This window comes from Gobius niger (assembly GCF_951799975.1).
Source record: "Gobius niger genome assembly, chromosome: 10".
Lineage (NCBI taxonomy): Eukaryota > Metazoa > Chordata > Actinopteri > Gobiiformes > Gobiidae > Gobius > Gobius niger.
Genome location: NC_136861.1, coordinates 14,788,532 through 14,849,479, shown reverse-complemented (window position 1 = coordinate 14,849,479; position 60,948 = coordinate 14,788,532). Strand labels below are relative to the sequence as shown.

Genomic DNA, 60,948 nt, shown 5'->3' with positions numbered 1-60,948 from the left:
CAGTGCACCTGAGGCAAATCACTTACAACACCTGACTAACCATATAAATGTCTGTGATGACTGAATATTTTTTTTAATAAAACCATTCTGCATTAAAAAAGAACTTATATTTGAGCAGCATCCGCTTCCTGGTTTTAAGCTAGCAGCGGCGGAGTGATCTGCTAGGTTACCGGATCTACAGTAGTTTGTTTACAACTACAACTACTTCCATGTGTAGCATTACTACACATGGAATTCACAAAGGAGCTTTCTACGAATCAGATATGGCAACGTTTGGAGGACTATCCCATGATTTTGAAGAGGTTTTTAATGCAGGCTACTAGTTACCATAGACATGCGCTAGCCTAGCACTAGCCTAGCATCACTAAACTCTTCAAATATAAAGGACAGCATGAATTAAAAAAAAATCTCCAGAAATCAACAACACTCTGGATAACTAGGAAATGAGGCCCTACTTAAAAAATCCTGAAATATCCCTTTAAGATCTATTTGCCTTTTGGACCTAGATTATCTCAGAAATCCTTAGAAACTAAGTGTTTTACAATAAGGGAAGAAAACCCAATGCCAATGGAACAGCCCCGTTCACCTCATAACAAGCTGTTTCCGGAAGTTAAAAAAACATTAATTTTTTCCATAGACTTGGATGAAAAGTTAAATATTTAGAAAAGATTGAAAGGAAAGATAGTTTCACGTGAAAGAAAGTTCCAAATGATTGAAAACACGGCAAAATGCTTTGGAAACGCTTTGGTGTGTTAAGTTCCGGATAAATAATAAAAATAAATTCTAATACAGTTTCTATTTTATGCTCATGGGCCGATTACCTTCAATCATCATTTCAATTACAAGTCAAATATCTATGGGAAAAATTAATGGAAAACTTGGATCCGGAACACGAGGCGGCAAGAAAATCTACTTCACGTCAAGTCTAAATTTGGATCATTTCAAGTCAGTCAGTGTTTCCTACCTAGGAGTAAACACACACACTTAGAAGGAGAGACCAAGTAAGTATTTATCAATTCACCCTTTCAGATTAAAAACAAATTAAACTACTATCTGAATAATGATCTTTCTTTGTAGTGTAATAGTTATTGTCACATATATTAAACATCTTGCCTAGAGCACTAAATTACAGGGTGCTCAAGAACGTTTTTTTTTTATCTTAACATTCTGAATTTAAGTCACGTTAACCATAGCAGAGTCGAGAATGAGTGGCAAACCAAACAGCATGAACGCCAATCGAACCGAAGGGAAAATAAGCGCGACATGAACTCGTGTAACAAAAGCCCTTATCATTTTGGCATTCATCACCCCCAGTCCACGGAGCTTCCACTGTAAAATACTTTTATTAATTTGATTTCCTTAAACCTGGCGCCAGATCGAGTCGTGAAAAGCATTTTGAACATTTAGAAAGAAAACGTCATCGGTTTCTGTACGGACTGCAGTTTGTTTGGATATTTACATGGACATTGAGCCAACAGTGTTTCATATTGATCAGTGCAAACGGTTCGGTTGCATTGTATGTGGTACAATCAAAACAGCGCTCGTTTCTTTATGGTTGTATGGGATGTTAACTACAATGGCTTAAGGTCCGTGTGATTCAGAAGAAGAGCCGGCGCCCCCCTCTGTCTGGCAGCAGTAGTGCAGGACAAAGTTCAAAAAGTAAAAAAGTGATGGATGTTTGAGCGGTGAAGTCCTCTCTGAAGCAGAGGTGTCCGTCCTTCTGCGCAGTGGGACGAGATGGAGCCGTCTCCTGGCGTTTACACTGTTTATGGCGATTAAGATCACTGCAGTACCAACCCAACCTGAGGGAACAGACGCAAGAAACAGTTACACACCTTTACATTACATCATCATTCTTACATCGCTACAATTGCTGAGATAAAGTCCATGGGTTTACAGCTACTAAAAATATTTGAAATGCTCACTGCAACCAGGAAGAAATGCAGTGACATCACACCTATGTATTATCTTTTTTTCAAGAGGTGTAGCCCCACTGCCTGCTTTTAAAAAATAATAATTCATTTACATTTTCATATCATTATACTTTTTTTTTCTTCTTCTTTTTTTGTGTTCCTGGTGCTCTGTGTTATCTGATTCCCTTATGTATACTCATATTGTGTTATACATAATATACAATGCAGTGATTCATGTGCCATGTACAAATTCAATTAAAAAAAGAAAAAAAAGAAAAGAAAACACCTATGTATTTTCAGAGGGGGTCAGTATCAAAGTACATTGACTGCTGTACAGTATTTACTGGTAAGTAGAGTTTTTGAGGATCTGTACTCAACTTGAGACGGATTTTTGTTGACAACTTTCTACTTTTACTCCATTACAAAAAGGCCATCAAAGTAAAAAGGAAATTTGCCAATATGTTTTGTGTGTGCTATGGACAGTAGGTGGCGCTGTGCAGATGCACTGGCTCACAACAATTAAGAAGTTTTGCCCCTGCCCTGTTGCCATAAAGGTGTGGAATTCAGATTTTATGTTTTTGAAGCTGCACAGTTATTTATCCAAAACACTTCAATGTCAGGCTGAGACAACGAATTGATTAATCAACAACTAATCGATTATTGAAATAGTTTTTTTTAGGAATCGAATAATCGTTTTCTAGTAAACAAAAAGTCAAACAGAGCAAAAATGACAGGAAAATTGTGTATTTTTTAATGAAAACCTACTTTGTTTTTAAAGTTGAGGTATGTAGTGTTTTGTACATTGAAACTTTCATAAATATCTGTGTCTCATCCAATCAGAAATCAGAATCAGCGCTTAGAGCTTCTTACAAACATTCACATTAAGTTTGCTCCATCAACCTGTCTTCAAGCGGTACCACTTAAGTCTTATGTGATTAAAAAATAATAACATATGCATATGCCATTCACAGCCAAGCGATTAATTGTGAGAATAAATGGGTAGATTAATCGATTACCAAAATAATTGTTAAGTATTCAAAGTAGAAAGTACAAATCCATTAACTGTTTTCCAAAGTAAATGCTTCAATACTTTCACTTAAGGGACACTGCGTAACATTTTGGACTATACTGCTGCCATCATCAATGCAAAACACGCTCCTCATGACCATCTCGACACAGAAAATGCTATTAGAGCAGTGGGTTGTCCAAGAAAGGATTTGGATGAGAACCTGTTGAAATCTCAAATTCTGCTGACTTTGGTCACATCTCCATGGAGACGAGCTGGAGACGTAAATGATTGGATTTCAGTTTTTTTTATTAGGTCAAATTCTACGCAGTGTGGCTTTAATTAATAATTTGACAAAGCATCTTTTACTTTGATTCATTTGCAATTGAAAAAGACGTGCAAATGAGATGCTTTTTAGAGTTGACATGCATATAAGGCATTGCTCATCTTCAGCTGTGTTTTTACATCCCAGAGAGGCACAGATATTAATGTGATTATTCTTACTGCTCACAAATGCACTGCAGGTAATCTTGAAAGAGGATTAATTTCTGAACAAATTTTAAACGTGTGATTTCCAAAGGGGGTTGTGGCAGCAAATTGTTTCTGTTGTGTGAACAGTGTGGTTTACACAATTCACTTAACTTACCTTTTCCGAACTCATGCTGGGGCACTTCCAATTGTACAGATAATACTGTAGATTGCCATCTCCAATACCAAACTTAAGCTTCTCCAAGAAATTCTTATTTTCCATTAAATCCAGTGCATTGAAGACATCAAATCCTTTCTGTTAATGGATTGTGGAAAACAAATATTACAAATGCCATTCAAGCTGTAAACAAAAACATGACTAATACTGTATTAAAGGAAACATACCGATTTGGCCAGGATGAGGGCGTCGGACATCAGGTCGAGCAGCGGGGTCGTGGTGTGGACGTTGTAGAAGGAGTACGCGGCCTTCAGGCTGCGATGCACAGGGTGGTTCATGATGGTGGAGGGCAGTGTGTAGAAACTCATGAAATCAGTCACTTTACCGTCATTCTGTTAAAATCAGCAAAACACGTCTAAATCATGTGAAATAGTCTCGACCTAAAAGGTTAATTTATAGTCAAACTAGTCAGCACTGTGAAAGGAAGATCAATATTCTGAATACTGGTCATTTAACTAATGTACTTTCATGTTTGCAGGCCTTAGTGTTTAAAGGCAGTGTGCCTGAGCTGATCACCTAACATTCATTACCATTACCTCGACTAAGAATGTGTCAATAATGTTCTCTCGGGGCAGCAGCCAGTGGGCCACCTCCTCCTGGTTCATGGCAGGCACCAAGTTAAACAGACTCAGATATTCACGCAGCAGGCGATGCACCACAGGCACATCCTTTTTGGTCATGGGCCGCAGACCTGACGTCTTTGGGGCCTGATAGAAAAGAGTGCAGACAATCCTGTAAGATGGTTTAGATTTAAAAAGATGTTATATGAATTTAGTTTGACCAACCTCAGGCAGACGGTACAACTTCATGGTGCGCTGCATAGTCATGTTCCTGCTCAGGTGGGAAAACTTCACCTCGATTAGTTTTCGGGGGTTCAACGAGCGATGCCAGTACCTGTACACAAAAAAAGGCCATATGTTAAAGCAGTACTAAGTAACGTGTCTACCTTAATAAATCCTTTTTGTAGTCCCTGTGGGGGTAATACAAGTGTTTATGGGATGATTGGAGGGTCTTTCATCTCCCCCTGGTGTCTCTGTTTGCAACTTGACTGCCACCGGACCGGAGCAAGCAATACACACTAATGAAATCACGAAGAAGAAGCTAACATGCTAACGGGCAAAGCCAACTGCGGGCAAACGTCACTTTAAACAGTATTTACAGCCAAGTTTGAGTGAAAAAAATTAATTCTATTGTATAATTGGATGTACAATATCCCTCTCTCCCTTCGCCTTTCGTGTCAGCGTAGCATTTACTCTCCAAGACAGTTCATAAGTTAGAAAATCGTAACTTGCTACGACACCTGCAGTTATATGGTCTCTAGGGGCAAGAGCTACTTAGTACTGCTTTAAGCGTGATCTAACAAATCGCAAATACCCGACCGAAAGTGACTCCTCTTTACAAATAGCTGTCCAAGATTGATGAAAAGGTCCAGGATTTAGCCCTGTTGCATCATTCGGCTTAGGTTAAAAATACTGTATGCCTGAGTACAGATGTTTAACCCACCTGCATGTTCCCACCGGTTTGGGCAGCACCACACCAGCAGTGTACACCGCCTGAAAAATGCCCTCCCGATTCACTCGTCTGGTAATCTCTCTGATCAGCACCGGAGCCACTCGTTTGGACCGGAGCTTCTTATGGACGCACAGGAAGTTTATCTCAACCATTTTCTTTTCTCTAAAGACAAGAACCAAAACATTCAACAAAGATTCAAAATTGGTTATGAGGTGATGTTTGTATCAGGCACAAATTATTACCGTTTCCACTTACATGTCATAGATGCGTATAGTGGCTGGAATGGCACTGATGAAACCTACTAGTTTTTGGTTAGAGTTCACTCTGACCCCACAGTGCCACTGGGGCAACCAACCCGGAGGTCGCAGAGCCCTGAGAAAACATTCGCAGTCTTTAAAGTGCTGCTCTGCCCTGCAAAGCTATAGCACTGTACGTCTGTGATAAATCAAAGAGAAAGAAAAGGCCTCACCAGAGCAGGAAATCAGGGGAGTAGTCAAAGCGAAACATGTTGTCATCATCTTCCACGTAATTCTCATTCAGAAGAGTATAGAGCTCTTTAAGCTGTTAGAGAGAATGACAGCGTTTAGAGCATTGAATCCTGAAAAACGTGGATGAATGAAAATGTAATTAAAATAATCCATTTTACCACAGCAGGATCGCCCAAATCCAGAGTGTCCCAGCAGAAGCCTTGTGGAAGGGTGTAGGGCTCCTCTCGGATGTGGTCTTTGTCAGGTTCAATGCAGCCGTGTGAGGTGACTGTCTCGCCTGAGGAAAACACACTTTAAAATTAGCACAGAAACGTGACACTTTCTCATTTGCAGCATCTGTCAAAGCTGTACCTAGTTTGGGAACAGGTTGCGTGTCCCAAAACTGGTAACTCCTGCGAGTCGCTTCCTCCATGGTTTTGGCGGGGCCTTGGCCAACAGAGAACAATTCGATGGCCTTTTGGATCTCCTGTAGCTTATCCGCTGGCAATGAGTTCACCTGAATGGAGGGACATGTTACAAGCTGTGTTCACATTATGTCCCAGCACTCCGAGTGACACAATAGTTTAAACATTTGATCAAGGAAAGCAAACAATGTTAGAAAGTGCATTGCTGTTTTGACTTGGTTAGGGCGAGTATTTCTGCTCACATGATAAATTAGTCCCTTTTGCGCCATCTGATATCTTTACGTCACAATCTGGAAAATTACCAATTATCACTGATCAAACTTGGGACAATCAGAGAAATTCATGCCTTGGCAAGAGGGTCCTGAGCTCCTTCTGTGGCGCCAGATTTTTTCTTCTTTTTCTGCTTCTTTTTCTTCTTCTTGGTGCCAGAGTCTTCACCCTCACCCTTGTCGCTGCAGAAAAAGATATTCAGTCATCACTATGTCGAACACCAAGAGACAGACATCAACTCAAAGCACTCAGGTAGTTAAATATACGATAGTAACTATTTTTATATTAGAATTTTTTTGCATTTTTGTTTTCCACACTCAACTCAGCCCTGTTGTGGGATTGACTGGTACACAAATTCTTTAGGTTTCAATCAGGCACCAAAAAAAAAATGGCTTGCACATGCACTACATACTTGGCGGTGGGTAAGCTACTATTGTAGCCACAGTTGCCCTGGGCTACACTGGTGAAAGCAAAGCTGCCAATCTGTGCCATTGGCCCTTCCGCCCACCACCAACCACTCACTGATGAGTGAAGTCTGTTCCCCAAGGACACATGAGCTGGGATTCGATCCACCAACGTTCTGGGTATGAGAGGTTATAAGTTCTACCAAACAAACCACCGTCACCCGTAGATAAAAACAGTAAAACAAATGATTGACTATTGAAAAATAAAAACTCAATTAAAATCCCTTAAGCAATGTGTGACACAGCTTTACTAAAATGTTTAGGAAATTGACAGACGAGTAAGCAAAAGACCACGTTAGCCATTATTGGCCAGTGTGCGGGGATACAATAGCCCCAAATCAATCATCTACATTTAGGACCTACTTTCTAGGTGACTCAAAAAAGGTACTCAATTTTTGTCCAAACTTGATCAGCCACACATCCCTTCTCATCTGTCCCATCTCCTGTCTCTTGTGAGCGCCTGAATACTTACAGAGGATAATCTCATTAGCGTCCGAGGGGGGAGCAAGGCCGAGCCCTGGCCGCATTTGTGACACCAGCAGCACAGATGGCGAATCACATGACCTCTGCAGAGGGGTAGTGTGTTACGCATGTATGAACCAGGGGTCAGTGAGTAGTTCTATGGACAATGGACAACAAAGCATTCAATGGTTTGTTCCACGAGCTTCCACTACATCACTCTAGTCCAGTTTATCGCCAGAATAAGGCTTTGTTTTCTTGTCTAAAAAGAGAAGTCCATATTTGCTTCAATTGATTAAAGGTCATCACATTCCTTTTACTGGAGAAATCAACAAAGAAATCATTCTGAATTTGCCTCTGCGGATTCAAGTGTTTTATTTATAATAGCAAATCTTCAGCACAACCATTGTTCTCACATTTTGCATAAAACCCTACATGTGATGTTTTTTGGGTGATAAACAACAAAGGAGCCAGCACGTACATTTTAAATTAAAGGTTTAAGTCTAAACTCATTCCTAACTTTCTTTACACAATTCTAACATCTCACAGCGCATACATAAAGATGAACGGGAAGAAATGTCTAAAATGTGGGACATGATTTATCAAAGATTCGTTTACTTTTCATTTCATTTACATTCATTGCCAGCTTCAGTGAAAATATACTGAAACTGGCAAGATGAAAAGTGTTGCTATTGCAGTCTCAGCTCAGGAATGTGATGCCATATCGCTAAGTATCATGGGATTAACAGCAATTCTAAACAAATGGAGATTTAAAAAGTTATAATAGTAGAGTTATTGTTCACATAAAAACACTTGAGACACCACACTGAGTTAGGCGCATGTACCAGTAGTGACTCTGCAGCTAATGGTGTTCCACAGCTTTTTTTTCTCCACTTTTTACAGTTTTTAGCTAATGCTTATGAAAAATGTACGCTAGCAGCTGCAAACACGGCGCATCTCCATGGTAACTGTGGATTTCGCCGAACTCTTTTCCCGAACGGCTAATAAAGTGTCTCATTTTCTTGATATCAGAGAAATAAATTCAGAGTAATAAAAAATGTGATACACAAAGTTTAGTACATTGTAGGTTATATCCACCTAAAAAAAAAAAAAAGATTTTGGAAAGACAAATTTCACAAGACGTTCGTTACGCAGGGACGACGTAACTAGCTTTTTGGGTTTGTTGTTTAACAGAAAAAAAACCGTCTGCAAACAAGTCACGCCTTATTTTTGGCCTAATTTTTTTTCTCGTTTATTTGTTACTACTCTCTGCAGATACTGATTAAAGAACAAAAAGCCGAACGCTAATGTCCATCGTGTCGCCTAATGCTCAATGCAAGGATCTTTTATGACACGTGTGATTAGGAGAGGGATTAAGGGCTCAGGTTGCTAATGTCGAGTAGTAAAAGCTCAATAAGCACATCTCCACGAAGACATACGCCATTCTTGTTTCGCTTTCAGCTGTGCGAATTGTGCCCAGATTAACACAATGGGGGTTTGACAGCTAAATTAGCCTCAGAGCTAATTTACTAAATGTCAAATGAGGATGCGGATCAAACGGTTAATCTGCATGTTCCTTGTAGCGACATGCAAATTGTAAAAACGCGGTCACACCTAAAAGCCAATGGGTGTAGTTTATGCAAGCAGATTTATACAAATAACACGTTATTATGGCTAACGTCCAAGCACATTTTTGATCCTCATCTTAACAGGATTCCCTAAATGTTTGGCATTTCGTCCGGGGCGGATCCGAGTCCAGTGCCAGAAAAATGCGTACAAAAGGACATAAATTAAAAGAAATCTCACCCAAATCGTCAAATTTGCATAATGGTTCCGTTTCAGAAACAGTGAAAAGCATTTATAGAAGCATATTTTATTTCTTTCTGTTAGTAACGAACCCAAACCCAAAGACTGTCGCATAGAATAACTTTTAACAAGCAAATCCGAATTACCGAAACGAAATTTTGACCAGTTTAACAATTTAACACATATTTATTATCACGATCCTCTCATATATTACACAAATCACCAAGATCTACAACAGTGTCAGTGGGAAACTCCACGCTAAACCATTCCCACAGGGACGAAATGCCGAACATTCAGGGAGTCAACATTAAAAGCTGAACTCAAGGAAAAGCGTCGCGGAGCCCGCCCACATGCGGAACTGAAAGCCGCCACAACCAATCAGAACGCGTAACAAGCAAACAAACAACCGCTTCATCCAATCAGATAAGGCCGAGTGGGCGGGACTCCAGCTACCAAAGTGCTGTCGACCCGGGGCAGCTCGTCTGGCGTTTATTCTGTGATCGCAATGCAATAGTAGCGCAATCACGCGGTCGATTTTGCACCGCTACGATACTAGACACTGTCGTTTACCCATCGTCAAAGTGGTGCTCCTCGTTTTCACAGTCGCTGCAGTGTCCGTGGTCCTCTACATCTTCTTTCTCCGGCATCGGTGCTGTCTCATTCTCATCCGCCATCTTCAACACGGAAGTGAGCAGCCACCGCATGCGCGTGCCCCCCTCCCACCTGACGCCTTTAAAACTGCTTTGATGCCATTGGTTCAGTCTGTGCAGCGATAGAAATGTGTGATATGGACGCTTCACTTTTGGTCACACATAGCTTTCATTTGGGAGCTTTGGTGTTCGTATTCAGAGGAGCCCACCCTGTCCCCTCTAAGAAACGCCTTCTTTTAAAGGTTCTACCCCTGATTTCTTCTGCTTTCATTTATCTTTCTGTAGGGAAAATACTTGTGTGTGCTTTGCATCTTTTTTATTTTTTATTTTTATTGATTGTAAAGTAGCTAAAAATAGTATACCTGAAAATCCTGAAACATGCGTATGAACTATATACATACATATCGAGATATGAACATTCAAAATACTAAAATTGAAAAAGCAAGATATAAACAATCAGGATTTTCATCAATAAAACTGCACTCTGTTGTATTATGATTTGATTTTTCTGATTTTTTTTTAGTTTTCACCAAACCCATGGTTATATCTTATTGTATCTATATCGGGATATCTGGCATGAATATCGACATATGACGTTTTGTCCATATCGTTCAGCCCTAGAACTCACCACAACTGTACACAATTTAAGGTTTCATATTATTTATTTAGTAAATCTTTATATCCGTTGCGGAAAACTTGAGCCTTGAGCTTTGTTCGTGTTAAAATAATGTGTTTAATACATAAAGACAGCTTTTGTTACAGAAAGAAAAGGGAACATTATTTCAATTCACACAAATGCCATAATAAACTGCGTCGGATAATAAATTCTATTCCAAACATTGGGAAAGGGGTCTTTTCCCAATACATTCAGTTTAGGGTTTAGTGAAATAGGCTACATTATTCAAGTTGCAACCTGAGTGGTTATTTTTACTCCTGTGGTAAGGTCAAGTTTTAACAAGTGACAGACAATAAACATGCAAAAAACAATAATGATGAGCTTTTAAAGTATCTGTAAAAAGTTACAGTTTTTGACACGTCATTTAAGTTTTTAACAAAAGGATCCTTTGTTCACACAAAACAAGCTTTAGCAGAATTCACATTGTTAATAAAAATATAACACACTGCCTCTTGTGTTACAACAACCACATTTAGAATAATTAAATGCAGAGCAATAAGAACATACAGCAACATAAATTCAGTCAGTATTTTTAAGATTAAGCAGTAGTGTTTAAGTAATATTATGTAATCCAGCAAAGTGAGCTTCTTCACATAAAGCCACAATTTGACTTGTCCTGTGCAGAACAACCAAAACATTAATTAAGAGGTTTTGTAAACGACAAATGTTTGTTTAAGTTAGAGAATATTTTGTAGATATTATTCACAAAGTGCTTGACATAGAGCTGAAGTTTCAAGTAAGACTGGGTGTGGAAACACCCATTTGTTTAACCTTGTTTAACACTTATTATGTTATACTATAGTATACAACATTTATAACTTCCAATATTCAAATGATAATTACTGACAATGTAGTAATAATCCTTATCAATTGTCATGCAAGTGTAATCCCGTAAAAACATAACCATTATAAGTAAAATGTGTTACCCTATTTTCACTTCATTAGGGTTAATACTGAGTTTGTATAAATAGTATCTAAAACACTAAAGGCACATTATGTCACTGTCCTCAAATACAACATTCTTTGCCTTGCCTTTAAAAACCTGTTTTCGTTTGTCTTTTCTGCAAAGTCTCTTTGATCATCTTAAAAATACAATAAACTCTAAGTACTATGTATTATTAATATTCAGTGCCTTTAACAGATTCTCTCACATGGATCCAGCCTGAGGCACACCATTTGTTAAGCGCTAACATGGTTCTTCTTCGTTGTATCCGTCGGACTCTTCGTGAGCTTGACCACTGGAGGTCTGGTCCAGGAGTTTGGAGAACTGCTGCAGCAGACGTAGTTGGACTGAAAGTTTCCTCTGAAGCCATTTTTGTTTTGAAATAACAGCTTTACAACTGTTCAGATTCATGTCATGCTTTGCCTTTGGCACTGGCCATTCGCTCTGACACGGTTTTGATGGGAACTCCTCTGCGCGCCACTTTGACGTGGACAAAGAGAGTGGCCGGGGAAAGACTGGAACCATCTGCCTTCAGTAGGTGAATGTGGCGATATCCTAAAGTCAGAGAATCACTGGTTAGTGACATGATGTGACAGCAGTGAGATATATACCGTGGATGTGTTTACAGACCTGTTCGGAGGCTTGTAAAAGGCAAAGTGAACTGCCCCACAAAGTCATTTTTTGCAGTGTGGTCGTGGTCCTCAACAACAAACCGCACCAGAGCCAGATCCGGGACCTGAAGCTGAAAGCTCAGAGTGCAGTCCCACCTCGGGTTAAATCCTGCAGAGGGCGCACAAGAGCTGTAAACACACTGTTCTCTCATACAAACACTCACAAGAGTGCATGTTTACAAAAGGCACTAAATAAATAAATAATTCGGCCAGTAAGTTGCTGTGTGTTGTTGATGTGACCTGGAGCTGACATAAAAATAGCAAGACTTATTTTCAATGCAAGTGTAGATTTACCGTTGTTGTCGATGCGTTGGGTTTTGTTTCTTGCATTATCGATAGCCACCCCATGAATCTCGACCCAGACCTGAGGGTCCACGATGGAGCTGGCCTTCTCCGTGTTGATCTTAGGAAGCTGCTGTGCCGATATGATCTAAAAATAATGAATAGAAAACAATATTTCGGACAATATTATGTTTCAAATTAGTTAGAAATAAACAAATAGATAAAACTAAAGATATGTTCGGTTCTCACTCTGATGGTCAGCTGAGTGGGGACATGGCCGGGCCCTCCTCCTGTATTTTCGGGGTTGAACTCTGAGTTGGGGATGCACATGAAGCTGGGTTTGAGCACGTAACCACAGCGACCGTTCTGCAGGAAGCGCCCCTGGTTCAGGTCCATCTGCTCCCCGGGCGTCTGGAAGTTCAGAGCCACTGCACAAAACAAGAGGAGACTTTTAAATATCAATTACAAATGTTTGAGTGAGTAATTACAGGACCTTGAGTTGAGTAGTTGCACGGAGTTTGAATTTATTTCATTTTTAAAGGTAACCTGAATCTACAATAGTCTATTCAGATTCATATCATCATTGATATTCAAACTGTAATAAAATACATGCTTTATCTTGAAATGTTACATGGTGTGGCTTTAAGCAGGACAAACTCCCTACCAATTATTTCATGCAAAAGTGACATTAAAATGTTCACATCAAAGCTGCCGAGTCAGTGCAGTTTGAATGGAAAGGATCAATCTTATGTATCTGTCCCTTTGTTACTTTACAGTCACTTTACACCAGTTATTGACCTTTTACCAGTTATTGTCTTTTCACTGCACAAATCAATTACAGTCCACGCCCTTTGCAAATCTAAGCCTGTCTTCGCAGACAGAGAACCCTGTGGGCACCCAGTCAAACTGTGCTACAGACAAAAGGAAACAACTAAATCAAGCTACTGTTAATAAATAAGGATTAAACAACGAGGAGCCGTGCATTACTCAGTTTTAATGCACTTCGTGGTGTCCACTAATAAGTGCATTAAAACAGTTAAATGCATGGCCGGCTCCTCGTTGTTAAAGGGACACTGCGTAACATTTTGGACTATACTGTTGCCATCAAAACATGCAAAACATGCTCCTATTGACCAGCTCAACACAGAAAATGCTATTACGGCAGTGCATAATCAAAGAATGGATTTGGATGAGAATCTCAAATTCTACTGACTTTTGTCACATCTCCATGGAGATGAGCTGGAGACGCACCCACTCTCGATAAAGATACAGTCATGTCTTAGTATAGCTGAGCCGCTCACAGCAAAGGCACATGTTTGTCCATTTATGAGGTATTTTTCCAATTTGAATTTTTTTATTAGTGAAAATCCTACGCGGTGTGGCTTTAAATCCACTTATACCATGGTCCCACAAAAAACTGAAACTTTCCATTTGGTCCTGTTTTCTTTCTTTTGTCCTGGGCAGGAGTTTTACCTGAAGCTAGTTCCGGCTCAATTGTTTGTTGTTACAATGGAAACTGCTGCAGTGGTATGATATAGAACGTGATTTTGTTGCCAGACTGTGCGTTATAGAGTTCGGGAATGTGATGTCATATTGCTAAGCATTATGGGAGTAAACTAATGGAGATTTTAAAACTTAAAATACTGGAGTTAATGTACACATTAAAACACTTGGACACCACAGTGTGTTAGATATATTTACCAGCAGACTCAGCAGCTAACGGAGTTGTTCCACAGCTTTTTTCTGCACTTTTTATACTGTTTTTAGCTAATGTTAGTCTATGGACATGTATGCTGACAGCTGCAAAGATGGCGGATCTCCATGGTAACTGTGGAATTTCCCAAACTCTATACTAAAATAATGCACGCTAGTTAGCATTAGAATTCTCACTGACCATGGTATTGTTAAAGGGACACTTTCACATAGTCTAATATATAGAGAATGGAGCGTTCTTTTTTGTAGAGTAAAGAGACTGCTTCAAGAAGACACAAACTGGCAACTCTCTCGCCTATAGATAAGATTCAGGGTCACAGTGCTCCAGCCTCGTACTCCGATCACCTTTCATTCAATCCTTTTTGAACACGTATCAAGCTAATGATAAATATTCACCCTGAAGTATAGCCCTTCCTACTCTGTATAAGATAGAAACAAGTCCTCTTTGTAAGACACATTTTCACTCAGGGGCAGCGCGGCCGTGACTGCAATGCATGACATGTTGACACTTCTTATTCAATATATGTACCAAAACTGAGAACTGCGTATCCTTTCAGGTATTTCACGGTAAGAGTAGAGCGGGACATTATTGAGACATTAAAGCAGTACTAAGTAACTCATGCCCCTAGAGGCCATAAGCGCCACTGCAGGTGTCGTAGCATGTTGCGTTTTTTTACTCATTAATTATCCGTAAGAGTAAATACTACGCTGACAGAAAAGACAAAGGGAAGGAGGGATATTGTACATCCAATTACACAATGGAGATTAAAAAAAAAATCACTCAAACTTTGCTGTAAATACTGTTTATGTGGCGCTACCCGCAGTTAGCTTTGCCCATTAGCCTGTTAGCTTCTTCTTTGTGATTCTACTAGTGTGTATTGGGGCCTCCGACCCGTAGGCAGCGAAGTTGCAAATGTGGTTTTCTGGACAGAGACACAGGGGGAGATGAAAGACCCTCCAATCATCCCATTAACACTTGTATTACCCCCACAGGGACTACGGAAAGGAAAGGATAAAATTAAGTTACTTCACAGTTTTGCTTTGAACTTAGTCGGGACCCAAACCTAAATCTCTGTCAGGTTTAGGGCTAGATGCAATTTTTCTTTTTTTTATGATGTATATACTGCCTTAGCTAATACTGCAGAGACAAAAAATGTGGGATATATTTTGCAGTCCTTGCAGAGTTGATTACTGTCGGTCATTTTCCTAGACATAACGCATGTCTTAACGTGTCAAAACGAACTTCTGAATACAAGTCATTTAAATTTGTGTAGATGTGCCTCTTTTATGTGAAATTCAAAAGTTTAGCCAAAATGGTTCTGCAGCTGTGAATATTGAGAGCAAAGTGTGTTTTTTTTGCACTGACAAAGAATTTAATTTGCTATTATCAGAATTGCTGCCTCTTGACTGGAGGAGTACTTACCCATCTGGCAGCCACCGTTCCACATTTCCTGAGGATCATAGTTGGACGATTGGAGGCGCTGGCCGGAGGGGTAGATCCGGCTCAGCTGCCTGCTGTTGTGTCGTACAAAGAGCTTTCCTGCAGCAAAATCCAAACAAAAGGGCATACCATAAAACACTGGAGGCTGGTCGTCTTTGCTGCACATTCGGCTGCCCCTTGTCTCTGCGATGTCAAAACACAATTATGTCCAGAGCCGTACCAGAGTCTTTGATGAGCTTCAGGGCATCGCTCTCAGAGAAGGAGGACATTTCATTTGGAGCTTTTTCAGCTGTGTTTTCAAAACCGCTGAAGGCGACACTGCGACAGTACACCACCAGCTCCGACAGCTCTGGGCTCAACTTGGAAGAGACCTAAGAACAACCAACAACATGGGTTCATTACACACAGCAGATCCACTGAACTGGAGGCTCACAGACACAGTAAAAGAAAACAATTAAAACATCTGCAATGCTTCCTCTGTTGCTGTACTACTGTATTACTATTTACTCAAGTCCTGGTTCATTCCCTGTTTATTTCAAGCTTAGACCCAGCAAAGTCTTTGTTTGGATATCTTCAGTAATGGTTTTGTGAGTGGTTTGCACAAGAAAGGCCCTGGCCGTCCAAAAAACCTGTTCCCACAGCTAATGTATGTAAATGTAAGTGAAAAGCCTGGACATACCGGTCACACCTGAATGGCAGTGTCTAAAACTGACCTTCGTGGGATCCCTCTTGGGCGTGTTTTTGATACTGCTCGCCAGATCCTCCAGATCAGAGCTGGAGGAGAAACTGGCCGAGCTGCCCGTCTTGGACAGCTGGCCCAAGTGAGGGATGTGCTTCTTCCCCTTCACCAGGATACGATACTGCAACTCCTACAAAGACAGACAAGAGAGCAAACAAAATATAAAAAGTGATGATATTTAAATAGAGAAATAGACAAAATCACATAAATACAAGAGAGAAAGACCAGGACAAAACTGAAATGTTAATCATTGGCCCTGAAGCCCAGAGAGAGAAACTTTTACCCAAACTACATTCACTGTCTATTAATCCTTCTTCGCAGGTGAAAAACCTGGCCATGCTTTTTGACTCTGCTGACTTTTATTCCGCACATTAAGAATATCTCAAAGATAGGTTTTCACCATCTAAAGAACATAGCCAGAGTCCGCCCCATTCTCTCTCGGGCCAACACGGAGACGCTAATGCATGCTTTTATCACCAGTCGCATCGACTACTGTAATGCCCTGCTTTCTGGTCTTTCCAAAAAGAGGATCTCAGGTTTACAACTTTTACAAAATTCAGCAGCTCGTGTCCTGACGAAGACCAGGAGGCGGGACCACATTACACCGGATTGAGAATCGCTGCATTGGCTCCCCGTGTGTTTCAAGATCAACTTTAAAGTTCCTTTAATGTTTTTTAAATGTCTTAATGGTCTCCGTCCTTCTTATCTTTCAGAACTGCTTTTACCTTATGAACCTTCACGGCCCCTTCGCTCCTCCGGCAGGGGTCTTCTAGTTATTCAACAAAAAGACTTGCGGTGAGGCGTCTTTCCAATATTTCAGCCCTCACCTCTGGAACGACCTGCCTTGAGGAGCTCAGGGAACGTTCTTGTTTTTAAGAGCAGGCTCAAGACCCACCTTTTTAGCTTAGCTTTTAAATGACATCTATTTATTTAATCCTAATATATAAAATATCAATCAATAAATCTTTATTTCTAGAGCGCTTTTCATACACAGGTGCATCGCAAAGTGCTTGACATTTAAAAAGACCTTAAAAACATTATCGCCCATCAAATCCTCCCAATATATACAGTTATCACAATGCACACACCTACTCCCCTACCTTTACCCTACACTCACACACAGAATCAAAATAAGTACATAAAATACATAACGCTGGGTACAGATGACCAAGGTGAGGAAACAACATCAGAGGAGCCATATATGGGAGGGTGTTCCAGGCGTATTGTTTTAAATGTTGTAATCTGTAAAGCACTTTGTGATGCCTTTTGGTATGAAAAGCGCTTTATAAATAAAGTTTGATTGATTGATTGAAAGACTGGGTTTGGAGTAAATGTTTGCATTTGGTTAACTAACACCAAATGTTGGAATGTGGGAGATTAAAGAAACTAAAAAAGCATCTTGACAGATTTCTTGTGATGTATTTGGGTCAAGCAAATAAGCTGGCAGAAGGGCTTTTAGGTTTTTTGCTCAATATGGCTCTAACAAGCAGGGGTGAAATGTTTTTCTCCAGTGAGCCGAAATGGAAATATCTCAGCAACTGGAGTTGTAGTTTATTTGCTCCACTTGACCCCCTTATGTGCTGTACCTCGGGGGAGGGCAGTTCCTTCAGGGGCTCGTCGGAGAGGGGCTTGGTGATCAGATTCTTTCCCAGAATGTCGCGGAGGTGTTTGGCCATGACGGCCTGCTGCTCCACAGAACAGTGGTTCTCGAGAGACAGAGTCAGAGGGTACGGAGAGGCCTGCAGACACAAACACAAGGAAATCCTAAAGCATAAAGTTTAATAGGCTGCATGCACGACATTGAAGGATTTTGATGTGATGATTTCAGATGGAGGACAGGGGAAGAAATCACCAAACATAAAACCCACACACTTGTGATGTCATATTACCCTCATTAAGACTCACCCAGTTTAGGATCCTACAATAAATGATCTTTGTTAATTCAGACAGCAGAATTTTGGCCTTTCCTCCTCCTCAGTATTAAACTATACCCTTCTCAGAATGTTATGATGCCACGTGTACGCAACCTACTGGAGAAAACCTGTACCCAGAGGACTAACGCAACACTGTGCCAAAGCAAAAGCACGGTCTTCGAGCCAAGCGTAGCGTCAATCTGTGCAGAAACCAGTGGGAGCAGTGAGTCAGGATGTGTTTACAGACTGAGTGCTTTCCTCATTTCATTAGCAGTAAAGAGAAGACGCTTCCCTTGTGCCGGGGTTTGCACATGCGGTGCGGGTGAAATAAATCTGTCGTACTGACCTTAAAAGCGTAGTGTGCGATGGTTTCAATGACCTCCTTAAAGGGCACTTTGGAGGTGAGTGTGTGGCCGTGGTAAATGACAGGCTCCCCTTTATCTCCATCCCAGCAGTCCAGCTCCACGCAGCGGCAGCCCTGGTTCAGAGCCCTGCAAACCATTGAACAGATCGCATTAAAGGCTGGCTTAATGGACTAAGCGATGAAGTAGTGGCATCTGTTCGTAAATCATCACAGAAAATAGTCTCAGTTGCAAAAAAAACAATAAACATGAGAGGTTATTTATTGATTCAAAAAAGGGAACTCTAACTAACTATATAAAACATGGTCAACATGGTTTCTGTTTCCCTGTTTTTTCCCCTCGTTCCCTCATGTATTCACACCAGTGTTTCCCTTGTTCCTTGTCGGTTCATTGTCAGCCCTGGTTCAGCTGAGGTTCAGTTCTTTGTCTTATTTGTGGATTCTATTGTGCTTTTGGATTTGAGATACTTTGAGATACTTTCAGTTCTTTGAAGTCCTGCTTTTGGTTTTTGCATTTTTCTTGAAGGCATGTTACTCTGAGGACAACAGCAGCTCACACTAAAGTCAAAAAAGTAGCAGAGTTTAAGTCAGTGGGGAAAATGTTTTCCCCGGTTCCAGAGGACCACATGAACGGAGCATTTGTAGAGATATTTGTCCTGTGGCATTTGACCCACCCTTACAGACGACCCTTCACTACATCTTGGTCAGGAAAACCCAGTGGGAGGATTGCAAAGCCTTTAAAGTGCATATGACACATTAGACACAATTTTTGCTGAAACACAGTTAACACGATTATATTTAAGATTTTGCTAAAGATTTTACCCAGCTCTCTTCAGTTTGGCCATTGTTGTGATGTTTATAGTTTCACTTCCTTATTGGACACTGACAGGAAGTGACATAGTTTGCCTTCAGTCATGTTTAGTCAATGGGATATGAATGAGTCAAACTGCTTTGGGACTTTACCTTCGTCTATGTCACTTCCTGTCAGCAGCTTAAAGGAACAGGCCACCGTTTTTCCAAACTGAGATATGTTCTTACATGAGCTTAGACGAGTTGATGAGTACCTGTTTGGTTGCAAAAAGACCAAAGATGCTGTTAGCATTTGGCCTCTCCTAGCATATTTCTATAGCTCCGAAAGGGGGTGCATATCGACTCGTCTAAGCTCAAATAAAAACATATCTCAGTATGGAAAAACGGTGGCCTGTTCCTTTCAAATAAAAATAAAATTTCTTGCTGCTTCACTGAAATAAAGTGATAATTATGCAACTGATGCTAAATAAGTCATATTTTCAAAAGCATTAAAACCTGTCATATGCACTTTAAACACAGAAAGGCCTCACCGGTGTTGGGGTAACGTGTTACAAAAGTAACGAGTAAGAATAAAGTAACAAAAATATATTTTTATATATATTTTTAATATATATTTTTTACTTTTTAGAGTAACTAAGGAATATAACAAATGACTGAAACAAAATACGGGAATATATTAGTCATTACATTTCAAGTAACTTGAGGTAAAAGTGCATTTAAATGTATGAACAAAAAAATGCCAAATAAAATGCAGCAACAAATCAAGTTGGAGGTTGGTGTATAAGATCTGCAGTCTGTAGTTAACGTCGTTAAAACAAAACACGAGAGAATGGGGGAAAGGAAAAGGAAATCTTTGACTGCACTTTTGCTTTGTGGCTTTATTACTATTTTCAGTTTATGTTTTGCCAAAAGTAACTAAAAGTAACTAAGAGTGGTGTAGCTCAGCTACATTTTTGAAACAGTAATATGTAATACAAACATATTACATTTTTAAAGCTGTAATCACTAATATAGAATATATTACAATTTTTAAGTAACTTGCCCAACACTGGGCCACACACAGTCTGGCAATAAAACCTGAAACCTTGTGGCGAGGTACAAGCACAAACCGAGCGCTGTGATAAACTGATAAAACTTTGCTGACCTGATGTATGGCTCTGTGCTGCTGGCGCTGGTGACTTGGTCCTTGGTCAGGTAGGTGTTGTGAGAGGAGGAGATGAAGTAGTGGGACAGGGGGCGGGTCATGTCCTGGTGCACTTTGGAGTGGTCAGGGTTGACCACGTCGTTCTCCAGAGACAGCATGTACATGGTGAAGCCGTTCTGGGTCATGAACTGGTTCTTCTGAGCTACAACACGAGGGGAAATACAGAGGCCAGAGCCATGAGTTTTGATGTCATGTAATTTACTCGGACAAGAAGCTGATATTGTGTCAAAACAAGACTTAAAGGGATATTTCAGGATTGTTGACATAGGGCCTCATTTCCTAGTCTGACCCGCTCCACAGTGCACCTGAGGCAAATCACTTATAACACCAGACTAACCATATAAATGTCTGTGTCGATAGAATCATTTTAACCATTTTGCACGCGGCGGTGGAGTGAATCAGCAACACTCTCGATAACTAGGAAATGAGGCCCTAAGTCAAAAAACCTGAAATATCCCTTTAATATAGAAGGTGCAGTTACGCATAAGACCTGAGGTGGCAGTAGTGAGCATAAAATGACCAACTTGCATCTAGTCTCTTTAAGTGCTAAATCAAGGCTAAAATGGAACAAAGCTATCAGAATTATAACAGTAAAGTTCACTATTACATGCTACTTTCACTTTTATTGATATTATCTGTTTCTTTCAAGCCACAGTTGCAAAAAGGTGGAAAATGACTAGTTTGTTGGGTGAAATTACAGGACGTATGCCGAGACTTCCCAGACTCTTTGAAAACTAAGACAGTAACCGCTGCTTCACAGACTCACCCCAGTCATTGAGCTCGAAGGTGAGTATTAGGTTCTTAGCGTGCAGCAGTGAGGCGTCTTCTCCCTGATCTCCCAGGAAGTCCCTGAGCTCTGCGGTGGACAGGACGCAGCCGTTACTGGAGTAGTGTCTGAAAACGGAATCCAACTCGGGCCGACGCAGCAACTCGCGGCAAAACTCCTCGATCTCAATGTGATCCAGGCGGCCGTCACCTGAGCGGTCGCATCTCTGAAGACAGAGAAGAAGAGATTTTAGAAGTATTTGTACCCGTAGGGAAATACGTTCTCAGCGTTTGACCCATCATGTCAGGAGCAGTGGACAGTGCACCTTCAGCAAACCCATGTCCAGATCTCGAGCCAGGTTTATGGAACAGAAAACACATCCATACAGGGGGAGAAAAATTAAATTCCACTCAGAAAGGCCCCACACGGTCCTGGAATAAAACCTGTGATCTTTTTACTGTTACTGTAAGAGCATTAACCACTCAACAAAAACTTTGGTGGTATTAAAAATAACTCAGATCCACCTGTTTGTTGCATATGACGTTTCATGATCAATAGTCGTGATATCAGGATAAATTGATATATCTCTAGGGCTAAATTATCAATCATTATCGTCATTTTCCTTTTTTGTAACCGGAGTTGTTTTAATTTGTGATGCCGGGTGCGAATGTTCAATACGAGAGCCTGGTTGGAATGGGGGAGAAGAGGTAAAATATTTATTTTATTGCTGTATTTCATTGTAAAACTTTGTATTAATCTTTCATATGGTATGTGCAGTGTTGAGCAATTTACTTTAACATTGTACTATACTGTATTCTATATTAGTAGTTACAACTTTAAAAGAGCAGGCCACCGTTTTTCCATACTGAGATATGTTCTTGCCTGAGCTTAGATGAGTTGATGCATAACTGTCTGGTCTTTGTGCGTGCCCTCAGTCACGCTCAAAGACCAAAGATGTTGTTAGCATTTAGCCTCTCCTCTTCTCCTCTATGGGGCCAAACGGGGGTGAAGTTAGAAGCGACCGAGCTCTTCCATGTTTCCCTATTTAAATACGGTTATGTGAGTAGTTCCACAAAATTAAACATGTCGACTTTCTAAGCGGATAAAAAGGGGAACTATTTTGTAACGCGTAATAATACCTTAGGAGCACTTCGACTTTACTGTACCCCTTTTTATCCGCTTAGAAAATCGACATGTTTAAGTTTGTGTGATTAAAAAATGTTCTATGGGGCCAAACGGGGGTGAAGTTAGAAGCGACCGAGCTCTTCCATGTTTCCCTTTTTAAATGCGGTTAATGTCGTCAAAACAAAACAGAGAATGGGCGAAAGCGAAGGAAAAGGAAATCTTTGACTGCACTTTTGCTTGGTGGTATCATTGCTATTTTCAGTTTATTTTGCTAATAGTAACTCAGAAGTAACTCAAAGTAGTGTAGCTCAGTTACATTTTGAAACAGTAATATCTAATAAAACATTTGTTAAAGGAACAGGCCACCGTTTTCCATACTGAGATATGTTCATTCCTGAGCTTGAGTAGTTACACGATCCAAGTGCAGTTACACAAAGTTACACACCTTAGGAGCACGTTGACGTCTGTGGGTGCATCTGTACTTGGACTGTGTAACTTGTGTTAGTAGTAGCAAAATAAACTGAAATAATAATAATACCGCCAAGCAAAGGTGGAGTCTAAGATTTCCTTTTCCTTCGCTTTCGCCCATTTTCCTGCTTTGTTTTAACTACACACAACTGCAGATCTTATTCACCAACCTCCGACTTGGTGCTGCATTTTATTTGGGGGGAGTTTGGTGTTTTTTTGTTCATACTCAATACAAACTCAAGTTACTTAAATTGTAATGATTTATATATTACCGTATTTAGTTTAAGTATTATATTTCTGTAATTTGTTCATTTTGTTATACGTTATCCCCTGCACTGCTTGTACGCTCATTCATTCATTCCACTGGACGCTACAGAGGATTTGTGTTAAATGATCCTGGAGTGGAAAGCATTCATTTTGTGTTTGGGCTGAGATACTATGAAATAAAATTCACACTTGGCTTGGCACACTTAGAAACGGCTTTGAAAAGAGCATGAAACCAGCAATTCCACTCTAACAGACTGCAGTGGGACTTATCAGGCAGTGATACCCCTCTACAAAGAAATAACTAGCTCGTGATTTGCTATGTGGACGATGGAAGTGTACAGGGTCAGTCTCGGGTTCACGACTGGTGTCAAAATTGCACAGATTTCTCACATGAAGAGGCTCCAATATCAGTGTAATATCAGTGTAATATCAGTGTAATATCAGTGTAATATCACCAAATCTCCTGTTTGCTCTAGTGAAGGGACGCTGTGAGGTTTGAGAGAAACTGACCTTGAATAGGTTTCGTGCATACTGTTCGCTCAGGTCAATGTTGATCATCTGCAGGAGCGTCTTCACTTCGTCGTAGCTCATTTTACCGTCCTGGTTTTGATCCGCTCGCCTCAGGTACCCACGGATCCAAGTAGACGTGGTTAAGGAGCAAGTGGAAGGTACAAATATATATCAGCTTAGTCTCATCTGCGTCATTAGTCAGTCAGATACCAATTGTTTTCTTTTTATTTGTAACCTAGGCTTTTTTAGACAGGCAAGTTGAGGGTGAAGAGCAGGACGTGATATTCAGAAAATAGCCGGAGCGGGAAGTCAAAAACGTAAAGCTGAGGCTGGCGTTTACTGCACAGCACATGCTTGCAGCCTTAATCACTCACCTAAGGATTTTCATTAAGCAATAAGGCTGAACTGGAACCAGGCACGAGACCAGCACAAACTGCACCGTGCCTTGTGACTCCCTGAGACTCAAATATCTATTTAAGAAAGATGAAAATACAATTTACTCCACCAGGTGCTTTACCTATTGTGCTGAATTTGTTTGTTTTGCTGTCACTGTCGATATCAAGTTTCCTGCAGAAATAATCAATATACTAGCTGTGGGAGAACAGTTTACACAACTAGAGCATCTGACAAAAGAGCAGATGCAGGACGTCCCAACAGCAGGTGCTCTATGTATTTTAAACCCCATGTAACTGTGGGAACATAATATTTAATTACACCAGTCTTGTTCCCTGAAATGAATTAAATGGACTGATGTAAACCTGAAAAGAGAGTAGAAAATTTGTGTCGGTTACAGACTAACTTAGGAAAATAAACTTTTGTACCAATTCCCATGCTTTTTTGTTAGGGCTGTGTTCACCTCTTACCCCCCGCCTTAACTGAGCACATTATGGTTTTACCCAAATCTACTTTTTTGTTGAGTTTTTGACACTTTTTTGTTGAGTTTTCGTCACTTTTTTCATTGAGTTTTCGTCACTTTTTTCATTGAGTTTTCGTAACATTTTTGTTGCGTTTTCATTACTCTTTAATCGTATTTTTCGTCACTTTTCCATTGTGTTTTTGTCGTTTTTCTGGCCCGTTTTTGGCGCTTTTTCGTCACTTTTTGGTTGTACTTTCATCCTTGTTTTTGTCACTATTTTGATGCTATTTTTCAAGAAGCTTTTAGATTTGGGTAATGCCAAACTGGAGAAAATCAGTTTGATTCAGGTGGGGATTAAGAGGTGAACAAAAAGTGTGTAAATCTCCAGTCAGAGTGATTTTGCGAGCCTTCTGCTGACAATATTGTGCAGCACTAACTTTTAATCATTGTACCGATGAGTGAGAACTGTGGGTTAGTGAAAGTTAAGACATTGAACCCTGTGAAAGGATATTGGTCGAGTTTTTCCTTTTGGCTCATGTTGGCCACACTGTCCTTGAGCGTGCGCAGCCCCCTGACCCAGCGCCGGGCCTCCTCCTCGCAGGGGCAGAGCAGGTCCAGGCTCTTACGCGCTCCTTTGAACACCACCGTGAAGCAGTGGCTCTCCGGCACCGATGCCGAAACCTGCCTGAGCGCCTCGGACTTACAGCCCTCACGAACGCACTCCACCTCCGTCACCGCAACTGGGAAGAGACAACAATATGAAGAATTAATATGTGAGTTGTCAGTGACTTTTAGAGACACAATGTGGAACTCTCCAGGTTCTGTGTATGCATCACTGGCAAACACAAACGCTGCTTTTAATGTGACACAGCGACACTGACAATGGTAATATTTGACAATGAGTTACGATTGTTTCTATTTTAATTTGTGTAATCCTTTGTCGTTTTTGATTTACTTGTTTTATTGTGAAGCACTTTGAAGATCTAGCTGCAAAAGGTGCTATAATAAAGTTTCTTCTTTGCATAGGTATTATCAGAATGAATCCAGAATTAGAAAACTAATTCTACCAAACAGAGACAATAGCAGCAATTAGAAAGATTCATTGACATTAATATTTTTGGCGATCAGACCCCGGCAGTAGACATCGATATATTGATTATGGTTAGTATGGATGGGTAGGTTAGCAACAGGGATATCTTCCCCCGGAGCCTGGTCACTGGTGGTATGGGACTTTGGCGAAGGATGAAGCCAGGGATGGAAGAGGAGGTGAAGGGGTGGAGGTGGGTCGCAGCACAGCTGGGAAGCGGACGAGCCATGAACGCTGGAGCTTAAAGCTTAAGCTGTGTCTGTTTACGTCCAACATGTTGTGCACGTTCTCTCTCCCTCTCCCTCTCTCTCCCTCCTTCTCCTGAGAAGCACGTGAAGGAGGGGCTGGGCTCATGGGGCCCTTTCAGGGTGTATGCGACGGCCAATTGTCGTTGCATCCTGTCACTGCTGCTGCAGTGACTGTATTCTCTTGGTCCTTTCTGTCAAATCTGTTGGCCCTCTGGGGGCCCCAGGCTGCTGCCTGCCTTGCCTAATGGCAAGGTACGCCTCTGGAAACCTCTCAGTTTACTCATCTTTTGAAAAATAAGATGCAAATCTAAATGTATTGCAAGCGGGTAATAAGATTTGTTCATGTGTCCTGTCTTGGACCCTAAAACCAGAGTAATGTATTTTTAGACAAAGCTTCTTTCATTGAGAGCAGAACTGTTTGTTTGTTTTGTCCTTCAGTTTCCCCCTTTTGTTTATTTTTAGGACTACCACAGTGAACCAACAGGAGCCAAATGGTTATTTAACAAGTTACCACACGCCTCAACCGGTAGCATTTGATTATATTTTGTGTGTGTGTTTATATGCCATATAAACACACACACAAAATATAATCATCACGAATGCAATAGTAATGTGCCTGAATCAACACAACTTACTCATATGGCGTCGCAAACTAAGCTGAGCAATGACATCAGCTGATTAAGTACTTTGTCGACCAGCTGTGGCTGCACCTTTGGTCATTACTCGGTGTCTCTCGTGGTCATGGTGTGGTCACGGTGTGGTCACGGTGCACCCTGGTCTCGGTCATTTTAGTGGAAGGGGTTTAATGCTAACAGAGGACACGGTGTTGATGAGTAAACAGCTGAGCTCACACCGGCAGCAAGCAGGTAAAGGTCACCAATAATAAATCCTACCACACACAGTGACAAAGCAATGCATCACGCTGATCGCTCACGCAATACAGACTTCCCAACGAGATAAAATTAGCTTGGCTCTCATCTCTCTTTCTCTCTCAGGCAAGGCAGACACGAAACTGGATACTTCAGCTAAAATCATTTGGTCGACTTCACTGTTTACTTGATAAGTCTAAGAAACGTCCTTTTATGCCAAAGACGGTGATGATAATTAGTGGGAGCAAGAGAGGTAAGGACAAGAAGCAGTAATGGTCGTAAAAGTAGGATATTAGTCGTAGCCAAACAGCTAATGTTGCTTTATTTAAGCAGCTTCATGCACCCTCTAATGGACTATGTAATAATGCATGTACAGATTTAGGACTGACTTTTGCCTGCATGCTCCACATACAGCAAGGATATAAGAATGCCAATATCACATACTAATTGTTCTCTATCTACACTTTGAATTATCACTTTTTTAATACTTGGTTATATTTACCAAAGTACATATGTAACTGCTTTTTTGGTAAATTTAACTCTTATTCTTTTCTCTTATCTTATTGTTGTGGTCTATTTCGTTTTAAAATATTGAATTTTTTACTTTTTTTTTACTTTTACTTGAATAATTATTTGGGTCACTTCTTTTACCTCGACTCAAATCAAATCATTTGAAAGTATCATTCTTACTCATACACATGTTTTGCTGCTGTTGTGTTTAAAGGAATAGGCCACTGTTTTTCCACACTGAGATATATATGTTCTTACCTGAGCTTAGACGAGTTCATTTGTACCTGTCTGGTCTTCACGCGTGCCCTCAGTCACGTAAACACAGCACAGATGGCGTTAGCATTTAGCCTCTCCTCCTCTCCTCTATAGCTCCAAACGTTGTGAAGCTACCAAGCTCTTCCACGTTTTCCCTATTTAAATATGGTTACGTGAAGTGTTACACGATAAAGTATAATTACGCAAAATTAAACAACGTGGATTTTCTAAGCGGATAAAAGGGGGAACTATATTGTAAGGCGTAATAATACCAGGAGTAGTTCGACATCCGCACAGTAATATCTTCCCTTTACTGTTACAATATAGTTGACTGAGGGCACGCGTGAAGACCAGACGGGTACAAATGAACTCGTCTAAGCTAAGGTAAGAACATATCTCAGTATGGAAAAACGGTGGCCTGTTCCTTTAAGCCACTTTCACCACTTCATCATTCTGTCAGTTGGGCTCGCCTCCTGTAATGTTATATCTGATCTATGTTGTGAGGGAGCCCAGCAGCTCTTGGTGCCTGGGAGACTTTCCAAACACCAACACTGGCCACTGTTTCTATCACAACAACTGCAGACAACACAAGAACTCCTGTACTTCATGCTTTTGGTCGGCAGAGCGCTTGGAAGTGACTGTGTCACACAATAGGCTCATTCTGCTGCTGTGGGCCGTGGAGACGCGGCCCTCCACCTCCTCAAAATCACTGCACATTCCTGGCTTTGAGCAGATGGCAGGGCCGTGGCAAAAGTTACACTTCTGTGGAGTGTCCAGGTCCAAATAGAGCTGAGTGAAATCTGAGAATGCAATATCAGAATTAGACCTGGTCCAAGTAGTTAATAGTAATACTTAAGACACAATACCAATCCGAATGCAGAGGGCCCGATACGATACATATTATTACGATATAACACATCTCAGTGAACAAAGTAAATTTACTATGACACTATGACACTATGACAAACTGCGATATTTTACCCCAAATTAAGTTAACAAAAAAGTACAAGTGGCGTTTCCAAAATCAGTCTGATGTTGAGAAGAGCAAAAGCCTTTTGTTTAAACCAAGTGGCACCAAATCTGGACCAAACAAAACTATCTGAGTCAAAAACATTTGTATATATTTTTTCTAGAACTGAGTTGAGTATCAAAAGTATCAAAAGTATTACGATACACAGTTTCTGATACAATACACGTATAACAAATAAAGACGTATTGCGATAAAGATATTTGCTAAACAATACTTTGTCCCAGCCTGGAGTAATACTGTTGTTGAATATGGCTATAGCAGTTTATGAATCAGTTTATTTCCTCAGTTGCTCCTTTTTTATCATGGATCATCACAGCAAACTAGTCACATGGTAATTTGGCAATTTTTACGCAGGATGACCTTCCAGGAACATGTCAAGGGGTGGCCAGGGGAAGCACATGTCAAACGCTGAAATCTGATTGGCCAAGTGCCATCCCGCTCTAAGGGTCTGAGGCCTTTTATAAGTTCAATTATAATACATAACCAAACAATAGCAAATATTGGAGAATGGTAACGAAAAAGGACAAACACAAATGCAGCAGAATGTGGACAATTAAGTGTTAATGATCATTTCAAAACATTGAAAGACATGGGCCGGTCCTGGTGCCGCACTGACAAAAGGAGTCACCTCTGGGCTTAACACTGTGCCTGTGTACTGTGAAAGGGGGCAAAGGAGGTAATCAACCTTTGGACTCCTTGGTGAATATTTGCACAACTGCTTTCCCCACAGATATTGCAACTGTTATGATTATAGGTAATAGATTGAACACTCAAAACTGGGGTAAATTAAAGCATACTTAAAATTATGGTAAATATCTTTGGCTCCTAATTGTATAACTTGTATAACTTTTGTATCTTAAAACATGGATATTGCTGTGTTTGCCAAACTTGTAATTCATTGTTAATTGACAGCAGTGAATGACGTGTCAAAGGGACCAAAACATTTCTATTTCTGTCGTAGCAGAAGTGACGCGACCTTCACCACCCACTGACCCATAAACCTGCCCCATGTGTTTGGGGCAGAGCGGCGCTTTGTGTGTGTGCATTAAACATAGCGTCATAAAGGAAGAACTAAACGACTGAAGATTCAGGCAAACAAAAGCAGGAGGCAAAGGGAGCGCTGACACTTCTGACCTAGTTTGTGAGATTGTACTTCAAAGATTGCAGGCAGACTTTTATGATGCACTGAAAACTCTATTTGTTCATATGTACAACAACAATAGCGGCAATACTATACTACTAATACAATTTGCTTTTGAGTTTGGCTGTACAATACGAGAAGAAAAAGCAACATATCTCCAGATTGTGTTAAAACAAGACCTGAGTCGGGGGGCAAAGCTCTCGATTTACCGATCGATCTACGTTCCCGCCCTCACCTATGGTCATGAGATTTGGATAAAGACCGAAAGGACAAGATCACGGATACAAGCGGTCGAAATGAGCTTCCTTCGCAGGGTGGCTGGGCGCACTATTCGAGATCGGGTGAGGAGCTCAGTAACTGCTCCTTCACATCAAAAGGAGCAGCTGAGGTGGGTCGGGCATCTGTTCCGGATACCTCCTGGTCGCCTCCCGCGGGAGGTGTTCCAGGCATGTCCTATTGGGAGGAGGCCTCGTGGAAGACCCAGGACACGCTGGTGGGACTATGGCCTGGTGTCGCCTCGGGGTCCCCCAGAACAGCTGGAGGAGGTGTGTGTGGATCGGGAAGTCTAGGCTTCTCTGCTGAGACTGCTGCCCCGGCGACCCGACCCCGGATAAAGCGGAAGAAAATGGATGGATGGCCTTTTTGAGCAGTAGAACATCTCATAAAATTAGCAGATGTTTAATTTCAGATACAGTACACAGAGGCATAATGAATGCATGCTCATTACTGCCGTAGTGAGTAAAATTAATTATACTTCGGCTCTCCGGGGGACTGGAATTGATTGCTGTGTGGAGTTAGTTAATCCTTCAGTTGGGTGCTCTTGGTGATGATCCTGGTTGAAAACACAGAGTTGGATCCCCTGGCGCTGCACCTTGTCACCCACTGCTCCTGACAAGTGTCCCCATTGACACTCAAGTTTGGGAGGATGTAGAGAAGAAAGTCTATCTACACAACTCTGCCTAAATGTCCTACGAAAACATAAAATGGTCTCCTAACCATTCATATACCACACTGGCATACTCCTGATGCTAACGGGGCTGTAGACTGGGGTGCACATGAAAGCTGAGCATTTTGCCCTCTGCGACAGTCACAGTTAAACACATAGAGGAATGCTCTTTAACGTCTTGTAGTGACCTGTTAATGGCCCATGAAACAACAGCCGCCTCATTAATCTTTAACTAAATGTGGCCAAAACACAGTCACGAGCCGAAAGCCTTTACTTTGTCTGCACTCACTTCAAACAGATTACAGATTGGCCTGAGAGTGCAGCAGTTAAAAAAAGTGATTGTGATCCAGAATGAGCTAAATGAGTGAGATTAAACTAGCTCGATGTTTCGTTATTGACCTTTATTGACTAAAGCAACTTGCCCCCAGTCAATAGGATGGTAGAGCACTGCACATATAGGTATATGGCTGAGCAGCTTTCCTAATTCCTTCCAGGACACAGAGGATTACGAAGGAATTTCATTTGAAACATGGTTCGTTGTGCATTACTGTCACAGTATTCTGCCAGGGCAACTGCTCTTGCTTTGCTTTGGCCTTCCATCCAGAAAGTCACAGGATCAAATCTCACATGACACAGTTTGTTGTTATCACTTCCCCCACAGTAAGGGGGAAACAGTCAAATCTCCGAGCAGCCAAGAGGGTGGGAACACTTGTTTTTGTTTTCTTTTTTGTCTACTAATTCTACTGCTATGGCTTCAAGAAACACATATATTTGAGCTCTTTATTAACCTTTTGTTCACAAAGTGGTATTGCGTAATGTCATTATGTCCTTGAACCCACATTGGTTATTTATGACTAAAGCTGTGAGCGTGTGATTGGTGGTGGTTGAAGAGGCAGTAGGTGTTGAATAATGGCGTTTATCAATCTACTGAACCAGCTCACCATCCCCCTTTTCAAGTGCTAGGCAATTTAATCGAAATCACAATCTTACTTTGTTCAATCTGTCGTCACGGGTCTTTATAAATGTCAGGACTAATATACAGGAGTAAACCCAGAACCTTCTTGTTGAGAGGTGAGAACTCAACAGCCTTGTCCTGGAAGTAAAAATCCCACTGAAAATCTCGAGACTTAAAAATTTAAGAGTCTAATATTTAAGAGTCTAATAACGTTACTCCCTTTGTACTCTTGGACATAACTGCCATTGTAATCCATGGGCGAGACACTTCACCCACCACCCAGGACAATAGAGAAAGAGAAACTGATGACATGGGCTTATAAAACACAATACACGTGCAAGCCATTGGTAGAATATATATATATTTTTATGTTTATTTGGTTGGGACACTCTGGATTGCAGCCATGGGCTAATTTGGATCTGTTGTCCCACACTCAAATACACTCTCATTCATCCTGGCCTATTATACTGTACATGTTTTAGGGGTAGGGGAAGCCGCTGTACTCGGAGGAAACCTACGCAGACATGAGGAGAACATACGAACTCCAGACAGAAAGGCTCCATCCAGGTGAGAATCGAACCCAGCTGTGAAGCACGAGCGCTAACAGCTGCACCACCGTGCCGCCTCGTATTGTTTTGACTATAAGGCTTAAAGGAACAGGCCACCATTGCTACATACTGAGATATGTTCTTGCCTGAGCTTAGACAAGTTGATATGATACATGTCTGGTCTTTGTGCGTGCCTTCAGTCACGCAAAACGACCAAAGATGTTGTTAGCATTTGGCCTCTTCCAGTGTATTGCTATAGCTCCAAACAAGACTAAAGTTTGAAGCTACCACGCTCTTCCACGGGCACAAAGACCAGACAGGTACATATGAACTCATCTAAGCTCTGGCAAGGACATATCTCAGAATGTAACAATGGTGGCCTGTTCCTTTAAGCTCATCAACTATGTGGTAACTACTGACCATAAAGTGGATATTTTACAAGAAAATATACTGCTTTTATAATTTGTATGCTTTATAACTTAAAACCAAATAGAGGAGCTGAGCAGCTCTTTCAGTGGCAGACTGAGGCACAGACTGCTGTCAGACTGTACAACACAACTGTAAAGTAACATGTGCAATAACCTCTTTGCAAAACTATGTGCAATAATGTCTGTATCTACATCACTTTATTTGCGTCACTTTATCAACCACTTCCACTATGATGTAAACCTGCACCGCTAATACTGACATTTTTTATTATAGTCTATTTATTTTACTTTTTTACTGTTATACTTTTTGCCCCTTTAAGTTTTTGGTATTCATTGTATATAAGATACCTCTTTTTACTATAATTATTTTTATTATTATTATACTATTAGATTTGTCTATTCCGTTTCTGAGAGATTAATGTAACAAGCGAATTTCTCCATTGTGAGCTCAATAAAAGGCTTATCTTATCTTATCTTATCTTATCTTATCTTATCTTATCTTATCTTATCTTATCTTATCTTATCTTATCTTATCTTATCTAATTGTTTTATGTCCATGACTTACCACAAAGCTGATTGGCTTTCATTGTTCTTTAATATGTTACATGGAGATTTTGAATGGGATTTTGACTTCCGTCACACTGCCGGGCTCGGGTACTCACAGGTCTGCCGCGCCTTGGCCTTGCGGGAGCTCTTGGTGGACTCGCACCACACGGTAAGTCCGTCCTCCAGGAGCCGGAGGTGTCTGCTCTTCTGCCAGCGGGACGAGCGCACCTTCACCATGTTACAGCCCTGCATCATCCACTGCACGTCTGTATTCTCCACCAGCCCTGAGGAAACACAATAAATACATTCACTCAGAATAGGGCCAGGTCATGAGATTGTTGCCATATTAGAATATTTTTATATTTATGTTCCATTAAAGGCAAAACTGTAAATCCCAGTGAGATGATATTGTGGCTTCTTGTGATTTGGATATAGCATCACCTAATATTGCAATAACAATCGAGTTATTCTGAACACAATAGAATGGAGGAAGTGTGATATGTGATAAGGTACGGTATATTAATCTGAAACTGAAAGACCGTACTTCCCAAAAACAATATTATTTTGATATACTTACATAATCTATAAACGACATGAGTCAGTAATAAAGATGCACCAGGTCTCATCTTGCCAGTATGTTTGATCTCCTCCTTGTAAGTCTAGCATTTGTTCGACGTGAAAATAAAGAGAGAAGCTGCTGCTGCTGCTGTACAACACTTTGTCACTTAAACATTATCGGTGAATCTGTCCTGACGTCCTTCATTCTTCATGCAGTGGGAGTTTAAAATGAGTAATGCCTCATCATAATTCATGTTTACACTCCTACATTGCATCAACAAACAGTGCTCTTTCCAGGGCGTCTTAACAGTGATTACATAGATGTGCCTTTGTGGATTTAGATCAGATCTAACTCCAATGAAGGGCAATAACATCTGTGCGTCATTTGTGGACATTGCAGGAATCAATGAAAGGAAAAATACATTGAACACCAAAAGTGGCTCATAAAACCTATTTAAACAAAACCACATCCACTCATGAAAGGAGGCCTTCTTTGCCCTGACACCAGTGTTGTTACTTAAAAGAAATAAATCTAAGGCAACCGAGTATGGTTTGCCTGGTATCTTGGCAAAGTAAAGACTTTGCTGAGAGCCAGGATTATTGCAGGTTTCAACAAGACAAAGCAAACCCTGGGAAGTTAGAACAAAAAAGACACACAACATTTCAACTTGTAATGATAGTGATTTTAGTGATTATGATGGTGAGAAAGCCTTTTGTTCTTTCCCTGTTTTAATTTTTGAAGTGACTCCACCAAGACCGGGTCAGCACTAAACCCAGAAAATACTCATAGGGACCGAGACTAAACCAAGGTCAAACCAGGACCAACCACCATGAGTGTGTAGCATGAGGGATTATGTTTTGCTTCATTTCACGACATAAAGAGGCGCCAGACCAAAGCATTGGGGTCAGTGTAATAATGAACCTTATATAAAAGATCTTTTCTGAGTTAAATGGTTAAATCCTCACGACCCAATCACAAGACCAACAGTGGAAGGGTCATTACCTTTCATTACTCTCTTTCAAGTCCATCAAAGCAACTTTTACTTCCCAGTCACAGTCAAATCACTGCCTGACAAGGATTCAAGTGTTTATTGCTGTTTTCAATCTTTACAGAACCAAAAAATCAGGTTAGAAATCTAGGAGTAATCGTGGACTCAGACCTGAAGTTAAACAGCCACATCAAAGCAAGAACATCATCGGCTTTTCACCATCTGAAAAAACATTGCTAAGATCAGAATAGTGTCAAAACCAGACTTAGAGACACTTATATCCATGCATTTGTCTCCAGCAGGTTAAACTACTGTAACGGCTGCTCACTGTCAGAGCTGCAGTACATCCAGAACGCTGCTGCTCGAGTTCTGCCAAGACCCAGGAAATACAACTATATTAGTCCAGTGCTCCGGTCTCTGCACTGGCTTCCTGTCACTCAGAGAATAGAATTTAAAACAGCTCTGCTTGTGTACAAGTCGTTTCATGGTTTAGCGCCAAAGTACATCTCTGACATGTTACAGCCGTATGAACCATCTCGGGCCCTGAGAACTTCAGGGAGGGGCCTCCTGGTGGTTCCCAGAGTCAGGACTAAACACGGGGAGGCTGCGTATACGTTTCATGCAGCTAAAATCTGGAACAGTCTTCACGAGGATGTGAGACAGGCCTCAACTCTGATAATGTTCAAATCCAGGCAGAAAATAGTTCTTTTTACTTGTGTATATGACTGAAAGTATTTTATCTGCACTCTTGCCTTTTACTGTAATTGATACATTTTTATGTTGATGTTTTATTGATTTGATCTGCCCTTTTGTAATTTTATGCAACTGTGAAGCACTTTGAAATGCCTTGTGTATGAATTGTGCAAATAAACTTGCCTTGCCTTTAGAATAATGACAGTTTTAGAAGCAGAAACAGCGCCGGCTCCACAACTGACTGAGGGTGTGTCAGAACTTCAAAAGGGTGCAAATAGAGAATGCTGCTATTAAACTACATCGGGATCCAATTAAAACTGAGGGTGCAAACATTTTAAAAGGTTTAAAAATGTTAAAACTAAGTATTTTCATCCCCCTACATGTTCCGGCCGTGTCCTAATGTGTAGAATGAGCTCAGACTTATTCACCACAACTGCCTCTAAAATCCTCCAAAGCGCCGTCATGGACAAGCTTAATATAGAACCTGCAGTTACGCGTAAGACCTGAGGTGGCAGTAGTGAGCATAAAATTACCAACTTGCATCTCGTCCCTTTAAAATGAGGGTGCACCCCTGTATATCTGGGCCTGTGCAGAAAAGTTGTCACATTTGGACTCAATGAATAAGATACAGACAAACAAAAAAGTCTATTGCTGATACGAGGGCAATAACATTATAATAATCTTTACATAATGAAGCTACAAGTCGTCAGAGACATGTCTTTGTGCCAAAATCAAAATGGGAATCATTGCAGGTTGACGGCCACCCCAGAGAAAATAACAAATGTTTTAAGATTGCAGCCATCTTGCTAAGAACATCATCATCATCATAATAATAAAAATACATTTTATTTGTATAGCGCTTTTCAAGACACTCAAAGACGGCTCACAGAAATACAGTAATATAGGCTACATCATTCGGACTTGGGAAACTCACTTTACTTTCCCTGCCAAAAGAGAGGCCCCAAAACAAAGCAATTAGCTCCTCCTCCGCTCAGGCTGTGCTAAGTGGGTGCAGCCATCTTCCCATTGGGCTAAAACACAAAGGAGTCCCGCTGCCAGGCCGGGGTCCATAACAACCCTTGTTTTTCTAAGCTGTTACCGCATTCCCACAGCAGAGCGTAGGGTCTGATTAACTGCAGGTCAGTGCCCAAAGCCTCGCCACAGCCTCCACACCCGCCAGTGTTTCAACCCAGCACATCAACGTTTAGAATCGCAAACAAGAGATTCTTTTCTGTCGTTAGCTGTGGCATTTTTGATACAAGAAGTGTCTGTGTAGCTGCATTTTCTTTTCTTGTGCAGAAAATCATGTTGGCGGCAAAAGGCTGCTGTATTTTAGGTGATTTAAATGATAGTGCATCCCGTCCTGAAGAATTAGACAAGGGGCATTGGTGACAAACAGACTAAACTTATAAAATACTCATTCCTTATTGTTTACATAAGATGAAGATACAGAGATTGATTTGTTACATATGTGTACAATAATAATAATGTTGTTTGTTGCCAATCAGCATGTTTTTGTTGGTAGGTAAAGCTCTTAACCTCCATCTTAACTGAGCACATTTTTGTCCAATTCGGCATTACCCAAATTTAAAAGCTTCTTGAACAAAAAAAGTGTCCAAAAAGTGACAAAGAAGAAACAAAAATGAAGTGGCAAAATGTGATGAAAACGCAACAAAAAATCGATGAAAAAGTGGCAAAAATGTGACGAAATTAATGATGAAAAAGTGACAAAAATGTGACGAAATTAATGATGAAAAAGTGACAAAAATGATGAAATTAATGATGAAAAAGAGACAAAAAACTATGAAATTAATGATGAAAAAGTGACAAAAATGAGACAAAATTAACATTGAAAAGCAGTAACAAAAATGTGAGACAAAATGTGACAAAATTAATCATGAAAAAGTGACAAAAAACTATGAAATTAATGATGAAAAAGTGACAAAAATGTGACAAAATTAATGATAAAAAAGTGACAAAAATGATGAAATTAATGATGAAAAAGAGACAAAAAACGATGAAATTAATGATGAAAAAGTGACAAAAATGAGACCAAATTAACAATGAAAAGCAGTAACAAAAATGTGTTGAAAAAGTGGCAAAAATGTGACGAAATGAATGAACAAGTGACAAAAAATGTGATGAAAAAGTGACAAAAAAGGAAAAATGTGATGAAAACACTACAAAAGAGCAATACGAGAGCAACAAAAATGTGATGAAAAAGTGACGATAACACGGCCACAGCGCACGGAAATGAATCAATTTAGATCAGTTTTGTAGGTCTTAGCTTTCAAATGATCCGTGGCACTGACCTATTGGCTTTAAGCTGCAGTCGAGAAACTTTTAGATTTGGGAAATGCCGAATTGGAAAACAGGTGGGGGTGCACACGGGGAAAACCACAAGACCATGCAAACAAAACACAAAAAGGTCCAATGCAGGCCTTAGCAGTGCGGCCAGAGTGCTCACTATAACACTACTGAATGTTGCATGCCTTTCCTGTGAAGAACATGATGAGGTTATTTACTGAATTACTGTATTAATTCGTCATAATCATTTACTTATTATTCATCTGATAAGAGTCAAGTGTAACCTTATTGAATGGGACTTGTGGCAGAGTCTATTCAGTGCGTCTCTTGTTTAAAATAATACTCTGTTCGCAAATCCTTTAATTCCTCAATTTACTATGACTTAGAAGTGATAAAGCTTATAAGTCGGGCTGGGGAGCATTACATTTTTTTCCGATACCGCTATTGTACTTTAATGATACTTGGTTTACCCGAACAATACTTTTTAGTGTTATCATTTCAGCCATTGTTGTTGTTTTTTCAAGCAAGGATAAAAGTTATTAGAGAAAGAAAATAATATATAAAAATGCCCAAAGGAATAGGCTGATGCTATTGCTTGTTTATGTCTACCCCTTCAATCTTTGTAGCTGCTGTTGTTTTCAAAACCCAAACTAAAATATTAATCCCTATGACCAGCAAACAGAACAATAATGTTAGTTTATTCCATAAAAGAGTATTTCTGTATAATTTATTTGATGTGGAACAACCAAGTCGCTTGCTTTAAAGGAATAGACCCCTGTTTTTACATACTGAGATATGTTCTTACCTGAGATTAGACGAGTTGATGTGTAACTGTCTGGTCTTTACGCTCAGGCACACAAAAACATTTTGTTGTTAGCATTTAGCCTCTCCTCCTCTCCTCTATGGACCCAAACGGGGGTGAAGTTAAAAGCGATCAAGCTCTTCCACATTTTCTCTCTTTAAATACGGTTATGTGAACAGCTACACGATCCAAGTATAGTTACACAAAATTAAACATGTCGATTTTCTAAGTAGATAAAAAGAGCACTTTGACGTCCGTGCAGTAAAGTTGAAGTGCTCCTAAGGTGTTGTTACGCCTTACAATATAACTTCACCCCAGTTTGGCCCCATAGAGGAGAGGAGGAGAGGCTAAATGCTAACAACATCTTCAGTCTTTTTGCGTGACTGAGCGCATGCGTAAAGACCAGACAGGTACACATCAACTCGTCTAAGCTCAGAACATATCTCAGTGTGGAAAGACAGTGTCTGCCTCAAAGCAAATTTTTTCAGTACCTGCTTTAATACTTTTTAAAATACCAGTCGTACCGAAACACCACAACATGCACTAAGAGTGAAGTGTGAAGGTGTAATTGTTGACACTGTTTATTCCTCATTTTTTATTTGGGTAGGGGACAATTAAACAATATCAGTATGGTATCAAACTCAAGTATTATCAGTATTTTAAAAAAAAATTGGTGCCGAAACCCGACATAAATATAAGTTCTGATGCCTGGAAAGTCCTGAGACAGAGCCCTACAGACAGTTAATTTCAGCTCAAATAAATGATAAAACTCTAAATAAAGGTTTGATTGAATTAATGAGAGAGTGAGTCTTTGAGTGAATGAGTGAAATCCAGTATTCCTTTGAGTTAGAAGAAAACAAGGCTTATGCTGGCAAAAAAAACATGCTGACACGAGTAATCTACAAATTAATATTAAATGCCAGCATTCATCTATTGTTTCTGGGAAGCTACGCAGGCAAACCTCAAGGCAATAGTGTGCTAAAGGTCAAATGCTTTGTATGCGGGACATCACTTTGAAATCTAGAACCATATTGAGAGCACAATAAACAATCAGATGAATGCTGGACGGCATGTTGGGTTTCCGTCAACATTGTGCGCAGTGGGGCCTTTTCCAAAACAGAAAAACACTCCAGAAGAGGGTCACGAGTCCTCCATTTTGAGCCCCACATGCCATCTTCTCCCCGGACGCGGTTCACGTTTCTATCAGCATAACAACTGTCACCAGAGACGTCCTGCAAGGATCCTGCACATGGGCAGAGAGGACTTAAGGAGAGGGGAGGTATAGCTGAGGTTCGCACGGTCCGGTGATGGGCCAATTAAATTCCTTTTACACAGCTGTCCCCTCGAGAGGAGCCCAGGCAAGTAGGACAGTCCCAAAACACGATGGGCAGAGGCTATAGGAGAAAAGGCGAACAAAGAACTGGACCAAGTGTGCTGTGGATGAGAAATGTAACAAATGATAGGCTTTTTATTAGAGGTCGACCGATATGAGTGATTCTCAGGCCGATGCCGATTTTTGGGTATGTTGACCCACAGATGCCGATATGCCAAAACAAAAAAAACATAGGTCTCTACGTCTTATGGTTCTGAAATTATAAGCGAAACTTTGCAACATAAAATATATAAAATACAGTCTTAGGTGCACAAACTAAATTTTCAACAATGTTTCTCAGCTCCCCTGAGGCCTAGGAGGTTGTTCATTTTAAAAACGGGAAGTCGCTGTAAAGCTCCACAGTCCCGCCCTTTGCGGTCCTGTTGCTCCGGTCCGGAAGCAAAAAAATCCCTGTCTTCACGACCGTCGATTTTCCCAAAATTCTAATATTAAGACTTTAACGACACCACAAAAGTTAATCAGCTATGTAGCAATTCGTGACCATAAAATGTTTCATTTCAATTCAAAAACAAGACATAATGTTGAAGAAAAGGCAAAGGTACAAGGCTGTGACATAATTCACTTCCTGACTATAGAAACTCCGTATCCCAAGAACCATTGCGACATCACGCGCGCTGGTCAAGGCAACGAGGTTTTCAGCAAACACAGTGAGTTTCTTTTACTTTGCAGATAAAAGTTCTATATTATTTCACTATTAAACAATCTGAATCCTGCTAATTGGAATAAAAATGATCGGTGGTTCGTTTAATTGGATCGTTGGGATCATTTTTTTGATTGACATCTGACGTTTTTTCTTACTATCAGTTTTAGATATGGATAAAACGTCAACTATCTGCCTGCATTATGTTTTACTAAATTGTTTATAATATGTTGTCTACATTACAATAAATAAATACGTGTGGGAACGTGAGGCTCCACCAATCAAATTCTTGTAGTAGATCATGGGACTACCGAGCATCCTGGGTAATGTAGTTCTAGGACGAAGGCCCGCAGTTAAACTGTATTTTTTCGTAAACTAGATATACTCATACTTGCTTTTTTCACTTGCATCTGACTTTGTGGTCGCTTTATAACCACAGAGCTGGATTCAGCCCAAGCTGACGTAGTTACGGAGTTAAAGACTATATTTGAAATCAATATGGTCTCAAAGCAAGGGGAATTTTACTTCCGGACTGGAGAGGACTGTGGAGATCTATTACTTTCAGTTTCTGAGATATTGGCGAATAGCCAATATTGCAAAATATCCATATGTTGGCTGGCCGCTCCTTTAGGACAGCAAAACATTGAAATGGTCAATGGTAAATGGACTCAACTTATATAGCACTTTTCTATCATTCTATCCCAAAGCACTTCAAGGAACCAGTCAACCATTAATTCCCTCATTCATACACCAATGTACACAGACACTGGAGGCAACTGGGGTGAAGTGTCTTGCCCAAGGACACATTTATAATCAAGTTTACAACATGTATTTCAACAGCTAATTTCGATATGCTGGATTTCACATAGCCTCAGTAAAACCCCTGCAATTGCTGGGTTGCAGGTGACATCACAGCATTCTTAATTAAATGCCTATACTATTATATAGAGGAAAAATTATTTTGTTTTTGAGGATATTTTTGGTCTTGTACAGAGCGATCATGGACCCAGTGACTGATATTAATGATCATTTTTCTCATTCATACATTTTCTTTTTAGCTACGACTTGTGAAAGCAATAGAGTACCGAGAAAATAACCTTCCTAATAGTGCCACCGAAATGTCTGCCAGTCATGTCGTTGCTTGTTTCTTGGTTCCTGTTGGCCAAGTCACCATTGTAAAACTGGAATTGCTTCACTAATATGGTTTATCTCATTAATAAATGTTCGAATAAAACATTTATAAAAGCACCTACACACTTTATGACTGTTTTTATGCAACAGTAGTAGTATGATGTTACAATCTCTCAAGGTGGTTCTCATTTAAGCCCAAGTGGACAATGTCAAATGTGGCGGAAAACAAATTATGCAAGGTTTCAAAGGTGACGTTCTGCCGTTTGCTTTGCTCGTGAAATCCATGCCAAATCAAAATGCAAATCTCTACACACAGAAAGGGAAAATCACTTGCTACAGCGATTCTGTTAGGAATAAAAAAGAACATTGCAGAAATGGGTCACAGATATAAAAAGAAAAACTGCAGACATTTTATTTGTCGATGTAAAATCTAGGAGATGAAGATGTAAAAGAAGGTAGGAGCACATTTCCCTTAGGTGAACAACAGTATGTCTAATGATAGAATATTTTCCCCTCAACAATTACAGCATCTCTCTTCAGGTAAAAGAATTCTCCCCTGACCATGAGTCACTGGTATGCTGTGATTTTAAATATGCAGCCAATTAAGAACTCAACATAAAAGTCATGCAACGTATTCATTCTCTCTTTTCCAACACTGATGAAATGTAGGCCTATAGTTCTCAGGGATATTTCAGGATTTTTGACATAGGGCCTCATTTCCTATTTATCCAGAGTGTTGCTGATTTCTGGAGATATTTTTTTGTAATTCATGCAGTTCTTATGTTTGAAGAGTTTGTGGTAGGGATGGGCGATACCACATTTTTTGGAATCGATACGATACCGATACTTTTGGGGTCATTTTTGTCGATACAGATACCGATACCGATACTGGTCATTTCATATGGGTGAATGTATTTCAATCAATATACATTTCTAAAACTGGTTATTTATATAATTAACTGGTCAATTAAAATTATATTACTTTAACTGGTTAATTAAACAATACTAATGTGAAATTAAATACATAAACAAAATGTTTAATTAATACTTAAATGACAAACAGAACCTAAACCAGAATGATATGGCTGGCTCAGTTCAATCCTTTGTTGTTGTGGACTGTTTTGGCTCAGAACAAAGAAATAAATCATCCTTTTGGGTTGACAATTCCTTCTTTTTACATATGCAAATTAGTATCGATACTTTTTGCCCAATATAGATACTTAAAAAGTAGCCGTTTGGTATCGATATATCGTTACCTTGGTATCGATCCGCCCATCCCTAGTTTGTGGCGCTAGGCTACTGCAAGGCTAGCGAATGTCTATGGTAACTAGTAGCCTGCATTGAAAACAGTCTGACCCAAGCACAGTAAACCTGAGGCAAATCACTTATAACGCCAGACTAACCGTATAAATGTCTGTGTTGATAGAATATTTTTAACCATTCTGCATTTAGAATAACTTATCTGATAATTATCTATAACTTATCTTTTCTAGCAGAGAGATCTGCTAGAAAATAGTCCCTCAAAATGCGATCATTCATGTGATGCAAGGTCAGTTATATTCCAAAAATTATTCTATCGACACAGACATTTATATGGTTAGTCTGAGGTTATAAGTGATTTGCCTCAGGTGCTCTGTGGAGCGACTCAGACAGTTTTTAATTCAGGCTAGCTGATACCGTAGAAGTGCGCTAGCCTAGCACTAGCCTAGCGCCACGAATCTCTTCAAATATGAATTCCAAAAAAACTATCTCCAGAAATCAGCAACACTCTGGATAACTAGGAAATGAGGCCCTATGTCAACAATCCTGAAATATCCCTTTAAGAGCTCAACATAAAAGTCATGCAACACTTTGTATCCATTCCCTCTTTACCAACACTGATGAAATATAGGCCTATAGTTCTCAGTTTAATTATTGTGCCCAGTAGGCTAACCCTATTTCTTGAAACCGTGGCACAAACACAAGTCACATTTATCTTATTGAGGGACTGTTACATCAAAAGTGGAAGTGTTATTCCACCGTAAGTAGAGGTAAGGCAAATGATTTAAAATGAGGCCCCTCCGAGCACATGATCTGAGGTGCTTAAGTGTAAGAGCCTGGGAACCGTCCAAACCGTTAAATCTGGTCAAGGCGACAGTTTGTTGTGAGCCTGAATGAAAGAGCGGCATCACTTAGTAGCAGAGTTTAAAACATTTAAAACACAGCTTGAACCCTCCCTGAGGTCCTTGGACAGAGGTGATTTTTCCATGGCTACTTCCAAACTGCTATATCTGATGTAAGATATCTTGGAGGAAATGTCCTTGCTTTCTCTCTTAGCCAGGTTTCTCCATAATTCTTAAAGCTACAGTGCCTGTTTTTTTCTCATTTTCAAGTGAAAGTAGGAGCTAGCTGACAATACACTTGCACCTGCTCCGTTCTAGCTCTCACAATACCTCCCGCACATTCTGATTGCTCATGTGAATTATTGAAATGCGCAGACAGTGTGGCAAAGCAGCATGGACGAGTGAGAGAGAAAAAGCATTTCGGGTTTTCGGCGTTGGACCCTTTTCTCTTCTGTGTGCACAAAGCCGGTGAGCGCTGCTGAGATTTAAACAGACTTATCTAAAACCAACAAAAAGGCAGCGTCAGAGTCCAGGCGTGCCACTTCACACTGGGGGCTTTGCCGTTAATGAAGCGAAACCTTAAACCAATTAGAACGAGCCAACATCGCATGACGGGAACAGATATGTGCGACGACTCTGTGGGTAAAGTAGAATGAACAGCATTGCAGACGGCCAGCTGGTGGATTTATGACGACACACAGGGCACAGTAATGGGAGGGGTGTGGGTCTCGTCCGGTTATCAGCGCAGACCAGGCTTTCAAATTTAGTTGGGACACTTACGAAATCCATCACTTAAGGAAAGTTACGAGCTACAAGTTTCGTAACCCTGTAGTGTCCCGCAGGTTTAGCATAACTGTGTCAGGGCCAAGGTCGCGGCCTGACAGGTGCTGGAGCCACAGGAATGGATGAGCAAAACATTTACTTTGTTTGAACTATCTGCTTACAGGCCCTTACGTGATGACACTAAGTACAGTAAGAGCAGACATTAAAGGGATAGTCTGTAAGATTGCGGAAGTGAGGAGAGAGTGAAATTTGAAATTGGACAATTAAGTTCCTCCTGTCCTGATAGATACAGGTGGCATCTCTTCATAGAAGGATCAATTGTTTGGATCAATGTGGATCAATCCTGGAGCGTCCTCGAGAGCACAGTGATTGAAAGTAAAGACGCCATGCTGACCACTCATACAGCCACTTGGTCACTACAAAGTCAAATACGCACTTTTTTGTCTTGCATAGAAACTTGCATAATGTACCTTTAATGTGACTGTACTCCTCAAGCGGTGCCACCAGAGCCAGTTTTTCCATAGGCAAACTATGCAAGTTGCGTATGGATCTCAAGTCCTCAGTCGAACTACAGTGTTGTTACACTGATTAATCAAGGCGTTGTTCGAGCCTATTTTGTCTCAAAGAGGAGTTGAATCCACACGGTTCTCATGCGCGCAGTTACTTACAGTAACTCTGGTTCTCCAAACTGTGGGTCAGGGACCAGAGGTGAGAGAATGTGACCATTTACCATTTTAAAAAGTTGGAAAATAGACTATAGTAGTCCTAAATCCCAGTCTCACGGTGGCTTAGTGGTTAGTGGTTCTCACACAGAGGGACGGGGCCTGAATCGAGGTAATTATTTTCCACTTCTGCCCTGCACTAATGAACTGTTTTGACTGTAAATGGGTTCACTCTTCGTTGAATAATCATGGGATGTGAACTGTAGGGCCCCGTGTGGATTTTTGCTTAGGGCCCCAGAAGGACCAGCAGCGGCTCTGGCTGCCACTTTAGCTTTATATGGTAATTATTTTTTTTCATCATTCCATGCACCTTTCACAGCCAAGCGATTAATTGATTAATCGTAAAAATAATCGGTAGATTAATCGATTACCAAAATAATCATTAGTTACAGCCCTAGTTGGAAACAAAAACAATCACAGAATGAGGCTATTAATAATATAATAGGCATAAGTGGGCTGTAACACCAAATACCTTTCCTTATAGAACCTAGTTTTACATATGAAGGCCAAAGGTTTCATTGACTTGCTTTGACTGATATTATTAAGAATATGTGAAATCTCTGCTACTAAATCTTTTGTTTAGACAATAAAACATTGCAATAAATACAAACCTAAAGCCTTTCACGTTTCCATTATTTATAAGTAAACTAACCAAATACAGAGACATAAACTGCTATGACATAACAATGCTCACCATATTTCAATGTGTATATTTGGCGTGTTGACCTACATTCCCAATGCACCACTGCAAGCCAGCCATATCTCTATGCAACTTACAATTGACCCAGCCTTTCTTTGGTTCCTGTAAAGCAGCTAAGTCCCCACACCAGATTTACAGCACCGGCATCGTGTCACCGATGCCCCAGCTACAACTGCACAGCTATGCATTAAGATTGCCCCAGACATCCAGCCATTTTAACAGGTGCTATGGGTGTTGCTAAAGCTGCTGTGAGGTGTCTATTTTGGGAGAAGGAGTAGGTTGAGATGGACATGGTTAGGAGCCTGAATCACAGCAGGGCAAATCCAAGCTCTCCATAAAAACATGAGCACTTCAGCTACACCCACATTCACTCCCCGTTAGCGCTGCATGAGATGTGTCCGTCAGCGGCCCGTCAGTCTCCTGATCAGCAACAAAAACTGTCAACTCTAAGACAATGTAGGCTACGTTTAGTCGTTTACCTACATTTTTAAATGTAATTACGGCATAATAACCTGTACATACATTAGGTTATTACTATGGATGCTCTGCCTAATGCAATTCCACTGATCAGACTTGCACTTTGTTGTAAAGCTCATTTAGTCATATATTCCTCCCATTTCAACTGTATGATAAGGAGTCATACCTCCCTACAACAGTCCAAGAACATTTTTTTTTCTTTGAAGTATGCTTTGGCAAGCTCTAATCTAATGTTATACCTACAATTTTGTAATAAACAACAATAGACAGGAGTGGACAGTAGCTTCATTGTTCTTAAAGTCAAGCAAAGGGAGCTGGTCTGATGGAGAAAAGCTTAAGAGCAAAAGTGGCATTAGTATTTAAATCTCTACTATAGTAATGCATATGACTTACACCTTTTAGCAACTGTGAGTAAGCTTGATTAACAGTAGAGTGGCCTGCTAATCTCATTAAAAATAAAAATCTGTCATAAGGTCACACTCAGATATCAATGACCAATCTCAGTCATACACGCTATTTCATCATTCCTAGCAGTGGCTCGAACTAGTCACATTTAATGGTATCATTAACGACACAGATATCAGTTACTTCATTTTATATTAAATGTTTTATATTACTTTTTTCCCTCTCAACATTTAATCACGATAAAGAGTTCTACCTGTTGCAGCTGGGAGGGAAAAAAACGACTTTAAAGCTGCAGCCTATAATAAGACGTGCTATCATAAAATGGGTTATTACAGCACATTTAAAATACAAATAATAATCATAAATTCACAGAAATTCATCATATAAGATGCTTTGAGACGAAAATGTGTGGTGAAAATACAGTTTTGCACCCCAATACGAAAGCGTCCAGTTTGAGTGCAGTGCTTACCCAGCTTCTTCATGGGGTCCGCCGGTTTGTCGCCCACTTTCCTCTTCTGCTCTTTGGCACTGGTGGCCTGGGATTTAGCGCTACCCAGCATTGCAGCAACTCACAGAAGGTCCAGGTGATTTAACCGCAAACTTCTCAGCAGCAGCGGTGCTAAGCTGCTCTGTGTAAAAAAAAAAGTACAGCAGCGTACCCCCGGAGTTGCAGGTGCCCGTGTGTTTGCGCGCCAGACCAGACACCCCGAGCAGACAGACAGACAGACAGACGTAAACTAAGTTCAACAGTTGAGGCAAGTTCAGTCGGCAACTCCAGTCCACATGTCCCACAAGTCCCTCCTCCACCGCAGTCCGACCCACTCCTCATATCGGTGCGTAATACGAGTCCAGCGGCCGCACATTTACGCACCCCACATCAAAACTTCTCCAACCCACCGGCACTGGTAAAAAACACCGCATAAGTTCGGAATGAGATAACGTTTTTTCAGTAACTTTGTAACAAATAAAAAAATAATAATAATAAACTTGTAGCTCTAGATCATTTTTAAAGAAATAAACAAATGTCTGAAACTTTACGCAACGCTCTTTCCAAGATTTGAAGGACGTCAGGGAAAACAAAAATAGCCACACACAAAAATCCTGTCTTTTCAAAAAGGTGCACGTCGTACCAACCTGGCGAGAAAGACTAAGCCTGAAGTTTTTACACAAAAGTGCAAAGAAGTTACTGTCAAATCAACAGCTTTTTTTTGAGTAAACAGTGTGAGGCTGACCGGGGCTTAAATCACAGGACCACATTCAGGAAATGGATCAACACACGCAGTTTAATGACAATCAATTATGAAATAGCGCTCTCTGGTGTCCAAACAAGGAAACTGCCAGCGAACACCCAAAACAACAATCTTTTTATGTGCAACTCAGTTAATGCAGTACCATGCTGTTGCACGAATGCTTTCAAAATGGTTGACATTGACACAATTGGAAACACTTGAGTAGATCTGGGCGTCAGCATAAAGACTGGATAAAAGTATGGACTATTGTAAAGACTTCTGAGAGAGGTGGGATCCATATGAGCAATCAGGATATAAAAGCCTACAATGTAATAGGCTATTGCTTACTTACAATCACTGGGGCACTTTCAGATTATTGGTTTGGTGAGATGCTTAGACGTTGCAATCAGTTACGTATTTCTATTCAATGCACAGTTCTTGTAGAGGCTCACTTTGGTGTGGCTTATCACTTAATGCCTAAAAGAACCACTGCTGGTGCCCATAATTTATATCTTTCATCTACACTCAATTGCAGCAACAGCCATGCTAGACAGGGAGAGAGATTAAGTCATGCCTGCTAATCCTCACAAGCTGTGATCTATGCAGGAGCTGCTCTGGTTCTGTGGCTGCACCTCTCCTGGATTTGAGAACATGGAAAACCTTCAAAATGATTTCTCAATCTCCGTGGTCATTAGGTTTCACATTAACTGTAACATATCACTTCTTCCTCAAAGGACTCCCAGTTGAGCCTGCCTATTTACCAGAGCTGAAACTCTGCCTGCTTCTATTAGTAGAAACAGTAAGTCAGTGTTGTTTGGAGCTATTGGATAGCTAGTTTTAACACAGAGGTCTAGGCGAGTCCAGTACACACCTCACATCAAGGGGTCCCACAATAATCTATTATTTTGATAGTTGAAGCAGATAATTTTTTATCAAAGAGTATGCTGCCAACCACACATTTTGCATGCATGATAAATGCAAACTAAGGACTCACGACCACTTAAACATGACAACTCATAAAATACAAAACTTGTCTTCAGGTTGTTTGTTTATTTAGGCTAGTTAATATTGTGTACTACTAATAGGAACCATATATTATGTATATTTTAGGTCATTTGAGTGAAGAAAAGCGTCAACACACAATCTTGTATGTAAAACTGAGACATTAAAATAAGACTTTCGAATATCTATTCCAATAGTTGGATATAAGGTACAATGCTGATAAGCTGTAAAGTAAACTAAGGCTTCATTGCTTCCTTGCAACAGCGAGGTACCGTCTATTACCTGGAACAAAAATCCTATTGCGATGGATTTATTGGATTAGCAAGCCAGGCGGCGTTGTTTTAAACCACCTCAGAGTGTTTTATTTTTTAACGATGGTAAACACTTTTCCACACGTTGGTGAATAATTGTAGCAAAAGGACTGGCGTTAAAAGCCCAAAGGCGGAGTCCTCAAAAGAAACATTGTGCTCCAGCAAATAGACCGACACCAATGCAAACAGACTGGCCTAGTTAGCAGAAAGTCAAGTAACCATTATGGGGTTATCGTGGGTTTACTAGACACGTTATTTAGTAAAGTATTGTTTTACGTGCCTCTACACCACAATCGTAAATACTAGCTATCATTATTTCTCACAGTGAGGCGTAATATACGTGTTTAAAGCAACAACACTGTAAGCTACATAGCATTACGCGTAAGCTAAACTAGCATAACGCAGGAAACGGAGTATCATCAAAGGTTATTTATGGCGATTTGTTCGCGTATATCGCGTACTTATCAAGTTGAATGTGTGTTTATTGTTTAACATTGTATAAAGATCAACACTTTTATTTGCATTTGAGCGTAACGACGAGGCGCTCGCTTGCTAACTAACGTTTTGCTAACGTTAGCTAGGTCAGTTATCCGCAACAGCGACACGAAACATCAGTGTAACGTGAGAAATAACACTGTAAGAAAAACGTGTCGCTCGGAAAGGTCCAAAACGGATCTACACCAGTCCGTCCAGTGGAAAACAGGATTATTGACCGAGTGTAAGATCGCTCGACCCTCCCTTGGACAACGAAGAACTTGCAGATGCACTTGCTTCGGCCACTCGACTGTAAATGCCGTTTGTTTACGGTGCTCCCGTATTTCGCCCCGTCTCTGCCTCACACCGTATCACTCCGCGCAAACCGTATGCGGAAAATTTATGAATTTCATGCAGTCTTTCTCGCCCAAACGCCGTGCATTTCAAGCCAGAACACCTCAAGCAACGCGCCCAGTCACAAAATCAACTAAATGGATCGTTTTTATTGCACAAACGCCACAATCGTACTACTTTCCGCGATTGGTTTCATTCATTTTACTTAAAAACGGGGGGAGTGTCGCAAGACCTCACGTTTGTTGTCGGAATTGATAAAGATTACGGTTGTAGCTAAACGGGGTCTTGTCATTTGTCTGATTCGCCAACGGGAGATCACTCTGTAAGTTCGACACTTTTACACCGTGATGATAAATTAACAGACATTTGTGTTACGCTCATCCCCGTAGATGCAAATGGTTACGTCCACAAAATGCGCCGGACTGCTTTCTTGGTGTGGATTACGTGCGTCTGACTGACAACTGAGTCAACCAATGAAAAAATACTACGAGCTTAGCAACAGAAAAGTGGAGTTCTCGGCCAATCAGCGGAGAGGAGGCTGGCCCTAATCGTGGCCAATTTTCTAAAAGATGATTGGTTGAGACGCCCGTCAATAACTCTAGCCTTGTGGTACTTGCAGTTCAGAAGGCGTTTGACCGTTCGCGCTCGGCGTAAGCGGGAACGTCAAGTCCCAGAATGCAACCGTCAAAGCAGGCCGTAACATGCGCGCGAGTAGAGGCGGAGCTGGTATATAAAGGGGAGCTCCCTCTTCTTCAGCAGCACTCTGGACTTTGTTGTGACGGTGAAACGCGGCCTCTGAGTGAACGATATCTTCAATAGCACCGAAATAGTTAATGATAGTTAGCGACAGTTGCTTTGACAAACCCTTGGTGGAGTAACAAGTGTTTACGTATTCCGAAGTTTACTTTTCATCAGAGATAGTTTATTCTCATAGTGTTATTTTATCATATTTGGACAAAGTTTTTGTTTTTGTTTTTTTTTAGTTAAAATTAAGTTTTTGATAACTTGAAAGGGCTCGATTGCAAGCGCGTGAAGATGATTTAAGAGAGGTGCGCAGAAGACCGCCGGCATGTCAGAGGTATCGGAGCAGAGCCATCACCTGAAAACTCCAGGCAGCCCGTCAGGTGGGAGTAGCGGAGACCCTCTTTCGGAGCATCCCCCGAGCTGCAAGCAGGAGAGCGCAAGCCCCGAGAACGACGATAGGGGCCGCCAGAGAGACAGGCAGCGGCAGCAGCAGCAGCAGCAGCAGCGGCAGGACGGGGATATCAACACAGACAAGTTATGGCAAAGCAAAGGCGCACAACAGAGGGGGGTGTGCCGTGACTTGGCAGCCGGAAACGAGCTCTCAAAGTGCCATCCTCACGCGGAGCCCGACGGCACTCACCACCTGCACCGCCGCCACGCCTCCGAGCACGGCAACGGCGACGGGGACCACCACATCGACTCGGACACCGGGCTGGACCCCACGCGCGCGGGGGGCAAGAAGAGGCACAGGCGCCGCACCTCCAGAAAGAAGCGCCACTGGAAGCCGTACTTCAAACTTTCCTGGGAGGAGAAGAAAGCCCTGGACGAGCGAGAGACCGCCAGGGCGTCCCGGGTCAGGGAGGAGATGTTCGCCAAGGGACTCCCCGTGGCGCCCTACAACACCACCCAGTTCCTGATGGACGAGCACGATCGAGAGGAGCCGGACCTGAACACGGAGAGCGGCGGGCTGAGGAGACAGTCCGGGGTCGGCGTGGGGCTGGAGGACACTGGCAGCGAGGAGGACTTTTTGGAAACCAACAACAACAACGACGAAGAGGATGAGGAGGAGGGCAGCGACGGCATCGGGAGGCCTGGAAACTCCGGGGGGGAGTTTCTCCAGAGGGACTTTTCCGAGACCTACGAGATGTACCACGTCGAGAGCCTCCAGAACATGACAAAGCAGGAGCTGGTGAAGGAGTACCTGGAGCTGGAGAAGTGCATGTCCCGCCTGGAGGAGGAGAACAACCGGCTGAGGAGGGCCGTGGAGCCCCAGGAGGAGGGCAGCCTGACCCGCCTCCGCGAGCTGGAGTGCGAGCTGGAGAGACTCAGGGCCCAGAACAGCGAGCTCCTCCTGCAGACCCAGCCCGCGGCCAACTGACAGCACGTGAGATAAACAAACGTCGGACTGCTGCCGTTTTTAAAGGGGCTGTATGTAATGTTTTTACTTTGAAATACTTTTTTTGGAATCGGACTATTGTGCCATTGTGTTGAATCGAGAGGTTCTATTTAAAATTGTATCTGAGCATTAATTTGTCTACATAAGTTTTTTTTGAGCCACTGTTTCCCAAATCCTGCCACCTTCCACATGCAGATAAATTATTGTTTCATGGCTGATCTTTTAGGGTTACATTGAAATGTTAGTTTTTTGTTTTGTTTTGACTGGGCTGTTGTCAGTGACAGCCATTTTCTAACTCACTGTCAGATGAGTTGAAACTAAACCACATAGTCTTGAGTCTTTGCCTGAGAGACGTTTTGATGGAAGGATTTTTAAAGTAAAAATGACATAGAGCTCTTTTAAAGTCACTTATTCTCTGTAATCCGATTGTTATGATGACTTTGAGGCGATGCAATACGAGATGTTTCTTTTTCTATTTGGACTGCAAGGGTGTCCCGTTGAAAATCTGCAAGCTCTGTACATATTAAAAATAAAAATAATAATCTTATTCTTTTTTTTTATATAAAGACTGTATCTGACAAAATTAGACTATTTTGTTTCATGCGTAAAAGTTGGTAAATATTGGCTGATCGATTTGAGCAACACATGCGGCATTTCCTCCTCCAAAAAACAAGCGCGTCGGTTCACCTTGCAAACGTGTTTTACAAGATTAATCCCACAGTCAACATTTTAACAGTTGTGTGTTCAAGATGAGTTCAAATAAAACATTGAATTCTGTTGGAAACGTTGTGAAGTGTGTTGAAAGAGAAAGAAAAGAAAAAAAAGACAGGAAATGGAGCAGCTGAGCGAAAGCACGCAGCTCGTGTCAGCAGAAAGACGTCCACAAAGCGTTTCTTGTGACGCTCCTGAAATGGTCTGAACAGGGGGACCAGGGCCAGAGCTCGAGCGTGGGGGGGGGTGGGGTGAAAGATGGAGAGAGAGGTTTCATGAAGGTTAACCTGCCGTTCGTGCACGCGCGGGTCTCGGGAGTGTGGAAAAATACAGTCGCAGATGCAAATGAATGACCAAAGGAAAGGCCAAAGTGCTGCCTGTGATGGGGTTATAAATGTGGGCAAGTTTGCAGGATTACTATAGGACTACTCGCTGTTTACTCATTTGCAGACTGCGGCGAGGGCCTCGTCGTGAAACAAATAACACATGTAGATATTATATTTCATTCGCTCACTGTGGCAGAGGCCCAGGAAAAAAAAGCAAAGTGATGAGTTTTTAATCATCAAGCTGACATGATTTATGCTGCACTTCTAAGTGGTGGGACGTAATCTGGACTCGGTAGCTTACGTTGCAAGTTTCAAAGCTTACATTTTGCACTTAAACACGCCTATTATCTTTTGGATTGATAGGACTGATTGGAACGCTTTAGTGCCACTTCATTGTACAATAAATATTCTGCTGATAATCTTCTCTTTGTAGTCTACTCTGGACTTGCAACTTTAAAGTCTTCAAGGTATCGCTGAAGTAACATTGTATTCCTTCCTTTTACACAATATGACTTTGATGTACTTTTACTTGAATAGATAAAGTTGCCACCCGTCATTCCAGTAATGTGTAGTCGGCCTATAGCAGGGGTAAACGTCAGGCCCGGGGACCATAACTGGCCCTCCATCATCAAACTCTGGCCCCCGAGATGATTATGAGAAATATTATAACCCAAATCAGAGATCAACTGCCTGTTAAAGTATTCTAATAATGTGGAAAAATACTGTCAATTCCTTCAAATGTCTTAGTAGAGCATAATCCTAAAGAATCCCATCTAAAAGGAAGAAATTACTTAAATCTACTTGAATTAAGAGATTAAATCTAAAGTTTGATTTGGTCTGGCCTTAAAGCAGAAAAAGCCTGTTCTTGCCAATGGAACAAGCACATGTGTTTCTTAATTCAGATTATTTTTGCATAATTTCAAGTGAAAAAAAAATCAATATTTTTTGCAGTAAAAGTTAATTTGGCTGATTTCCAGTGGGATTTCTATTTGCTCCATTGGCGTTAGCGTTTTTATCTGGTCTTAGATTAGTTCAAACCCACTCAAATTTAACATATAAAGACCTCTATTCAAGCGATTTTAAGTAATTTATCTAATTTAAGATGGACATTTTCCCAGTGTGTGTGATGTACAACACTGGCATGTGTAGAAAGTGATGCTTTACTTCAATTGCTTCAATTGGAGGGTCCGGCCCTTGGTCTTTTGACGATGACGAAAATCGGCCCTTCACCGAGGAAACTTACCCACCCCATGGCCTATAGGAATCAGTGCCAGACCTGAAGATGCAACACCCCTGTCCTGCCTCAAGAGGGCCCCACTGTGCCTGTTTTCAAAAGCACCTGACTCCCAATAGCCCCGTGACATTTGCGTGTAGTCCCCAAAGAAACAAAGCACGGTTTAAACATACTTCTGTTTATTTACATCATATAACATCGCCTTAAAGCACACAGCCATGAGGGAAATGGTCTAGAGAAGAAGCGGACATCTTTTCTTTAGGTCCGGTCATATTAGTTCCAAAGCAATTCTAAAATGTACACAATACGGTATGTTACAGATTTAAGATTATGTACAAAAGGTTTAAAATTTAGCACTTCTTACACAACATAATAAACTCCAGAGGTGTTCCTGTTGATAAGGTTGTCGTTAAATGCTGCTCATGTAGGAATAGGGCTTTAAGGGTGTGGTACCATATTGTTATTATAGGCAAGAGTAGGCGACATCGGTGGGTACAGGTAAAGCAGCAGCAGAAGAAGAAGAAGAAGACTTGATGCCTCTTCGCTTTGTTGATGCAGAGAGTGCATAGACATGTCCTTGGCTTGAAGTGTGCTCTTTACAGCCTCTCTCGTACACACTCACATGTACAATGTCTTTGGGTCAGTGCCGGTGCGTAAAGTTAAGCACAATCGACGACAGAAACCGAGGAAGAACAACAATAAGACTTTGAAAAAGAACTGTCCTGTGTTTGAGTAAAGCGGGGGGATGATTGGGATGAGGAAATGACCAATTCAGACCGTTTTGGAAAAGCAGACAAGAGCAAAGACGGTGGTGGTGATAGTTGCCAATTGAAGAACACGTTAGGCAAAAAAAAAGGACCTTAAAGGGATATTTCAGGATTTTTGACATAGGGCCTCATTTCCTGGGTTATCCAGAGTGTTGGTGATTTCTGTAGATATTTTTTTTAATTTTATTCATGCAGTCTTTATATTTGAAGAGTTGTGGTGCTAGGCTAGTGCTAGGCTAGTGCATGTCTATGGTAACTAGTAGCCTGCATTAACCTCTTAACCTCTGCATAAACCTCTTCAAAATCATGGGGTCGTCCTCCAAACGTTGCCATATCTGATTTGTAGAAAGCTCCTTTGTGAATTCCACGTGTAGTAATGCCGGCCGCAAGTAAACAAACTACTGTAGATCCGGTAACCGAGCAGATCACTCCGCCACTGTGTAGCTACAACCAGGAAGCTGCTCAAATATAAGTTCTTTTCAATGCAAAATGGTTATATTAAAAAAATTATTCAGTCAACACAGACATTTATATGGGTAGTCTGGTGTTATAAGTGATTTGCCTCAGGTGCACTGTGGAGCGGGTCAGACTGTTTTTAATGCAGGCTACTAGTTACCATAGACATCCACTAGCTTAGCACTAGCCTAGCACCATTAAACTCTTCAAATATAAGAACTGCATGAATAAAAATACAACAAATATCTCCAGGAATCAACAACACTCTGGATAACTAGGAAATGACGCCCTGGGTGAAAAATCCTGAAACATCCCTTTAAAATTGCTGCTTGTGCCTGTCCCAAACCAAGATAAATGCAAAAATGGAAGGGAATTAAAGGGAAAAGCCTGATCAATATGCAAATCCCAAACCTACAGTGGGTTTAGAGAGTTTTCATGCCTCTCTATTTATCACCGTGCTATTATGTAGAAGTCTGATACTCTTCCTTCCTCTTGCATAGAAGCTGTAACTTTTTGTAGCAAGTGCAATGAAAGGAGTCAGTCTGAATACTTATGTCACTACTTTCTATTGGTATTTTACCAATACCAATAGAAAACGATACGATTTTAATTTCAGGCTGCTACATAATGAAGCAAGAGTGATTAAAAGAGACTTTCTTAACCCACTGTTCCGTGTGGAATAGTAACATGTCATATCCCACATTTTCCAAAAGACTGGGGGGAAACTTCTTAAGAACAGACCATGGCACTGCAGGACAAAACACATTCAGAAATCAGGCACTTAGAGAAAAAATCTTGAGGTAAGACAACTCATCCATTGCTTTGTAATTACTGAAGAAGCCATGCAAAGGAAACTGAAACTTTCTCTAAACTTTTTCCACTCTCGCCCTGTTATTGTGCGATCTTAGCTCGTTCCCACAGTCAAAAGTGTACAGACGATAAGATGACAGAATTGTGTTAGCAGTCCCAAGTTGAGCTCATCGCAGCTCGTGTACCGTATATTCCCAAATTGGCCAAGGTTTTATTAAGACCCTGACCTTATGGAAAAGCGCCTCACGGTGAAACCCCTTGGTGATAAACGTGCAGACAGACACAAGCCCTCAGAGGGAGAGGTGCCGAAAACATGTTGTTGGCGACAGATGGGGAGAGTAGAGTTTTTTATATGCGCTGCTCTATGTTGGGAAATCCACCCGGCATTGAGTCTCTAAGCGTCTTGGTCATGAAGCGACGAACAGCGCTGTGCATAAGTCAGGAGAGGTGTAGATAATGGGGATTTCTTTTACATCTGTGAGAATGTGAGAATATGGACCAAAAAGATACAAACTTAATTCACACACATCTTTTTTAGTTTTACGTGAAGAGCCCGAACGTTAGCAAGGCGAGATACATGCGTTTTCCAAAGGTTTGATGAATGCTTAAAGGGACTATATGTTAAAATAAAAAGCATGTTCCTCCCCCTACATGTTCCAACAATGTCCGAATGTGTAGAATGAGCTCAGACCTATTCACCACAACTGCCTCTAAAATCCTGCACTGTCACTGAAAAAGGTGTTACTTCAGGTCTGAATTGCCGTCATGCACAAGCTTAATATAGAAGGTGCAGTTACACGTATGACCTGAGGTGGCAGTAATGAGAATTAAATAGTCAACTTGCATCTATCCCCTTTAACATCCCCAAAATGATTGCAAGGGCTGCGTTCACGATATAGAACTCTATGGGCGTGAAACAGTTTTGAAAGAAATTTCCAAGAAGAAAAAGTCCAAATGTTTTCTCTGATCATCATTTGACAGTGATTGAATTCACAAACCTGAAAGTCCTTTCTACAGGCCAACATCAAGCACATGTTTTTGAATATTGTCTCTACCTTTGGACGCCTTTGTGAGGAAATAATTATGACTTTGAACTTTGTGACTGGTTTTGTTTCATGTGAATTGGCCCAGGAATTACAGAGATATTAGCAATAATTTAAGACTAGAAATCTGCATTTTGAGCGTTACTATGGTTATAGTAATTTTCAGTTGCCGCCTCAGTCCGCCTCAGTTTTAAACTATAGGCTCTTTACAATGTTGTGATGAACGCAACCTAAAGTTAGCGGTATCTTTTAGCATTGTAAGTCAAGTGTTACTTTCCTCCAATTGACTCTGTGCATAACTTCAAATCACAACAACGCCGGCCAAGAAGTGACTTCCTGTTTTGATCCAGCACGGCAAAATAAAAGCACCAGCTTATTCATTAGTTCAGCAGTTCATTAGTTCAGACAAAACACTTAAAATATGTGTATTTAATTATATTCTTGTAATGTTGCAAGCACCTGCTGAACTAATCAATGAGACGAGCTGTGTGCTTTTATTTTGGCGTGCTGGATCTAAACAGGAAGTCACTTCTTGGGCGTCGTTGTTTTGATTTGAGGTTATGCAGAGAGTCAATTTTGTGTGTAAAGGTAAAAGGTACTTTGTTCACATACTGTAGCTCTTCTTGAACACCCTTCTCATACTTTTGCACAGCGTTGCGCGTTTCTTCAAAGCTCTGAAAGAATATCAAAATCCGTGGTGGTTTTTTGAGTCCCCCCTTAGACAAACTGGGACTAAAGCTGCCTTTTGAACTCTCCAATTGCCTGATCACACTTTGCTACATGTAACGACTACTCACCAGCCTGTGCATATCAAAGGTTTCGCACAGTGTTAGAAATCGAAAAGGCCATCTATAGGAATAAGGTTTGCTGTGTTTCCTTGGAGCAGGTTTACACTGAGAGGTGACATCACAATATTTCTTACTTTAATACAAAATATATAATATTCATATAGATTGAATAGAAAACCAAAATAATAATAATAATAATAATAACAATAATAATATATTAAAGGAAACATTTCAAGTAACGTCTTGAAAGAAATGACTGTGCACTTGTTTGCACTTTTGTAAACCATAAAAAACAAACTAAAAAAAGAAAGTAAAAACAAATAACATATTATTTCTATTTACAAGGTTAACTTAACAAGGCTTTGTACAAATGTTACAAATTGAGACACACATATATTATAGCACAAACACATTATTAACAAGTACAGACATGTATTTTGTAATGTACTGTAAGAAGTAACAGTGGTCCGAGAAGTTGGTTTATAGGAAGACCAATAGGAAAAGTCAGTTCTGGCCCCAAAGCTTGAGTTCCCTATTGAAATGCATTAAATCCGTCTGGTTTTGTAGCTCGACGTAGTCTCTAGTTTTGGCTCTTTAGCTACATATAGTATTTACTCAAACCGCGTCGAAGAAAAGCACCATACACCCAAGCACCAGTTAGAAAAAGGTTAGCTCTGGCCCCTTTCTCTGGTCACTTGATGAGAAAATGAATGTGCGCTGGCCACATCTAAACAAGTGGTGATAAAAGTGTGTCTTTTAAAAGCGCACAAATTAGGAAATAAAGCTTTGGCAACGCTGAAACGGCCCATGTGATGCAATCGGAGCCTCGAAACAAGAAAAAAACAAAAAGCGGGGACTGCTAAAATGACTGCTATGGACACTGACCACAACTCTGCTGGTGTTATGCCAAGTTCTGCCTCCATGTCGAAATTGTGTCGGATACATTTAGGGCTAATACAATGCACAATAGATTTTATAGGACGCAGATAAATGAAGGAGCTGTTGTGGTGGGTTGGACTTTTACATAAGAATAATTTAGTGCATTGATAACTAAGATTTTATTTTATTTGCAGCATTGAAGACTGGCAGAACAGTAACTTATTAGCACCCACTTAGATTTGGCACCCAGTGAAAGTGATTGGTACGCTACAATCTTGGTAGGAGGGCAGACTTTGGCATAAGAGCAGCCAGCTGACTGGGATGGGTCCTCACAGATATTGGTGAAACCTGGAGGTGGGTGCTTGTCTCGCCCCCGACCCCTGCTCCGACCCGTCCGTGTCCAGAGGAAGCCGCTGCGTTTTGACCTGGTTCGCGTTATTCACGGGAGACAGGGGGAAATCGTTCACTACCATCGGGGGTCTCCTGTCTGAGCTTTCGGTCGGAGACGCCACGACCGTGTGCCGTCGCCACGCCCTCCTCTTCCGCCGCGTTTCGGGGGACAGCGGCTTCCTCATCCCCACGATGCGCAGGTCGTCGGCCGAGCCCATCAGGCGAGCGCGCACTTGCTCCGCTAAAGACCGGGCCCCGCTCTGACTTTTCGGAGTGAAGGAGGTGGCTTCGACGGGCGCCACGGCAGGTTTGGGCCTGGCTAAGCGCAGACTTTCCTGGCTGCTCGCCGAAGATGGGTTGGTCCTGGAGGTGTCTCGCCTCGTCCTCCCCTCCGAGCTGTCACTGTGGGCGCTCGCCTGCAGCTCCAGCAGGTCTAAAGACTTGGCTTTGACTTTCTCCCCCTTCAGCTTCTTGCGGGCCAGGGTGTCACACTGAATGAGCTTGTGGGAGTTAAACGAAGGCCGCGTGTGCAGTTTATGCGCCGTCGACGAGGAAGAAAACGAAGAAGACGATGGGGTGGTGGACCGCGCCCCTCCGTCGCTCCTCTCCCCCGGCATGTCGGGCGTGGGCGGGGCGAGCAGGTTGGTGGGCGCCAGCACGGGCTGCTTGTACTGCGTGTAGAGGAAGCTACGCGGCGCCGTTGGTGTTTGCGCGCTGGTTTGGTCGTTTTGTTTCTTCTCCGGCCGCTCCTGAGTCAGCGATCGCGACGCAAACCCGCTCTCGTTGTCCGTTTCGCTGACCAGCTCGCTGTGCTCGTCGTCCGCGTCGTCGCCCCGCCCCTCGGATCCCAAGCTCCGCCCCAGAGTTGACAAAGTGGAGTAGCCGGACACGATGGAGCGAGCGTCGTCTATGGATCTCCAGTGGGTCTCTTTGACTTGCGTGTCTGCCTCCTCGTGCCTGTCCCCTTCTATTTCCTCCTTTACAAGCTCCGCCTCTTTCTCCGGCCCCGCCTTGTCTGCGACTTCCCCTTCCTCCTCTTCGTCATCGTCGTCTACTTCTTCTTCGGCACGAGGAGCGACGTCGGCCGTTGGCGACTCCCCGTCTTCCTCCTCTCCCTCCTCCGCCCCGGAATGTCCCGCTCGGTTCGGCTCGTGCTCGGAGTCGTCGTCCGTGCTGCTGCCCACTCGCCGACCGTTGTGGCGCTTGCGGCGCTTATTCCGACCCGTGACGGCGGACATGATGGACAGAGTCAGGCTGGTGGTGAGGTCCTTCTTTGAGCCCCATGACCCCTGGAAAAGAGAACAAAGAACACATTTATACACGTGAACAAGAGATGTCAAGGCGGG

General features: G+C 41.4%; 4 protein-coding genes across 13 annotated transcripts in view; 1 reads left to right on the top strand and 3 right to left on the bottom strand.

Moving 5' to 3' along the window:
• Window positions 1-1,544: 1,544 nt before the first annotated feature.
• On the bottom strand, window positions 1,545-9,733 carry nmt1a (N-myristoyltransferase 1a). The gene is made up of 12 exons (XM_079565236.1): window positions 9,599-9,733; window positions 6,376-6,481; window positions 5,977-6,121; window positions 5,784-5,902; window positions 5,607-5,698; window positions 5,393-5,509; window positions 5,129-5,299; window positions 4,411-4,519; window positions 4,162-4,332; window positions 3,793-3,957; window positions 3,566-3,703; window positions 1,545-1,802 (listed from the first exon to the last, which is right to left on the bottom strand). The coding sequence occupies exons 1-12, from the start codon at window positions 9,730-9,732 to the stop codon at window positions 1,782-1,784; spliced, it is 1,488 nt and encodes a 495-aa protein (XP_079421362.1). The 5' UTR covers window position 9,733; the 3' UTR covers window positions 1,545-1,781.
• Window positions 9,734-10,368: 635 nt separating this feature from the next.
• On the bottom strand, window positions 10,369-47,569 carry plcd3a (phospholipase C, delta 3a). Its single transcript, XM_079564403.1, has 15 exons — window positions 47,158-47,569; window positions 33,103-33,270; window positions 24,935-25,163; window positions 23,568-23,697; window positions 21,198-21,423; window positions 20,372-20,573; window positions 18,403-18,547; window positions 17,730-17,882; window positions 16,118-16,273; window positions 15,625-15,775; window positions 15,387-15,503; window positions 12,500-12,678; window positions 12,263-12,398; window positions 11,928-12,077; window positions 10,369-11,852 (listed from the first exon to the last, which is right to left on the bottom strand). The coding sequence occupies exons 1-15, from the start codon at window positions 47,246-47,248 to the stop codon at window positions 11,710-11,712; spliced, it is 2,376 nt and encodes a 791-aa protein (XP_079420529.1). The 5' UTR covers window positions 47,249-47,569; the 3' UTR covers window positions 10,369-11,709.
• Window positions 47,570-50,744: 3,175 nt separating this feature from the next.
• On the top strand, window positions 50,745-52,387 carry hexim1 (HEXIM P-TEFb complex subunit 1). Its single transcript, XM_079564172.1, has one exon. It carries the CDS (start codon window positions 51,128-51,130, stop codon window positions 52,178-52,180), a length of 1,053 nt encoding a protein of 350 aa, XP_079420298.1. The 5' UTR covers window positions 50,745-51,127; the 3' UTR covers window positions 52,181-52,387.
• Window positions 52,388-58,115: 5,728 nt separating this feature from the next.
• Window positions 58,116-60,948, bottom strand: part of arhgap23a (Rho GTPase activating protein 23a) — a 131,605-nt gene continuing 128,772 nt past the window's right edge. For 9 of the 10 annotated variants that reach the window (XM_079564328.1, XM_079564325.1, XM_079564322.1 and 6 more), the window contains one exon: window positions 58,116-60,891. In XM_079564328.1, coding sequence (XP_079420454.1) covers window positions 59,542-60,891 — 1,350 coding nt within the window. In that variant the 3' untranslated portion in view covers window positions 58,116-59,541. The remainder of the gene's footprint in view (window positions 60,892-60,948) is intronic. The other variant, XM_079564330.1, reaches the window with a different exon arrangement.

Bases quoted from the DNA above. Each gene is read 5' to 3' on its own strand.
- nmt1a (XM_079565236.1), bottom strand. From the start codon at position 9,732: ATGCGGTGGCTGCTCACTTCCGTGTTGAAGATGGCGGATGAGAATGAG. The intron at 6,122-6,375 runs GCATGAATTTCT...CCCTCCATTCAG, and splicing joins CTCAGGACCCTCTTGCCAAG to GTGAACTCATTGCCAGCGGA. The intron at 3,704-3,792 runs GTATGTTTCCTT...ATCCATTAACAG, and splicing joins CCCTCATCCTGGCCAAATCG to AAAGGATTTGATGTCTTCAA.
- plcd3a (XM_079564403.1), bottom strand. From the start codon at position 47,248: ATGCTGGGTAGCGCTAAATCCCAGGCCACCAGTGCCAAAGAGCAGAAG. The intron at 33,271-47,157 runs GTAAGCACTGCA...GTGTTTCCTCAG, and splicing joins GGACCCCATGAAGAAGCTGG to GGCTGGTGGAGAATACAGAC. The intron at 11,853-11,927 runs GTCTGTAAACAC...CTCTGACTTTAG, and splicing joins TTTTACAAGCCTCCGAACAG to GATATCGCCACATTCACCTA.
- hexim1 (XM_079564172.1), top strand. From the start codon at position 51,128: ATGTCAGAGGTATCGGAGCAGAGCCATCACCTGAAAACTCCAGGCAGC.